General features: G+C 41.1%; 1 protein-coding gene and 2 gene segments (V, D, J or C); all 3 read left to right on the top strand.

Annotated features, from left to right (window-relative positions):
* Positions 1–10,284: 10,284 nt before the first annotated feature.
* Positions 10,285–43,014, top strand: LOC129658550 (T cell receptor gamma constant 2-like). The segment is given in 8 exon segments: positions 10,285–10,360; positions 10,446–10,763; positions 17,652–17,699; positions 34,279–34,608; positions 37,419–37,508; positions 37,787–37,831; positions 40,504–40,542; positions 42,705–43,014. Coding segments are annotated over 8 exon segments (1,089 nt in total).
* Positions 43,015–50,800: 7,786 nt separating this feature from the next.
* On the top strand, positions 50,801–51,314 carry LOC129658828 (T cell receptor gamma variable 4-like). The segment is given in 2 exon segments: positions 50,801–50,876; positions 50,962–51,314. Coding segments are annotated over 2 exon segments (429 nt in total).
* Positions 51,315–60,584: 9,270 nt separating this feature from the next.
* The window catches only part of LOC129658549 (M1-specific T cell receptor beta chain-like), a gene marked incomplete at its 3' end in the record, with an annotated part of 13,673 nt that continues 11,715 nt past the window's right edge, over positions 60,585–62,542 (top strand). Inside the window, exons 1-3 of the mRNA XM_055589468.1 lie at positions 60,585–60,624; positions 60,799–61,101; positions 62,090–62,099. Of these exons, the coding sequence (XP_055445443.1) occupies positions 60,585–60,624; positions 60,799–61,101; positions 62,090–62,099 (353 nt within the window). The remainder of the gene's footprint in view (positions 60,625–60,798; positions 61,102–62,089; positions 62,100–62,542) is intronic.

The raw sequence follows: 62,542 nt of genomic DNA, 5'->3' as shown, positions 1-62,542 counted from the left end.
AGCCGGCTTTACCCAGTTGTGTAGATTCTGTTTGTAATAATTGCAGAAACTTGATATCAAGTTGTTTCTAGATTATTTTTAAGTTTTAGCCCTTGCTGGTAACTAATACATGAACTGACACTTGCTGAGAGCTTGATATACATAAGGTGTTGTGCTGTATCTAATGTGCATATATTTTTTATTCCTCATAACACTCCTATGAGGTGGTGCAACATTTTCCCATAAGTTTTCAATGAGGGCCACTAGCCAAAATTACTTAAATCTCTTGTACCAAGCTACATAGCTAGATATGAGGATTCAACAAAGGCCATCTGAATCCATGGTTCAGACCCTTACTCAGTTCTCTATTCCATCTCTAAGATATAGAGCAAGAATCCTAAGACCGAGGCCCTGAGACAGGGTGGACCCATGGGCAGGGTATAAGTGCGTGAATTTCCAACTATCACAGACAGCACTTTAACCCCAGTTCTTTTATTATTAGTTGCACGAAGGTGGGTACATTACTTCTATTTCTGCGCAATAGTGCCCTCTTCTGCCAACTGGGAACAATTGTACCCAACTCAGTTATTACAGAGATAAGGTCACCTATGTGGAATGTCTCCCGTAGGGTATCCATTTAGCTGGCACAGGATCAGTACTAGTTGGTGACCCCTTCTCCCTACATGAAGGTTCTCAGTGAATTTAGAAGCACTGGCAATGGTCCTGCTGATCCCTCCTCCGTTCCCAGGGTGTCAGGGGGCCTGGAACTCAGCCAACATCTGACCTGACTCATGGCCATGAGTTATGAGCATGTCCCTCCTCCTGAGATTCTTTCCACATCACATACTAGTGATTCTGGAGTTCTGACTCCATGAAGGTAAAGCATAGAAAAGGGAAACATACAGGAAGAAAGTCAGCCTTGTAGTCCATTGAGTAGCAAGTCAGGCCCAGTATCATTGTTAATTGCTTCTTGACATCATATATTTCTTGCAAAATTTTGAAGGAGAATAAGTGCAGTTATCCTAGAACATCACGGGCACGAGGTTAGATATCTAAGAAAGACAGGTGACTGAGGCATGAGCTCCTAAGGTTTCGGGGATTTTGGACTAACCACTCTCTTCCATTTTGTACAAAGTTCTCTTTCCTAAAGGCTTCCACCCACCTCACTGTGTCACAACCACATTTCCCTGGTTTATCCCCTTCATAGGAATCTCACTGGTGCACAACATGTAATGGCTCAGATGCTTCCACATCAGCAGTTCAACTTGCTGTTTATGCTTAACTTTGATGTCTGGGATATTTATTGCACACAGAAATGCAGGACTACAGAGCAGCTAAGAATACCTTCTTCAGATTCAGGTTGCTGGGATTGAAATGTGATTTCTGGTGCTTTCTAAATGTGTAACACCAAGCAAATTATTTCTTTCTGTCCTCAGTTTACTGGTAAAAGAGTGTTGAAAATGATAATCTCATAGGTTATTTGAAAACTTAACTAAGATTAGAATCTTGCATGCAAAGCTCTCAGAATAAGTGTTTGACATTTGGTTAGGGGTTACTAAACATCACCTGTTATTGTTACTCAGAGATGTGATGGGGCAAAAAATGCAAAATGCTATTTATCATAGATATTTTTCCCATTTGGACTCATTCTTTAAAAACACAACCTTGCTTTTTAATATTTGGGAAGGTTCTGTTGAATTTAGTTGAGGTCATTGATTGACTTGAATTGTCAACTAGATTCTGAGTTGTTCTGGTGGTGGTGGTGCTCATGGTGGTTGCATCTGTTTTCTTTGGGTTTGGTGGTACACGGGTGCCACTTCTTTGCAGATCACCAGAAATAAATCATTGTGACCACTTCCGTGAGTATATGCTCTCCTCTCCAAAGAACACTTGAAACTAACCAAATGACTTCTCCTAGGTACCCTGCAGCTGCAGCTCATGAACACCTCCGCCTATTACACCTACCTCGTACTCCTGCTCCTGAGCGCAGTCTACTTTGTTGTCATCCTTTCCTGTGTGTTTAGGAGAACAGGAGTCTGCTGTGACGGGAAGATCTCGTAATGGGGGGCGCTACTGAGAGGTCAACTTTCCTTCATCCTCTACAGTCCCAGAAAGTCTCTGCTTGGTTTTTGGTTTGGGTTATCTCAGTTCAGATGTGTATTTATCAGTGATGTCATAATTGTCCCACCCCCAAGTCCTTTCAACTCCTGAGCGCACACTGTGAGCAGCTCCCTGTCTCCTCCCTCAGCACCTCCACCCAAACCACGACCCTGACCCTCCCTGTCACACACCCTGGAGAAGCCAGCTTTGCTGCTCGAATTCTGTACTTAGATTTTCATAACAAGCACAATAAATACAAAAGAATCACAAGCCCCTTTTTGTCTGTGTACTTTAATTTCATGAAATCTAACAAGGTGAGAAACAGCATGATAACCAGGCTATCAAATTCAGCGCTGATTGTAATAATGGTCAACACCACATTTGTAGGTCTCACTGAGATGGTGGTTATGGTGCTTTCTCTGGGGCACCGGCTGCAAGATGACCGGTGGATCTGGTCCAACAGGAGCCAAACAAAGGTGCCCGTGTTCCTTCTCTTTCAGAGTCACCAGAGGCAGAATCATTGGGTTGGGGCATTCGGAGAGTGACAATATAACACCCAGCATGACTTGCACTGCGTGTGCTCAGATCTGTGCTAGGGTCTCACAAGCCTGACTCCAGGTCCTCGTGTTAACCCCTGATGAGACCTGCATCAACACCAGAGGAGCATCGGGTGGAGGATGAAGCATGCAGACTGTGACCGTTGAGGGCCTGGGTTTGAACCCTGGGTCTGTATTAGCACTTGTGTGATCTCAGATAGCTCTTTGAGCTCTCTGTGTCCTCATTTCCTCATCTGTGTAATGAGGTTACCGAGCCCTGTCTCCTGGAGTGTGAGGATTAGATGAGTCCATGATGCCTGGTCCATGCAAGTTCTCAACATTAGTATCTATTGTCAGGAGTTCCTAATCTACTGTAGGCACAATAGATTCCACACATACACAAATGCACTGAGATTCATTTCTAAGCTTACTTCCCTGCAAAGAAATTAGATGTAGATGGAACAGAGACTCCGTTTCTACTGTTCATCAGGTAATCCCATTAATCATTTAAGAACCCCTGGAAGGAGCAACAGTTAAAGTTCACAGTTTATACGTTGGAGAGGTTAATTTGTCTGTTCATGGTCACTATTTTGTAAATAAGAGTCATTCAGGTTTTTCTGAACCTGGAGCTCACATTTTGTAATCTAGTATCACATGGCTTTCCCTTGGTTCACTTTCTGCTGGGAAAAAACAAACTACGACAGGACAAAACACACACTGCTTCTTTACTAAAGGCTTCCTCCAAGGATTCAGAGAGAATTTTCTTAAGAATTTGTGATTGTATCTGTCTTTTTCTTACGTATATACTCTGGTTTCCACATATCTACTCCCGTGGTTGTCGACATGGTGGAAATCCTGCCTTATTCTATGTGTGTGATATTACAACTTCTTTTTCTTTTCTGCTGAAATATTTGTTCATGTCTTTCAACCATGTTTCCTATTGAGTAATAATACTAATACACAGGACACTCATTACATGTGTTTCTGTGTATTTCTGTAAGTACAGACATAGAACAAAAAATTAAATTCATGGTAGAAGGAAGAAAAAATAAGTTAGTGTACATTTTCTATTTCCTCTAATGAATCCTTTTAAAGGAAATTTTTTATGTATCAGAATTGAAACACTGTCTTATTTAAAATTGGAAAAGCTTATTGTTTGTTTCTTTGTGTATAATCGGCTTCAGTGTGTATGAAACAAGTTCTTAGGCAATTAAACAAAGGTTCCCATTTGAAAACAAAAAGAGACCAACCAGATAAACAATGGTGGTTTAGTTGCTAAGTCTTGTCCAACTCTTGAGACCCCATGGACCATAGCCTGCCGGGCTCCTCTGTCCATGGGATTCTCCAGGCAAGAATACTGGAGTGGTTGCTATTTCCTTCTCTGGGGAATCTTCCCACTCCAGGAATCGAACATTGGTTTCCTGCATCGCAGGCAGATTCTTTACCGACTGAGCTATGAGGGAAGGCCTTAGATTGATCCCTTGGTTCCCGTTAACTTGATTAGTCCTCTTTAGGTAAAATACATTGCCTTCATCTTAGAGATTTGGAAATATTTATTCAATGGGAAGAAATAATGTAGTAAGTACAGAAGCCAGGAGGGGAAACTTACCTTGGCTATTGCACAAACTGCTGTGATCAACTTTAGGGTGCAAGTATCTTTTCAAATTATGGCTTTCTCCAGATATACACCCATGAGTGGGATTGCTGCATCATATGGTCATTTTATTGCAACATGGATGGATCTGGAGATTATCATACCAAGTGAGGTAAATCAGAGAAAGACAAATATCGTATGACAACATTTATATATGGAATGTAAAAAAAAAATTATACAAATAAACTTACATTAAAAAAAGAATAGATTCACAGACTTAGAAAACAGGTTTATGGTTACCAAAGGCGAACAGTTGGGGGACGGATATATAGGAGTTTAGGATTAACATATACAAACTGCTAAATATAAAACAGATGATCAACAAGGACCTACTGCATAGCACAAAGAACTCTACTCAATATTCTGTGATAACTTATATGAGAAAAGAATCTGAAGAAGAATGGATATATGTATATGCATAACTGAATCACTTTGCTGTACACCTGAAACTAACACAGCATTATAAATCAACTATACACTACTATAAAATAAAGAGTAAATTTTAAAAAGGAAGCAATAAAAATTTAGAAAAGGGGAAATTTGCAAATCTCTGAGAAGTTTCGTGCAGCTGATTTTCCCGCCAGGACCATACTGGATAGCGTCTCCTGTGGTGTCCAAATTCCTGCCCCTCTCGCCCTGGGCTGCCCTGGCCTGGGAGGGGTAGAGAGGGGAGGGCAGTGCGGGTGGGGTGACAGCCTGAGTGGCAGCAGGAGGGCGCTGGTGTGGCTGATGGGGTTTCATCCTCCCAGGCTTCAGTTTTGTTCACATGCTCGAAACCACATTTTGGTTGATTTGTGGAAACTGTTTAAAGTCAAACAGGCCCTGCTGGTTGAGACTGTTCAAGGGGTAGCTGAGGTGTCAAAAAAGTATAAGCACAGTTAAACCACTACCAACTTTGCTCACTTTCAAAAGGTCACAACTAATGGAAGAAAAGTTCTCTCTACACAGGCATGTAATTGTTATCAAACATAGTAGGCTGTGGGTCATGGTTCCCCATTAGGGAAGTATATGCACGTGCATACTCAGTTGCTTCAGTGGTGTCTGACTCTTTGTGACCCTATGGACTGCAGCCTGCAAGGGTCCTCTGTCCATGGGGATTCTCCAGGCAAGAATACTGGAGTGGGTTGCCATGCCCTCCTCCAGGAGATCTTCTTGACCCAGGGACCAAACCCAAGTCTCCTTTGCCTCCTGCATTGCAGGCAGATTCTTTACTGCTGAGCCACCAGGGAAGCCCATTTAAATATACAGTTCCTCCAATTAGCTCCTAAGTGAGTTGGGAAACTTACACCCAGAATGTTCAGACGCTGCACCTTCGACCACGCCCTTGACCCTGAAGGAAAAAGCAGACAGGACTCCTTACAGCACTAAGATCATCCTTGACACTCCTCCAGCCACTTGTGTTCTTCCTTAGTCTGTGACTTACTGAGACTGGTACATCTTGGTTTCATTTTCTCAGTGTAGATGGGAGGACACAAGACCCAATCCCTGAACCAAGCTGCATGGACTGATGTGAGATGCTTTTTTTCTCATGAGAAAATAGACACAGAAGACCAGGGTTGACCTGTGCAATTGAGTGTCATATACTGAGTCACCCAAGACCCCGTAAAGGGACTAAATGACTTTAGAGTCAACCTGAGCAAGGCTTACTAGGGGACAATAAATCAGATGACAGTGTGACAGGTGAATAGCAGAGGGTTGTTCAGCAATGTGAGCATGAAGAGGAGGTGTCCCCCCACACACACACCTAGCAGGTCCAGAGTGGGGTCCAGACCCTGCACTCCATCCATCCAGTCCCAGAGGGAAGCAGGGCTTCATGGCTGAGGTCAAGGCTTCAGCTCTCACAGTCCAACCACAGGGCACATTCAAGTCACATCCTCATTCCTCTTGTCTCTGCTCTGAAAGCCAACACCTAGGGGGCGGTGCCCTCCTAGGGAGACTAGCCAAGTCATACTGGTCCAGCCCAAGATGGGAGGAGAGCTCTTTCTCAGGTTAAAATCACACACTGATGTCTGCCTCAGGCCCCAGCTATGATCGTGGTGTAGACACAGGTTCACTCCTCAGACAAGATGCTCTCATTGTAATGACACCACTGAAGTCTTGAGGTTTTAGTCCAAGGCCAGACCCTGGAGCTCCCCCCTCCCCTCTCTCCATGTAAGAAGCTCCCCCTGATGAGGCCCCAGCTCCCCAGGGAGCCTCCAGCTGCATTTCTGTCCTGTGGCCCATTCTTAGACTGAGCATGGGTGGAGTCAATTAGATCCACACAAATGACTGTTTCCACCCAAACCAGTGCCATTTTACCTATACACAACTAAGTGTTTCTTGAATAACAATGAATATAAAAAAGAAAATCCAAAAACGAGTAGACATGCTGCCTTCCTATGAAGCATTATGTTGAATATTCTTTTTTTTAAAAGAATAGCTCACTATATAATTGAGTTTATTTTAATTCAAACTAACTAAATACAAGGGAAAATGATGGCAATGATTTCATGGTGTAGTTTCAAAGAAGAGTATCCAGACTGATTTAGATCATTCTCTTAAGAGAAAGATACTGTTTCTGGAGAGCTTTGGTATGTATTCATAATCCCTTGTGTCCCCCTTATTCCAACACGTTAGGCCAAATGTATGATGAAAAACAGGAAAAATAAAACTAATTATTTTGATATGTAGGAAGTTGTTACTTTTTAAAATTGTACAAAAAGGGCATGTGCATGAGGTTGTTTTTTTTTTTTTTAAAGCAAGACAAATGTAGGGTCTTAAGAAATATTGGAGTAGGAAATGGCAACCTCTCCAGTATTCCTGCCTGGAAAATTACATGGATGGAGGAATCCAGTGGGCTACAGTCCATGGGGTCCCAAAGAGTTAGGAACAACTGAGCACATACACTAGAAGAAATATAAAAGAAATCTCAGACATGAAACAAGAATTCCATTCTGCAAGTCAAAAAGATATTTTGCTTACGATGAAATACTACTGGCATCTTTTCATTAAGAGATCAGATTCAGTCTCCTCTGAATACAGGGTGGACCATGACATTATCTTACCATCCTCAGGCAGGTGATTAAATGTATATGGATATGGCACTATGTGGTGAGATATTACAATCAATAAATTCTTTATTAGCTGTTCAATAACATCAGCGGTGAATGGCACCTTTTCAGCCTTCAAAAGGAAGATCTCATCTCTGGTGTTTTTCTCTTTGTTGGTGACTTTCAGTGAGGGTTTTTTCATGGTTAGAAAGAGAGAAAATAAGAATATTTGAGATACGGTGTAAAAAGGCAAAATGCTACATTTTGCCCTATGTTTTCATTTAGAAGTTTATGTGCTGAACATGGACTGTGTTTTAGACACTTAAAGAACCATATGGAAGGCTATCGAAGGATTTATTTTTAGAATAAATTTTAGAAAGGGATCTACTATTTCCACGCCCACATTTTTGTTTTATGTCTGAACACTACTGAAGGAAGACAGGCTGAAGTATGTTGAGTACCACCGATGCAGTACAAGGCTTCCAACCGCCACTGCTGGTCTTTCTGACACTGTTGTTTGTCTATGTAGATGTCACCTCAATTGTCACTTTATTTTCTACCTAACATTTTACCACAGCTGGGCTATACATCTCAGGATGGTGTAAGTGATAGTCCTGGAATACTCTTTCAGCAAGTAATCCATTAGCTTTTTATTTGGCTCACACCTCACCAAAGCCTTCATTTCAGGACACTGCGTCTTGCATCTAGGTTGCAGCTGAGCACGTCTGACTTTGTGCTGCAGAAGAGAAGCTCAGGAACTACGCCTGGTGTGCGTGCTGAGGGACTCACAGCTTCCCTGCCCAACCCAAGTCCCCTTTCCTCACCATACCCTCACCACCCCTTCTCCTGGGCTTCAAGGCAAAATTAGCCTGAAAATTAGCATAGCTATACACACGACTGAGTGATTAAAAAAAAGTACATACTAAGGAGGCCCTGGGTACAATTAATATAACTGGAAAGGAACCTGTATTTCAGGTGGAAGTGATTGCTATCTTTATTCTCAAAGCTTCATTTCAGGTGGATCCTTCAGCTGATCGCTCCCAGTGCCCTATCTTAAAATTTCTGAGGATATGATGCAAAGATAGGGGGACGTGACCCTGTCCCCTGGTCCTCACTGACCTCTCGTTCAATTTAGGAGTCCTCCTTTGAACACACACACACACACACACACACACACACCTGATTCTCCAAAACTGCGATCTTCCCTATAATTTCCAAATTAAGTGGACCCCAGACATCATTTACTAGAAACTGTCCAGGTTCAGTCTTCCCTAGTGGCTCAGAAGGTGAAGAATCTACCTGCAATGCAGGAGACACAGGAGACTTGGGTTTGACCCCTGGGTCAGAAAGATGCCCTGGAGGAGGGCATGACAACCCACTCCAGTATTCTTGCCTAGAGAATCCCATGGGTAGAGGAGCCTGGTGGGTGCAGTCCCTGGGGTCACAGATAGTTGGACACAACAGAATGACTGAGCATGCACACACATCTGGGTTCAAGGTAAACAATAAGCCCTATCATCTCCGGAGCTCTTTCTCTGCCTCTGGGACTGGACTACACACTGTGTTCACATGAGCCTGTTTACTCTCCGTACAACCCCATGACTTCCCTTTTCACAGACGGAAAAAAGGAGGTGAAACCCCTTGCCAAAAATACACAGCTATCATATTATTCGGAAGATTTAGTCCCCTTCTGATGGGACCGTTGGAGGATACAACCCAATGCTGGCTTAGATACTAGCAGGACTTTTCATCAAAGATGGTTGTTCTGGGTTTGTCTTCTCCTCCCAAATTAGCAGGGCACTCACTGCTCTGTGGGCATAAAGTGGCCAAAGAGAGCATGAGATTTGTCTCCAGCCAGACCTGGCTTCAAATCCCAACCTAATTCTTCTTGGGCATGCAGTGACTTAAAAACCATCTCCTTTGGGGGAAGGGATAAATTAGGAATTTGAGATTAATATATACACACTCAGTTCAGTTCAGTCGCTCAGTCGTGGCCAACTCTTCGCAACCCCATGAATCGCAGCACGCCAGGCCTCCCTGTCCATCACCAACTCCCAGAGTTCACTCAGACTCACGTCCATCGAGTCAGTGATGCCATCCAGCCATCTCATCCTCTGTCGTCCCCTTCTCCTCCTGCCCCCAATCCCTCCCAGCATCTATATATTAAATGGGCTTCCCTGGTGGCTCAGTTGGTAAAAAAATACGCCTGCAATGCAAGAGACCAGGTTCGATCCTGGGTTGGGAAGATCCCCTGGAGTAGGGCATGGCAACCCACTCCAGTATTCTTGCCAGGAGAATCCCCAGGGACAGAGGAGCCTTGTAGGCTACAGTCCACGGGGTCACAAAGCAAAGGACACAACTTTGAGACTAAACCACCACCATATATAAAATAAACAACAAGGACCTACTGTATACCACAGCAAACTCTACTCCATATTCTGTAATAAACTATATGGGAAAAGGATCTGAAAAGGGATTCAGATTCATACACGTATGAATATATTCATAGATATATATGTCACTTTGCTGTACAGCTGAAACTAACACAACATTGTAAATTGACTATACTATACTCTAAAATAAAAGTTAAAACAAAATGAAGTAAAATAGCCCCAGCTTTCCCCATTTCCAAAACGAAGATATTATTTATCCCACAAGGTTTCAGGATTTAACAAAACAATGAACATAAATCAGTTAGCACACTGCCAAAGTATATTTGATGCCCAATCACCGATCTCTGTATTCCTATTTCATTATTCCACGAATATTCGTTAGTGTTTCTCAGAACTTTCTCCTTTACCATTCCTCCCCTCACCCTGTGGTCAGACTCTTGTCTCCTCCCTCTGGCTCCTCCCTCTTCCACCCCTCCCTTATTTCTCTCACCAGTTGCCCCGGGTAGCCTGGGAGAAGCACCCACTCAGACCCTGACCTGACCTCCATCACACACCCAGGTGTGGAGCCTCCGGGCAACTTGAGCCCCACCACCATGAGCTCTTCTCTCGGGGCAGGGGGCAGAGCCGTTCTGGGCCTCCTGGCCCTCCTCTGGGCCCTCGTGGTTCCAGGTGAGTCTCTGCGGCTTCCCCGTGGGCCGGGCGGGATGCATCCGGAGGCTGCGGACTCAACCTGCCCTCATCTCATCCCTTGCAGGCATCCAGCAGGAGATCAGGGTGTTCCAGCGGTCCGTGATGGTGGGGCACGCGGGTGGAGCTATCACTATGCCCTGTCAGATCAGTAAGTCTGTGGATTACGTCCACTGGTTCCGCCAACTGGAGGGCCAGGCCCCTGAGAGGCTTCTCTATCTAGCCTTGTCCAAGCGGGATGTGCAGTGGGATTCGGTCCTAAGAGGTGATAAAGTCAACGCGGCCCGCGGCACAGATGGCAAGAGCTGCACCATGTCCTTGAGGAAGCTGGCGAAGAGCGACGAAGGACTGTACTACTGTGCTACCTGGGAATCGGCACAGCAGTGTGCGCAGCCCCGGGATCTGCACAAAAAGCGCTGAGACCCACTGCTCTCCCAGTCCTGGCAACTGCCACCGCCTCCAGGTCCCTTAGGTTGCCTTGGGGAGATCTCTCAGCTTCCTGATGACTCCCCCCACTCTAGGGCTTCTGCAAATAAAATCTGATGGGAGCTGAAGCTGACCCAGGTAAAAAGCTGTGCAGGTGGCAGGGACTTTTCCAAAGATTGTCCAGTTCAGCTTGTCTGGAGCATTTGGAGGAGAATCTGGGCTGCTCAATCCACTAGCTACTCAACACATCCAGCTACTGAGCCCTTGAAATGTATTTAGTTCAAGAGTCCACGCTGAAATGGGCTGTATGTCTACAACACAAGCTATATATTGAAGATAGTTGCAGAAAAAAAAAAGTGGAATATCTCTTTAATTATTTTTATATTGACTTATTGTTGAAATATTTTGGACATCTTGGACTAAGTAAAAATAGTCCTAACATTCATTTTTTTAATGCAGAAGCCAAAACATTTTCATCTATGGCTTGAATTGGTGACTCACATTTATTTCTAACGGACAGCTCTGGTATTGACTGAAAATATAAAAATCTGACCATTTCCCTTGAAGGATGCACAGACAAAATGTCACATAAATGATTTCAAGGGTGAAGGACAGTCTAGATCTGCCACAAAATGTTTGAAAGCTGAGCCTGGAAGTATATGCCTGATCCCAGTCTCTAAGTTGTTCACCCATTGTTAACATTTTGCGGGGGAAGAGACAGCAGTTAGAAGCCCAGGAAACAATATTGGCAATGTCTCAGTGTGCTCCTCTATTGGCACGCCTGGCACTCATGAGTTTGAGTTGATAAAAATCCTCATGGTGATGCAGTTAACCCTGGATGAGACATCAGGTTCTCTGCTTTACACTTCTCTCTATTGTTGTTGTTTTCTTTTAATTTAATTTCTTTTCATTGAAGTATACTTCACAATAGCCCAACCATGCAAACAACCTAAACTTCCATCAACAAATGAATGAATAAAGAAGATGTGGTGCATATACACAATGGAATACTACTCAGTCATAAAAAAGAATAAAATAATGCCATTTGCAGCAACATGAATACAACCAGAGATTATCATTCTAAGTGAAATAAGTTAAAAACAGAAAGACAGATACCCTTTTATATCACATATATGTGGAATCTGAAATATGGCACAAATGAACCCATCTATGAAACAGAAACAGACTCAGGGGCACAGAGAACAGACATGCGATTGCCAAGGGGAAGGAAGGTCAGGGAGGGAAGGACTGGAGCTTGGGATTAGCAGATGCAAACTATTATATACAGATTGGATTGGCAAAAAGGTCATATTGTATAGCATAGGGAGCTATATTCAATATCCTGTTATACACGTCTCCTTGAATGTCACCACATATGGAATTTTGAGTGAATCTCTGGCTACTCTGCTCTCTTCTATAAAATGAGGGGGTTGAACAGCTAAAAGTATATGCCTCTGATCTCTGTATTTGTAGGAAAATCACACAAATCACTTATCACTATATTCACTACCTTCTTATGAAAAGAAGAAGAAAAAACAAAGAAAGCCTGTGTCACTGATTCTTCAAGCCCAAAACAGGAAAGCCCCTGATGCTGTATGAGGGAGAGAAAGAAAATCTTTTTGAAGTTTAAGCTGAATTTAGACCTTTTCAAGTGGAAATTCAAAGTTTATGTACAGCTTACTAGCAATGGTAAAACAATTAATAAAAGATTCCTAAACTCATTGTCTACCTCCCTGAGCTCTCATTTTGCAGTTAGAAATGTATAATTCATATATGCTTTCCTTCTGAAAGAGCCCAACCCTTCACTGAAGGCCTAATTCAAAGCTAAGATCCCCCAGTGTGTGTTAGAAGAGGTGGAGCTAAAGGGGACAGAAACTTACTCTAGCTCTGTATCACGTTCGTTTAGTTCATCTTTCTAATACAACTCTTTCCTGTTCTTGCAGTCACACCAATGCCAGACTCTACAGAGAGTGAATTTTTTGAACTGGTGACAATGTGGCCAACAAGAAGAACCAGCTCATCACCCATGTCCTTACAGAGCTATTAATACGTGGTCCACAGTCCCCAGGAAGGGACAGCCCAGTGCCTCTGCTGTGAACCTCAACTATGGCGTGAACCCTATTCTCACCCCTCACTGACTCTGGCTTTTCCCTTATGAGCTCTGTGACCTTGAGCAAGATCTTCACGCTTTTAGGCATCAGTTTTCTCAGGTCTAAAGCAGAATATAACCATTCCAAAATGTCTCTCTCTTGGAAATATACCACTTAATGTCAGTTGCAACTTCCACGGTGATAGATTAGCTCTTTTCTGCATGAAAATCCTACTGAGACATATTTAGAAACCTAGAGTATATCTTTATTGGGTGATCTTGTTTTCAGGGTAATCACTGCCAGGATGAAAGAAACGGTCCCAAGACTGTCACTTACTTTGGGAAGCACTTCAGCTAGTCTGTCTCTCTCCAAGTGAGGGATGTAGGATGGCAAAGGCGTGGCTGTGCGTTGTGCTGATGCCCCAGGTCGTGTTCATTGAGGGCAGTGTGATAGAGTAGAAGAGTAATAGATTTTTACTAATTTTTTAAAAACTTTATTGATATATAGTTATTAATTTTTGAATCAAACTTTTCTGACATTAATTTTCCATACCTCTTTGGAACAGGAAATATAGGACATTTACAGTCAGCTCCTTCCTTGCTCACGTTAGGTGTGAGATGGGTGGGGATCTCCCTGAAGGACAAAGATGGGTGTGGCTGCCCCACAGCCTTGACCATGAAGCTCCATCACAGAGTGCATACTGGGAGGCAAGGCTGAGATCTCTAGCACCCCTGATAGAAAGTTGTTCTGTCAGGAAATACCAATGATATCATTTAAGTCAAGGAAGTAAGGGGATGCAAAAGGTGTACCCCAGTCCACATTAGGTCCCCTCAGTGGTATCTCTGTGACCTGCCTCCTTCCAAAAAGAGAAGGAGCAGAGAGGAAGGAGATACAGGTCATGGATCTACTGAACTCCTGTGTTATATCTGGATTGTGCTATGCATCTTCCCTATAATGATGTGAGACATAGGTGTTCTTACTACATTTTCAGAGTTAGAACACTGAGTGTTAGATAGCAAATAAATCAAGCAGGTAATAGGCAAAATTAGAATTAAAATCACTTTGTTGTATACTTGAAACTGACAGAACATTGTTAATCAACTATATTCCAAAAGGAACAAAAAATTGTTTTTAAAAGAATGAAAAGCAGTATTGAATGATTCTGTGTTCCCTTCTGTAGCACACTGTGGGCACTTGGTATTACAGAAATATTTGCATTCCAGCTCTATCATTTTCTACATGATCATCCATCCTTATGTTACATCCCCATCTGTGGAGACTTGTTTCTTGGCTCAAAATACCATCATTTACATAAAAGGAGCTAAGGAGTGTAACTGGTTTTGAAAATACAGTTTAAACACTATATTAAAGAATTACAGATTTATTTTAACATTTTTCTTTTGTACCAATAATATCGATCATATAGATTTATCTCTGTAGGGAAGGCACTATGCTTGATGGAGTAAGGGATTTAACAATGATAGGGTGGGTCTGGAGCAGATGTGGAGAAATCAGGGTCAGTCCTGTCTCTGTCCTGGCAAATGGACAGCTTATCTGTGATCAGAGGAGCATTCGGTTGCTTCTGGCAATTTCTTTTTCTCTTTATCCAATTGAGTGGCTTAAGATTACAGAACAGTCTGGAAGACATTTCTTCTTTCATCATAAGAGAACTGGCCTTAGCTCTCAAATTTTAGTTTAAATAAGGAATCTATAATTTCAAGGAAAATAGTATTCTACAAATTTCTTCTTTTATCCTATGAAAGATAATAAGTCATCACAGAACTTGTATTCTCATTTCTAATTATATGGTAAAGAATCATGTTGCCTGTCACTAATTATTACAGAAATGCAAATCAAAGCAATGAAGATTCACCTCACACTGGTCAGAATGTATCATTAAAAAGTCTACATATAACAAATGCTAGAGAGATGGTGAAGAAAAGGAACCCTCTTACACTGTTGATGGGAATGTACATTGCTGCAGACACTGTGGAGAACATTATGGAGGTTCCTTAAAAAACTAAAAATAGAATTGCCATATGATCCAGCAATCTCACTCCTAGGCATATATCTGGACAAAACTATAATTCAAAAAGATGTATGCACTCAAATTTCATAGCACCAATATTTACAATAGCCAAAACATGGAACCTACCTAATGTCCACTGACAGATGAATGGATAAAGAAGAGGTGGTATTATATACACAGTGGAATACTCTTCAGCCCTAAAAAAAGAGTTAAATAACACCATTCACAGTGACATGAATGGGTGTAGAGATGCTATGCTAAATGAAGTCAGACAGAGTAACACAAACACCGTGTGATATCACTTACATGTGAAATCTAAAATATGACACAGATGAACTTATTTACAAAACAGAAACAGACTCACAGACATAGAAAACAAGCTTACAGCTCCCAAAAGTGAAAGGGGCGGGAAACGGATAGATTAGGAGTTTGGGATTAGCAGATACAAACTATTATATATAAAATATATAAACAACAAGGTCCTACTGTAGAGCATCAGATCAGATCAGATCAGATCAGTCGCTCAGTCGTGTCCAACTCTTTGTGACCCCACCCCATGAACCGCAACACACCAGGCCTCCCTGTCCATCACCAACCCCCAGAGTTCACTCAGACTCATGTCCATCGAGTCAGTGATGCCATCCAGCCATCTCATCCTCTGTCGTCCCCTTCTCCTCCTGCCCCAATCCCTCCCAGCATCAGAGTCTTTTCCAATGAGTCAACTCTACCCATGAGGGGGCCAAAGTACTGGAGTTTCAGCTTCACCATCATTCCTTCCAAAGAAATCCCAGGGCTGATCTCCTTCAGAATGGACTGGTTGGATCTCCTTGCAGTGCAAGGGACTCTCAAGAGTCTTCTCCAGTACCACAGTTCAAAAGCATCAATTCTTCGGCACTCAGCCTTCTTCACAGTCCAACTCTCACATCCATACATGACCACAGGAAAAACCATAGCCTTGACTAGACGGACCTTTGTTGGCAAAGTAATGTCTCTGCTTTGGAATATGCTATCTAGGTTGGTCATAACTTTCCTTCCAAGGTGTAAGCGTCTTTTAATTTCATGGCTGCAGTCACCATCTGCAGTGATTTTGGAGCCCAAAAAAAAGAAAGTCTGACACTGTTTCCACTGTTTCCCCATCTATTTCCCATGAAGTGATGGGACCGGATGCCATGATCTTCATTTTCTGAATGTTGAGCTTTAAGCCAACTTTTTTTACTCTCCACTTTCACTTTCATCAAGAGGCTTTTTAGTTCCTCTTCACTTTCTGCCATAAGGGTGGTGTCATCTGTATATCTGAGGTTATTGATATTTCTCCCAGCAATCTTGATTCCAGCTTGTGTTTCTTCCATCCAGCATTTCTCATGATGTACTCAGCATATAAGTTAAATAAGCAGGGTGACAATATACAGCTTTGACGTACTCCTTTTCCTATTTGGAACCAGTCTGTTGTTCCATGTCCAATTCTAACTGTTGCTTCCTGACCTGCATACAAATTTCTCAAGAGGCAGGTCAGATGGTCTGGTATTCCCATTTCTTTCAGAATTTCCCACAGTTTATTGTGATCCACACAGTCAAAGGCTTTGGCATACAGGGAACTATATTTAATACCCTGTATTAAACATATTGGAAAAGAATATGTATATATATATATCAGTCAGTTCAGTTCAGTCGCTCAGTCGTGGCCGACTCTTTTTGACCTCATGAATCGCAGCACGCCAGGCCTCCCTGTCCATCACCAACTCCCGGAGTTCACCCAAACTCATGTCCATCAAGTCGGTGATGCCATCCAGCCATCTCATCGTCTGTCGTCCCCTTCTCCTCCTGCCCCCAATCCCTCCCAGCATCAGAGTCTTTTCCAATGAGACAACTCTTTGCATGAGGTGGCCAAAGTATTGGAGTTTCAGCTTTAGCATCAGTCCTTCCAAAGAACACCCAGGACTGATCTCCTTTAGAATGGACTGGTTGGCTCTCCTTGCAGTATGTATGTATAATTGAATCACTTTGTTGTAAATGGTCTATTAAGTGACAAACACTTTTCTGAATTTTCTTTTCTCTATTGTTTAAGATAAAAAAAATGTTCTCCTTTCTCCAATAATTTGCAAAATCTGTATTACTGCTTTTCATTTTAGAAACTAACAACATTGTAAGTCAACAATACTCTCCCTCCCCCAAAAACACATTTATGTTACTCGATGAATGGAGAACTTTGTCCACATTGCTCAAGTACACTTGAATTGGTAAATTTGCATTTTCAGTTACTGAAGAGTTTCCTCCTTTCAGAAATATATTCCCAAATCACTAACTGAGCAGCCCTGGTGTTTGTGAGAACGGAAGAGCTTTTCCTTTGATGTGAACTCCAAGAAGTTTCAACACAGATGAACACCTGGAAATTTAAAAAAAATTCTTAATTCTTTGAATACTCTTCCTGGAAATATGGGAAAGCAGAACAGGTGGTTAACCTACTACTGTCTTCTTTTCCTGCTTTTATCCTTTTCATTTTTAATCAGTATTGTCAATGATTAGTCCACCATGGAAAACAGATATTTGGGCCCATTGATCTGAGGAAAACTTATAAAATATCAGATGCCATAAAACCCATCATCAAGGACTTCCAAAAGAACTCAGAAGGTCAAATTGCCAGCCCAAAATTGTTAAACTGCTAGTCACTCCATGAAGGTAGGAGAAGGCTGAGATCATGGTAGGAGCCTGAACCAGTATGACAGCTCAGGTTGGAAGATGTTTGGAGAAGGAACTAAGCTCATAGTAGCTCCCTGTGGTAAGTAACTTTTTCTATTTTTACCTTAATCATGAAAGACTGATAGATGCTTTTCAGAAAAAAAAAAAAAAAAAACTTACAATCCCCCTTATCTGACTGCCACACTTGGCCTCAGCACACGAACAGCAATTTTGCAGCTAGTGGTCACTGTATATGGATGTACACGGAAACAAAACTACTTCCTGTTTGTAAGCCACTGAAATTCATCTTTTAGAATACACACACACACACAAACACACACACACAAACACACACACATGCACAATAGACTCAGGCTGGATATTAAACTATTTTAAGGACCATATCTGTTTCATTGTTTCAATATACTTACACCATTACCATAATATGTCATTATGTCAGTAAAGTTGTTGGCAAAGTTTATGTCAGTAAAGGAATGTACAAAAAAAATCCTTAATGAACTAAGTCATCCTTATTCAGAAATGTGGGACTCTGACGTAGTTTTCATTCTTCACCAATGTATACCTTTAAGGAAAATGTTTTAAAAATCCACATTATAAAAATATGGCTATGTAATCACAACCATGTTCTTTAAATTTTGATTTGAAACCACTCGGGGTGGGACACACAATGTGGTGTGAATAGCACTGCAAAGTCTGAAAATTGCACTATCTGGACCTGCCCGGCGAGAGCATTCCATGACTGGGCCTATGCCCGGCTGACAAAAAACTCAGCACACTCCACAGTATTAAACACTGCCTGAAGTCCATAACATGATATTCCAAATGCGCAGGAAATAATCCCAAAGTCCTTACCTTATAGAACCAGGAACATCACAACATGGTAACATAGAATCGTCAGTTACCAGACGCCAATCCTGAGATAGCGCAGAGGTGGAATCACAGAAAATTTAAAGTAGTTAGGCTGATCATGAGAGAAAATGGAAAGAGAGGGAGAGAGAGAGAAGTCAAATCAATAAGAAATAAAAATAGAGAACTAGAAAAGGAAAGGCAGGTAGTAGAGATGGGCGAGAAGAGAGACAGAAAGTGACAGAAATAGAGACGAGGAAGGAAATTGTAAAACAGAGGAGCGATAAAGAGAAAGAGAGGGAAGAAAGTTAGAGCTGGAAAAAAAGAGGGTGTGGGGTAGCAATCGGAAATCGAGAAGATCTGTGCACAGAGATGGACTAACAGAGGGAGGTAGAGAAATAGAATGGTAGAGAAAAAACTGGTCAAGAGGAGAGCTGTACAGCAGTTGGGAGAGCTGTCTAAACACATGACATAATGAGGGGCCATATAATGGGATTACTTGCACATATATATGTGTATAATATATGTGTATATATATACACACACACCACAGGTACTTGATTCTTCTATTGATGGGCACTTGGCTTGTTCCCGTGCCTTGGCTGTTCTATTAAACAGTGAACATAAGGGTGCAGGCATCTCTTAGTGTTTTTGTTTTCTACGGATAAACACTCAGAAGTGGAATTGCTGGATCATGTGGTAGTTTCATTTTTAACCTTTAGGGGAAACTCCATACCGTTTTTCATAGCGACTACACCAATTTACATCCCCACCAACAGTGCACAAAGGTTCTATTTTCTGCCCATCTTCAACATGTTATTTCTAGCCTTGTCAGTAATAGCCATTCTGACATGGGTGAGGTGATATCTCATTGTAGTTTTGATTTGCATGTCCCTGAATTTCAGAAAAAATATATGTTTTTAGTTTGTCTGTTCCAGCTATTGTGAGGCTCCTTATTTTTTCATGAAATCTGGACACTCTGTATGAGGCAGCCTTTTACTTGAGGATGAACATGAATCCTCTCTCCAATAGATTTATAACACATGCACACACACGAACACACATCCATTTAATTTTAAGGACAGTCAAATGTAGACCGACATAATCAATCTTACTTTCTTATAATAAAGCAGGTTCAGTTCTTATTGGATTCTCTGGTTGTTGGCTCCGAGTTTGCTTACAGGGGTAAAAGGAAAGGTAGTTCAGGGAAGGAATATAAAGATGTCACCAGACAAGACCATGGCAGCAGCATAAACACTGAAATGCTGGACTACAGGGAACTTAGCCCCTGCTCACTTAGGACTGCTCACTCCACGAGGCAACAGGCAAGCTTGGTCCATGGCTTTCCTCGCCTCAGTTCGCATTTGATCCATCTGCTTGCAGTTCTGAGTTCTCAGTGCTCAGGCCTCTCCTCTCCTGTGGGGGAGATGGCAGCTCCCAGCCTGCCACAGGAGAGGCCTCAAGAAAGGGTTGGTGCAGAGAGGCGAGGCTCCTCCCCAGGCCTCCCCCAGCACCCACCCACTCTGGGATCAGCCCGGTGGTCTTTAAGAGAGATCCTCCCTGACTTCTCTGCCATCACATCTGCTCAGAATCCCAGTCTAGCTCACTGCTGGGGCAGGATGCGGGCCCCAGCATTGCTTCTGGTTGTCCTGGCTCCCGGTAAGTGTGTTGCCTGGATGCTCTTGGAATTTTTCTATATTATGTGGCAATGTGTGTGTGTGTGTGGGGGGGGGCGGGGTAGGGGTGGGCGTGCGGGGGGGAGTGGGGGCGGGTTGTGGGGAAGAGGGTCATACTAAGAAATTAGTGGTTCCTCTTCCTCATTATGTTTTGTTGCTTTTCCCATTGCAGTCATGCAGGTATCTTCCGACTTGATGTTAATCACTAGTAATACTGGGGAGACTGCTTCCTTCCCTTGTGATCTTACACAAGGGGCCACCTATATCCACTTGTACAAACATGAGGAGGGAACGGCCCCCCGACGTCTTTTATACTACGACAGCTCCAACTCAAAGGCTGTGCTTGAATCAGGAATCAGTGGAACAAAATACCATGTCTATAAGAGCACAGGGAGGAGGTATACATTTAGAATCATAAATCTGCAAGCAAGTGATTCCGGCATATACTACTGTGCTATCTGGGATAAGCACGTTGGTTCAAACTTCCTGTACACTGCACTGGAAATTTTGCTTGTGGCTGCAAATCACAGCCCTGATATCAGCAGCTGCTTCACTTCTACCGCCAATTTCTTTTTACTCTAAACAAAGAAAAACCCAGAACTCAATGCCCATGAATCAAACTTTATATTTGATGGCCACCTTCTACCTCCCTACTATAGCCATAGTTTTCCTAAAAACAGGCCTCCATCTCCAGTCTGTAGGCAAGCAGTGTGGCAGGCAGCATATTCTCAGATCTCCCAGAAGCTGGTAGAGTTCATATTATTTTCTCTTTAAAACAGACAGAGAACCTAGAATTATCTGTGAGGGGAGATATTTAGGAGAGGAAAATGGAAAGGCTAGATAATACTGAACCATTCACCTGATGAGAAAATGGCTGGGAATAGAGCATCTTTATCATCCAGGAGTATGAAGAATGAGAAATGATGGAATGAAAACTCGGACTTCTTGAACCTCAAGCTGGTATCCAATTTATCTTTTGGACAAACTGGTATCTCTCTCACATAATCAACGAGGGCATGGTTGATCTAGTGAAAATGTAGGGGGAAAAGTGATTGTTTTAGGTGTTGGTGGTTGGTGGTTTAGTCACTAAGTTGTGTCCAACTCTTGAGACTCCTTGGACTGTAGCTTGCCAGGCTCCTCTGTCCACGGCAAGAATTCTCCAGGCAAGAATATTGGAGTGGGTTGCCATTTCCTTCTCCAGGGGATCTTCCAGACCCAGGAATTGAACCCAGGTCTCCTGCATTATTGCAGGTAGATTCTTTACCGACTGAGCTACGAGAGAAGCCCCGTTGTTGTATTCTACTTATACCCTCTGTTGAAGTTCAGCCCACAACCAGAACTGTCTTCAACATGTAAAGCCAAAGCTTCTTTCTACCCCCAGTCCCTACCATTAACAAGGCCAAGTGCCAAACTAGAATGAGACTTATCAGATCATAATTTTCTCAATAATTAAAATTAAAGAACACTTTGGGTGAACAATCAAAGAATGGTATATATTTCAATTGAAAAGTTATATAGCCAAGGGTTGTGGCTGCCTTATGGGGCTGGGTTTAAGGAAGCAAAATTGATATTGAAATACAGAAATGTCAGCTCACATGTATATGGTCTCTTGTGCATTGGTTCCTCAAATCTGTACCAGTGTCTGAGCTTCTAGAACAGTGTTTCTCAAACTGTGGTCCATGTACCACCTGCATCAGAAGTACCTGAATTGGAATAAAAGTGCATGTTCTGGGTGGCACTCAACAGAGTGAATCAGAATCATGGAACGAAGGCTGAAAATGTGCATTTTTTGGTAGACTCCTAGTGATTCTTCTTCAGGTTGATTGTAAGTCTTGCTGCACTAGCACAGGAATGCCTACTAGAATAGTGTTCATGGTCTTATCCCCACCCCGAAGCCCCATCTGTCTTGTTGCATCCTGGGCGCTGCTGCTCTCCAGGTCATCACATTTCTCTATCAGAATCTCGGAATTAAAAAAAAAAAGTCTCACACCACAAGTCAAAGCTTCAGATTCTTCTTAGCTCCGTGACTGCAGACAGCAAGGAATTGCATAGTAAATGCACTGCCTTTAGCTTGCTCTACTGCATCAGCAACCACACTGTAACTATTTGCAGCTTTAGGAAAGCCTGAAGCATAAATATATTTTCGTTTATACTTTTCCAATGGTGTTAAGACTTTGTTTTGCCCTTTTGATTCCTTGATGAACTTTAATTTGAATTTTTGTGTATGGGTGTAAGGTAGCAATCTTAATGTGGAGATCCAATTTCTCCCCCAATTACTGACTAATGCATTATTATATCACTGTTTTTCTTTACACTTTGTGATAACTACTTTTCCATGTACTCACAGAACCCTTATGATCTCTCCCTCAGTTTCCATTCTCTGTCTCTGTTTATACAGGTCAATTTCTCTAAGGACACAGCTATAGGTAGAGACACTGTATGTACGAGAAACAAAGACACATGTAGGATAAGCAGTATGCTATACACAACCCAGGTGTGATTGAAGAAATCAGAGGAAATAAAAAATGCTTGAAGACAATGAAAACGGGAAAACACCATACAAAAAAAATCTGTGGTATACAGCAAAAGCTGTTGTAAGAGAGAAGTTTATAGTGATACAAGCCTACCCCAAGATACAAGAAAAACCTCAAACAAACAGCCTAATCTTACACCTAAAAGAACTAGGAAAAAGAACAAATAAAGCCAAAGGTAAATGAAAGAGAATAAAAATCAGAGTAAAGTAAAATAGAGACTAAAAAAATCATAGAAAAGATCAATATTCCAAGAGCTGGTTATTTGAAAAGACAAACAAATTGGTAAAACTTTAGCCAAACTCATCAGGAAAAAAAAAAGAGAGAGAGAACTCAAAGATATAAAATTAGACATGAAATTAGAAGAAGTTAACAAATGATACCACCAAAATACAAACGGCAATAACTCATTACTACAAATAATTACTCAATACATGGCAAGAAAATAGACTGCCTAGAAGAAATGGATGCATTCCTAGAAATGTTCTAAAAAGTACAAGTTCTCCAGCAAGAATATAAAAACAGGGGGAAAAAAGTCTCTTCAGCAAGTGGTGCTGGGAAAGTTGGACAGATGCACATAAATCAATGAAGTTAGAACACACTCTCACCCCATACCCAAAAATAAGCTCATAATGGCTTAAAGATTTAAACATAAAACTTGACACCATAACTTTCCTAGAAGAAAGCATAGGCAAGACATTCTCTGACATAACTCATACCAATGTTTTCTTAGGTCAGTCTCTGAAGGCAATAGAAATAAAAACAAAAATAAACAAATGGGACCTAGTCAAACTTACGAGCTTTTTCACATCAAAATAAACCATTAAAAAAAAGACGACCAATAGAATTGGAGAAACTATTTATAAATGATGTGACCAACAAGGGCTTAATTTCCAAAATATGTGAACAGATCATACAACAAAAACAAAAACAAACAACCCAGAGGCAAAGTGAGCTGAACACCTTAATAGACATTTCCTCAAAGAAGGCATACAGATGGCCACTAGGCACATGAAAAGATGCCCAACATCACTAACTATTAGAGAAATGCAAATCGAATCTACAACAAGGTGCAACTTCATGCCAGTCAGAATGGCTATCATTAAAATGTCTACAAATAACACATGCTGCAAAGGGTGTGAAGAAAAGGGAATCTTAATACACCATCAGTGGGAATGTAAATTGGTGCAACCACTATAGAAAACAGTATGGAGGTCTCTCAGAAAATTAAAAATAGAATTACCGTATGACCCAGCAACCCCACTCCAGGCCATATACCAGGACAGAACAGTCATTTGAATAGTGCCTGCACCCCTATGTTCATAGCAGCACTATCCACAACAACCAGAACATGGAAACAGCCTAAATATCCATTGACAGATGAATGGATGAGGAAGATGTGGTACATATCTATAATGGAATACTACTTAGCCATAAAAAGAACAAAACGCTGCAATTTGCAGCAACATGGATACAACTAGAGATTATCATATTGAGTGAAGTAAGTCAGAAAAAGAAAGACAAATACCATACGGTATTACTTATATGTGGAATCTAAAATATGACACAAATAAATCTATCTTTGAAACAGAAACAGACTCATAGACATAGAGATCAGATTTGTGGTTGCCAACAGGGAGGAAGAGGAGAACAGGGATGGACTAGGAATTTGGAGTTGGCTGCTGCTGCTGCTGCTAAGTCACTCCAGTCATGTCGGATTCTGTGCGACCCCATAGAGGGCAGCCCACCAGGCTCCCCCGTCCCTGGGATTCTCCAGGCAAGAACACTGGAGTGGGTTGCCATTTCCTTCTCCAATGCATCAAAGTGGAAAGGGAAAATGAAAGTGAAGTCGTTCAGTCGTGTCTGACTTTTCGCGCCCGTGGACTGCAGCCTACCAGGCTCCTCCGCCCATGGGATTTTCCAGGCAAGAGTACTGGAGTGGGTTGCCATTGCCTTCTCCATTGGAGTTGGCAGATGTAAACTATTACATTTTGAATGGATAAACAACAAGATCCTACTGTATTGCACAAGGAACTGCATCTAATATCCTAGGATGAATCATAATGGAAAACAATGTTGAAAAAAAAAAGAACATATATGTGTGTAAAACCGAGTCACTTTGCTATACAGCAGAGATTGGCACAAATTGTAAATCAACTATGCTTCAATTTAAAAAAAAAGAGAAAAAATTCTCCAAATTTCTCCTTCTTGAAAATTAAACATTAAGTAAAGGTGTCTCCTGTCCTCTTCCCATTCCAAGATTTTCTGCCCAAGGACTCAGTTAGTCCCCTACTCATAGCTCAGTCGGTAAAGAATCTGCCTGCAATGCAGGAGACTCAGGTTTGATTCCTAGATCAGGAAGATCCCCTGGAGAAGGAAATGGCAACCCACTGCAGTATTCTTGCTGGAGAATCGTACGGACACAGGAAACTTGTGTGCTACAGTCCAAGGAGTCCCAAGAGTTGGACCCAACTGAGTGACCTTCATTCATTGTTCTTTATAACTCACACTTTTAGATGCCTTTTAATACAAACCTAACTTTTATGGCATTTGATAGAGAGCTATTTTTTTTCCAACATATAATTAATAGTTCATAACTAATTTTAAGATAATCTATCATTTCCCTACAATTAAAAATGCCTTAATTATATTTTTATATTAACATATGCTTGGAGGATTTGTGTTTTATTCATGTCTCAGTATTCTTACTCCATTATCATGTTATGTCAGTAACTTTGCAATAAGGGTTAAGAGCTGCTATGCCAAATTAGTTATTAAAAATCATTATTTTAATAAAAAATTTTAAATTACTTCATATTTACTTTTTATATCAATTTAAAATAAATATAACTAGCTCAGCCCCAATCTTTACAACATGGAACAAAAAAATAAAATGTTACCTTAAGTCTCATTGGAATTAGTCTATTTATACACATGATTTTAAGAAGAGTTTGTATGTTTGTGACATTGAGCTTTTCCTTCATGAATATGATATGTCTCTCCATTTATAAAGGTTAATTTTATGCCCTTTAGTAAAACCTTATACTCTTTCTTCTTACTGTTCTTATATTTAATAAAACTTATTAATTGCATAACTCTTTAGTTACTCTTTTGCATTTTATTGCTTAAATCTTTTATGCATTTTGAAAAAAAAGTAATTCCTAAAGCTCTCAATAATTCTGCTCATGGTCTTGAAATAAGGAAAATCACAGAACAAGTTTTCAGAAAGGAACTGAGGGGACATCATTCATGACTACAATAGGTGCAAAGGGTATATGACAGCCCTAAGTACTAACAACTTAGAATTCTCAGTTTTTTCTGTGGACACTCTGTGGATTATGAGATCTTATTTCCCCAACCAGAGATTGAGCCCAGTAAATGCAGTAAAAGTGCAGAGTCCTAACCACTGTACTGCCAGGAAATTCCCATGAACTCTCAGTTAAAAAAAAAAAAATCTATCTAAATATAATTGGCATCTGATCTCTCATCCCCTCCCATTCTGTTGGGACTGTGAGCTGAGCGCCTGTGAATGGACAGTTGCCCAACATGATCTCCTCTTACTTGCATCCTTGGGGCAGAGGAACTGATTGCTCACGGGATTTACACCATGAACAAGTGCATCTGGAGTAGACATGGAGGCAGTAAAAGCCTGTCCTGTCTGGTCCTGGCAGATGGGCAGCTCATCTGTGCTCAGAGGAGTACTCAGCTGCTCCTGGCAATTTCTTTCCCCCTGCCCCAAGATGAGTGGCTTGAAATTACAGAATAGCCACGAAGAGACTTCTTTTGCCTATCAGAGAAATGGATATCGTTTTCAAGTTTTAGTTTAAAGAAAGTATTATTTCAACAGAGAGAGAATTCTGCAAATTTCTTCCTTTATCCTAGGAAAAATAATATTAAATAAGCCATCATAGGACTTATTTTCTCATTTTCCTTTACCTTGGTAAAGAATTGTGCTGCCCAATGAATGGAGAGCTTTGTTCACATTTCTGAAGTCCACGTGTGATGGCTGATGGGGTATTTGCATTTTCACTTACTGAAGGTTTTCCTCCTTTTAGCAATACATTCCCAAATCACTAAACAGCCCTGGTGTTTGTGAAAAGAGAATTGCCTTTCAACTGATGCAAACTCTGAGCAGTTTCAACAGAACTGAACACCTGGAAATAAAAAAAAAAGTCTTGATTCTTTGCATACCGTTCCTGGAAATTTAGAAACCCAGGTGGTTAACCAGCTGGTGCCAGTGATGTGTTCTTTTCCTGTTTTTATCCTTTTCATCTTCACCAATGTTTTCAGTGATTACTACTCCTTGGAAAGCAGATATTTGGGTCCATTTATCTGAGGAAAGTGGCTTCCCCAGTGGATCTCTGAGTCAGAAAGATTCCCTGGAGAAGGAAATGGCAACCCACTCCCGTATTCTTCCCTGGGAAATCCCAAGGCGGGCTACAGTCCAAGGGGTCGCAAAGGAGGCGGACACATCCTAGTGACTGAATAATAACAACAAATCTGAGGAAAACTTATAAAACATTGCATGCTGTGAAACCTATATCCAAGGACTTCCAAAAGAATTCAGATCAAACCGCCAGTATGAAGTTTTTTGACTTCTAGTCACTTTATAAAGGTAGAAAAAGGCTGGATTATTGCAGGAGGTTTTACCATTGTGATAGCTCAGGTTGGAAGAAGATATTTGGAGAAGGAGCTAACATCATAGTAACTCCTCCTGGTAAGTATCATTTTTCTATTCTTGCTGTATTCATAAAACACTGAGAGATGCTTTGTAGAAACAACCTGGGGTCGCCCTGATATGGCTGCCACATTCTTGGCCTCAGCATCTAAACAGTAGTTTTACAGCTATTGGTCACAGTATATGGAAACTAAATCACCTTGTAAATGGTTTATTCTTGTCCCTGCTTGTAAGCAGTTGAAATTTGTGTTCTAGAAAACACACAGAAAATAGACTCAGGCTAGATAGTAAAGTATTCTGAAGACCATATCTGCTTATTGCTTCGTTTATCTTTCTATATTCTAACATAAATAGCATATTATATCATCACATTGGTATAAGTTGTTAGTTCAAGTTCCTTTTCTTGTAGGCAGTCTATTAAGTGAGAAACACTTTTCTTACTATCTCTTCTCTATATTGTGAGATAAAATACTGTGCTCCTGAATCTCCTGCAAAACCAATATTCCTGATTTTCATCTCATCCCTAAGAGCAGTGGAAGGAAATTCTTACAGTAAATGATTATACAACATTGATAAATCTCACTTCTTATTACTCTAGCCTCTTAGAAGGAGGCTGAGATTATTTGAAATTTAAACTATCTCATCTCTTGTGAAATTGTCTGGACATGGACCAGTTTGTGAGCTCAATGAGCCATTTCAGCTCCAAAGTTCATGAAAGTGTCTTCATGGCTGGGCATTCTCCTTTGCTCTTTCATTCTCTCAGCAAATATTTATTGAGGACAGTTTCTGTGCTGGGAGCTGCAGACAGAGGGTGAACAAGAGACACAACAAGTCTAACACCAAACAGCTTCTATTCTAGTGGAAAAGCATTCTAGATTCTGGCTTAATTGAGACCTGTCTTCTATGGTCCATGGCTGCAGAAGTAGGACGTCTTGGATTGTTGAGCTTGGTGTAATAGTTATTGCTTATAAAAAAACGTATCTTTCGTTTGGTGGAAGATTTTGATGAAATGGCCTCAAACCATGCCATTAAAGAGAATTTTAATATTAGTTAATATTTACTGAAGGATAGACACCATGATTGGAGAAGGAAATGGCACCCCACTCCAGTACGCTTGGCCTGGAAAATCCCATGGATGGAGGAGCTTGGTAGGCTGCAGTCCATGGGGTCGCTAGGAGTTGGATACGACTGAGCGACTTCACTTTCACTTTACACTTTCATGCATTGGAGAAGGAAATGGCAGCCCACTCCAGTGTTCTTGCCTGGAGAATACCAGGGACAAGGGAGCCTGGTGGGCTGCCATCTATGGGGTCACACAGAGTCGGACACGACTGGAGTGACTTCGCAGCAGACACGTAGTTTCAATGCCTTATACTTTCTTCACCAGTAATCCTTTCATTTCCATTTTATAGATAAAGAAACTGAGGTTTAGAGAAGTTTAGTTACTTGCCTAAAGTCACATGACTAGCTACTGTGGCAAAATTTGGGATCCAGTAGAGACTTGTCAAAGTAAGAGGACTGGATCATTATGTGATATTTGAAACATTAAGTCATGTCTTTATATCCTGAATATTTACCCTTCTGTAGCCTGACCTGGATTCTGTAACTAACTATTAGTAATAGCTCATATTTTGTATTGCTGCTCACATGTGAAAGCAATGCTCTTGCTTTTAATCATAGCACTGAAATGACGTCTCTTTCCCTCACAAAGATCATGCATGTAAGTCACATGAATGTGCATTTATTAAACATTCAGAATATGTGTCACTTCTATCTCAATCTAAAAGAAGTGAATTAAAACCACAAAAAAAGAAAGCAAGAAAAAAAATGTAGTGGAATAAATACCCCATATTAACCGACTAAAATAAGCACACCAAATTTTCAAATATGTTTTCCCACCACAAAATTAAAAAAAAGAACTTCAATGTGGAAGTCTTTAGTAGGAAAATGAAGTAAAAAGGGGACATTGCCTTCAATATCCAGTTTATAAAATGGAGGAAATGGTCTTCAAACAAATATGTTTATGCTCCCAAAGCATCAATGCAATGGGCACCAAAATGTAATGTCATTCATGAAATGGTGACCCTCAGCTGATAAGATGAGGCAATCCAACTTAACAAAGGAGAATTTGAGTACCAGGCATCCTGCCACTTTTGTGGTCATTTGACATAAGGCCCATACCTGGAGCTGCAAGCTGAACTTTGGACATGAACTGGATAGATTTTTTGAAGCTGAAATTTCTGGTAAAATCTTGAGCTACCCATAGATTGTGATGTTGTTGGGGAAAAAGCCATTTGTTGTGGACAGCAGAAGTGAAGTTCCATATACTGGCTGCATACATTAGGCTTTAGCCAATGTTCCCTTTGATTTTGTTCACCCTGGAAATGCAGCAAATACGACAGAACAAATGACTGCCTATTAACTGGGTGTGTGAAAAGCTGTGATACAGGCTTGGAGAATCCCAGACATATCAAAACACAGAGGGATGCCAACAAGTCATCCGTTGCTATGGATCTACTTGTAAACCCCAGATACTGAATTCCCATCAGATAGGCAAGATTTGCTCCCATGATATTAAAATGTCATGTTGGACCACACAACTATCACAAATAAAAATACTACTAATAATATCAATGATAATGTAGTAATATTTACAATCTCTTACTTCTATATAATTATTATTCAAATGACTTTTCAGATCTTGTTTCATTTTGAGCTCACCAAAACACTAATAAGGATGGTCATTTGACTTAACAGTAGCACGGTCATTTTCAAATAAATAAGGTACCCAAGGTGTTAGTTTACTTGATTTGCTCAACCACAGAGCTTGTTAGGAGCGAAATGAACCAGGACCAGAAGCCTAGTGTCTTGAATTCCAAGTCATCATAGTTCTACTAGAATTTGAAGAAATCAGAGAAGCTAATTAGTCTAAAGTTTTTGATATGACTTGAATCACTGTGGAATAATTACATAAAAAACTTCAATGTTGGAGCAAAACTCATTGTCACAGGTAGGTATCAGAAGAATATAATTTTTTTTCAAGGTAATGGAAGGTAAGAAATAATTAAATAGGAATGATATTTCCCAAAAATGGGAATGTGGATGGGAATTAGATGTAGAGATTTAACCACAAATTCACATAGTAAAGGAGAGCATAGACAACACTGTACAAATATTATAAAAAATTTGGCTTCGTGTCTGTGTGGACTTCTATAAAGGGCTCATGTATAATGTACATAGTCATCATGTAAGTATTTGGCCCAGGGTTGAAGTTTGTCATTACAGGTAAGTTTTATGAGTTAACATGTCTCCTTTCCTGATGCTGAAGGGGTATTTCCAAAGAAAGTGGGCTTTGGAGTCAGGCTGACCTGGAACTTCCGATCCACCACTAACTACGTATGTGAACATGGACGTTATTCTCTGGACTCAGTCTCCTAATCTGTAAAATAGTATAACAGTATTATCCAGCAGGGGTTGTATGAGAATTAAATGAGACAGTGTGATGAAGTATTTAGCACGTTGTCTAATGCATCAGTATTCGTGTCTGGATAAGCCCGTGGACAGAGGAGCCAGGCGGGCTACAGTCCATGGGGTTGCAAAGAGTTGGACACGACGGAGCACTGTATGTTTTGTTGGCTAACACGTCATACGTGTTGGATAGGTGTTTATTCAAATGTAAAGGGAAAATTGCATCCAAGAGGCAGAGTGTTGGTAGTCAAACTATTGATGAATTGAAATTCTTCAGAGGATGCAGCTGTACTATTAACAAATGGAAGGTTATCTTATGGTTCCCTCACACACATAAATTGAATTGGAAGGTATCTGTCTCACTTTAGCAGACTTTGGTACATGGCAAGAAAAAATGAGATTAAAATATGTTTATTTTTTATATGTCCTATTGTTCTATGTGCTTTAAATCTTAATCCTTTAATTTAATTGATATCATTTTTAACAACAACATTTATTGGCTCTAAAATATATAACCAGTAAGCTTGGGCTTCATGCTCATACTTATCAGAAAAAAGTTTTAGTTTATAAAGAAAATGATCAAGAAGTGAAGCCAATTAAATATAGATAGAAATCTCATGAATTACAAATTCTTATTTAAGTGTGAAAGAGCTTCAATTATTTAGTTTGTAAAAGAAAAATGAGAGGGGGTAAAAAGAGGGAAGACCTAAATCACTATCAACAAAGTATATGGTTGGAGAAATATAGTGTCTTGCTTTTATAATGTGTAAAATACCACTTGTACTAAAAGCAAGATGTATAAAATTAAAATAGCACATTACAACCCAACTTTATTTACAACATGAGTGAAAAATCAACCCTGTCTGCTTACTGATTTAGAAGAAAAACCAGGAACTTTGCTGCACAGGCAGAAGTTCCCAAGAATTGTCTTTTCTTCTCAGATGAGAAGTCCAATTTCTCCCTTCTTAAGATATTTCCCCGTGAAGGACTCTCCAGTGGTCCAATGGCTAAGACTCCACCTTCCAATGCAGATGGCACAGGTTCGATCCCTTGTCAGGATATATACCTCATGCAGCTGGTGGAAAAAAAGAAAATAGTGGCAGTAAAGCAGTTCAGCAGCCTTAGGGGCCAAATTCATTATAGAGAAAACACCGAGAGCCAGAATATTGTGTATTATTCAGTTCACTTCAGTTCAGTTCAGTCGCTCAGTCATGTCCGACTTTTTGCGACCCCATGAATTGCAGCATGCCAGGCCTCCCTGTCCATCACCAACTCCCGGAGTTCACCCAGACTCCCGTCCATCGAGTCCATGATGCCATCCAGCCATCTCATTCTCTGTTGTCCCCTTTTCCTCCTGCCCCCAATCCCTCCCAGCATCACAGTCTTTTCCAATGAGTCAACTCTTCGCATGTGGTGGCCAAAGTATTGGAGTTTCAGCTTTAGCGTCATTCCTTCCAAAGAAATCCCAGGGCTGATCTCCTTCTCAAGATAAAACTTCAGATGAAATTCCAAAATAAAATGTGCTTTTGGTGAACATTTTCTGAATTTGGAAAAATTCTAAGTAGATTACTTGATAGGTTTAGTATAAGAGCCTTTCTGAAAATACATTTTTTTTACATGAAAGTATAGTTAGTTCACAACGTTGGGTTATTTTCAGGTGTACAGCAAAGTGATTCAGTTTTTTTGTGTATGTATTATTTTTCAGATTCTTTTCCATTAAAGGTTATTGCTGCTGCTGCTAAGTCGCTTCAGTCGTGTCCGACTCTGTGCAACAGAGACAGCAGCCCACCAGGCTCCCCTGTCCCTGGGATTATCCAGGCAAGAACACTGGAGTGGGTTGCCATTTCCTTCTCCGATGCATGAAAGTGAAAAATGAAAGTGAAGTCGCTCAGTCATGTCTGACTCTTAGCGACCCCACGGACTGCAGCCTACCAGGCTCCTCCGTCCATGGGATTCTCCAGGCAAGAGTACTGGAGTGGGGTGCCATTGCCTTCTCCGATTAAAGGTTATTACAAGATATTTAATATACTTCTCTGTTCTACATCGTAGGTTCTTATTGTTTATCTATTTTATATAAAGTAGTGTGTATCTGCTAATCCCAAATTAGGAGTTTGGGATTAATAATACATTTTTAATAGAAGTTTTGGAAATACCATTATACAATCAAGGCACTATAAATAACATGCTGCTCTACTCCAAAATCTAGAGTGGTTCAGGTATAAAATTGAGAGGTCATATAAAATTAGAAATAAAGAGAATTTCATCCCTTCAGAATTGGGCATGGGATCCACATCTGGAGCTCAAAGTTCAACTTCACAGTATACATGTCAAGTACACATGGGTGTTGATTCCCATTCTCAAAAGTAACTATATTGCTTTGTAAAACCAATAAATTTTCTCTGGGTATTTATTTTTATGGTTCATTCCAGAATCAGTTAAATGAAGAGTGAGAGTCCACAGAGTTGCAGAATATGAGAATGTGTTATTTGGACAAAGAGAGCATAAATTGCAAAACACAGGATGGGAAAGGGAAGTAGTTTAGAAGCTAGCAAAGATTTTCACCAATACAGATACCATCGGTTACCCATTGCCCCCGCCACCCCTATTCCCACCACCCACCCATCCACTTCAAAACAGGCTCCAGTATTATAGAACAAAAGAGATTTTTGAAAAGATAACTGGGGACTTCCCTGGCAGTCCAGTGATTGGGACTCCACATTTCCACTGTAGGAAGCATGGATTCAATCAATAAACATGTTCATGAATGTTGGAAGTCTTGATGTGGGGTATTTATATGGGATATTTAAAAGTCATAATCCCATGGACAGAGGAGACTGGCAGGCTATAGTCATTAGGTCATTAAAAGTCAGACACGACTGAAGCAACTTGGCACACACACAAGATGCACCCCATCTCTACATATGGATAAAAAGTGAAGGTCAAGTTATAATCCAGCTCTGCTACTTAACAGCTGTGACTTTGGGCAAGTTCCATGAAGTCTTGAACTTCTCTGGCCTTTAAAAATAGAACAGTACTAAGCACCTAACAGGAGAAGGCAATGGCACCCCACTCCAGTATTCTTGCCTGGAAAATCCCATGGACAGAGGAGCCTGGTAGGCTGCAGTCCATGGGGTCGCTGAGAGTCGGACACGACTGAGCGACTTCACTTTCATTTTCACTTTCATGCATTGGAGAAGAAGATGGCAACCCACTCCAGTGTTCTTGCCTGGAGATTCCCAGGGACGGGGGAGCCTGGTGGACTGTCATCTCTGGGGTCGCACAGAGTCGGACATGACTGAAGTGACTTAGCAGCAAGCACCTAACAACGTACTGTGGATGAAAGGCCATAGTGAGCAGTAGCCTTTTGTTCCTTTAACTACTCACTAGGTTTTCCAAGCCACAACATGTTGGTGTTTCTTTAACCATTCTTTTTAATTACTATTCCATATTGCCCTACAGAGAGAAACCTCGAGGCAGACACTTCCCCCAAGCCCACTGTTTTTCTTCCTTCATTTGCTGAAATCAACCATGATAATGCTGGAACATATCTTTGTCTCCTGGAGAAGTTTTTCCCTGATGTTATTACAGTTTCTTGGAGAGCAAAAAATGACAGAAGAGCTCTGCCATCCCAGCAGGGAAATACCATGAAGACCAAGGACACATACATGAAGTTCAGCTGGCTGACTGTGACCGAAAACTCTATGGATAAACAACATGTATGTGTTGTCAAACACAAGAAAAATATAGGAGGAATTGATCAAGAGATTATTTTTCCTTCAATAAAAGAAGGTAAGTGAATATAAATATAAATATAACCTCCCCAAATACTGTTTTTCAAAGGCAATACCCACCTTTCCGGCTAAGTGTTAATGAAAAACAAACAAATATGTCTTGATAAAATGATGTTTCATTTAATGGTAGCTATCTCCCCATACGATTAAAATAGGATAGACTTTGAAACATAGAAAAGAAAAAAATTTACTTCTCTCACCCTCAGTTTCATCTTCCAAAATATTAAGATCATATGATGTTTAAGTGTTAGAGTTGTTGTATGGATTAAATGAAACAACATATGTGAAAGCATCGAGCAACTTAGCACACAACAGATCTTCACTGTTGGGGATCTTGGTTGGTTAGGAAATAACAACACTTATACATCTTTCAGGAATGTCCTTCAGCAGGCAAAGTCATTCTCAATTCAGTTCTCCTTTACAATTCCAAAGCAATGAGTTATTAAATGACAAAATGGTGTTAGTATAAGGGAGCCAAATTGCAGCTCAGCAAAAAGAATAATTTGACCAGGTGGTTTTTTAAGGGCTTAGGTTTTTGAAATTTGTATTTTACATACCACTATAAGATAAAATTAGTAATCAAAGATTGGGTGATGCTAAAGTGTACAAACTTACTCCCATTCTACATAATGAATGCATTTCTTGCTATTAGAAAAGGTCTTTCAAGATATTTTTATTGCAGCCCTAGCACATGCCAGGTCTGGAGGGATGTACGGATGGACACACTGGGGTGAATTACTGCCCAAGGAGGATGCATTACTGTCAAGAGAATATACACTTTCCTTGATGACTTAGGGTCACCTGTGATCCAGGCATGACATCTCAAAGCAGCCCCTGTGAGCAGATGCTGGACATGTCCATGCAGTGTGGGCAGAGAGCTGGGATGTGCCTTGGCCCTGGCAGTGGTCCTGTAACTCACTGGACTCAGGATTTAATGTCCTGCATGTTCACCTAACAGACCAAAGGCTCCAAAGCGCCCATCAGAAGGAATCATTTTGTGCTTTTCCCTGTGGCTAGGAAACCTTTTTCGGAGAAGGCAATGGCACCCCACTCCAGTATTCCTGCCTGGAAAATCCCATGGATGGAGGAGCCTGATAGGCTGCAGTCCGTGGGGTGGCGAAGAGTCGGATACGACTGAGCGACTTCACTTTCACTTTTCACTTTCATGCATTGGAGAAGGAAATGGCAACCCACTCCAGTGTTCTTGCCTGGAGAATCCCAGGGACGGGGGAGCCTGGTGGGCTGCCGTCCATGGGGTCGCACAGAGTCGGACACGACTGAAGCGACTTCGCAGCAGCAGCAGCAGCAGCAGCAGGAAACCTTTTTAAAGTCGTGGGAACCAAGCACATAGAATGTGCATAGATGTTTGCTATGCCCCAGTCCGAATTTCTGAAGTAAGTCTTTATCTTCTCTGATTCTTAGTTTATCCAATGATCACATCAGGTTTGAACACTTGTCTTGGTTTTGCAAGTGTTCTTTGCTGAACTGCAAGCAGCCTGGGGCTGCAATAAAGAACAAATGAAATAACATGAGAGAAAACACTTGCTTTCCAGAATATGACATGGCTGTACCTATTCATATATTCATCATATACATTTATATCCTCTTCTAAAACTAATTAAAAATAAAATTACAAAAGTAGCTCTAAATTTTAATTTTTATTCTAATAGAAAAGAAGCAAATTTGCAGTTTAATGTAATCGTGGCTTTAAGAGTCCTACTTAAGGACACTAAAAGTACTAGGTTTTAATTTTTCTTGTAATGAGAAAAAAATAAGTATATAAGTTTCATTGTGACGGTTACCATATTAGAGAGATATTCCAGTTCATAATGTGTTTTACCTGAACACAATTCTGAAACAAATGCATTCCAAGGGTTTCTAATGGCTGTAAAGCTAATGATGGCATTTTGGTTAATGTTATTCTATAGCAAACTTCCAATGCTGTTTCTTAAAATTATTTTGTTTTTGATAAAAGCTAAGAATATAACATGAAGTACATATTAATGAAATGATTTTACAGAGAAATAAATCTAATCTGGTCCTAGTTATTGACCAACCTTCACTGAGAAAGAGAACTTAAACACATAGAGTTGATTATAAAACTTTATTACTTTATTGTTTCTGCTTCAACCAATGCATGTTAATAAGAGATTTGTTTATCTTTTAGTGAATAAACCCATTGTAAAGGAATATATGTATATTACACATACATATATATTGCAATATACTGCTGCTGCTGCTGCTAAGTCGCTTCAGTCGTGTCCGACTCTGTGCAACCCCATAGACGGCAGCCCACCAGGCTCCCCTGTCCCTGGGATTCTCCAGGCAAGAATACTGGAGTGGGTTGCCATTTCCTTCTCCAATGCATGAAGGTGAAAAGTGAAAGTGAAGTAGCTCAGTCGTGTCCGACTCTGAGCGACCCCATGGACTGCAGCCTACTGGGCTCCTCCATCCACGGGATTTTCCAGGCAGGAGTACTGGAGTGGGGTGCCATCGCCTTCTCTGATTGCAATATACACTCACGTATAAACATATGTGCATGCGTGCAAAGCCGCTTCAGTCGTGTCCAAATCTTTGCAACCCCATGGACTGTAGACCACCGGGCTTCTCTGTCCATGGGATTCTCCAGGCAAGACTATCAGAATGGGTTGCTGTGCCCTCCTCCAGGGGATCTTCTTGATCCAGGCACCAAACCTGTGTCTCCTGTGACTACTGCCCTGCAGGTGGATTCTTTACTGCTGAAACATACTCACAGTATCAAATAATGGGCACAGATGATTCATTAATACTTGTTCTCATTTCTTGTAGTTGTCACCTCACTTGTCCCTACGACTGAGCCTCCTACTACTGAGCCTCCTACTACTGAGCCTCCAAATGATTGTTTGACCGATGAAAGCAGTAAGTTTTTGTACAGATTTATCTTTATGTCATGTTTTAGTCTTTCTTTCTTCCTGTTGAACTTCTCTGTTTTAAAGTGGAAAAGACCAAATATCTGAAATTGTGGGGCTCATCATTGTTATAGTTTTACTGATCATCTCTACTGTCATCTGTCAATAGATTATATACATATGTGTATGTATATATACACAGATACCATATTATACATACATATGCACTCACTGTAAAATAATGAGTGTGGACAATTGATTAATACTTGCTTCCTTTGCTTTTATAAGTTACAGATACTGGTTCTAAAAAAGCTTGTCTGAAAGATGGAAGTGGTAAGTTTTGCTTATGTTTGCCTTTAAGACATCCTATAGCACTTTTTTCTTTCCTGATCAATTACCTTTCTTAAAAAAATGTTATTTATTTATTTTTAAATGTAACAAAGATGAATATTTTGAATGATGCAATTCAAACAACAAGTACAATTCAAAAAAAATGATACCAAAAAGAGGTACAAAGGTATTTCTTTGTGAATTCACAAAGAAATAGACATCATAAACAGTTAGACACCTAACAACAAAGAAACAAAGATACCTTAAGCAAAAATCAGAAGAAATATATGGGAAAATAAAAAAACATATAATCATAATGAGACATATTAACATTTCTCTGAGAATATTTTATCAAGTGCAGAAAAAATAAAAATGGGAGCATCTTGAATGATGTCATTAATAATTTAAATATAATAGATTTCTATTTATATTAATTTATCTTAATCTTATATACTATACAAATATATTTAACATTTTATATCTCATACATTGTTATTAGATATGCATAGGCCATTTAGAAAAACTGACAAAGATAAACATTTAGTTCAGTTCAGTTGCTCAGTCATGTCCGACTTTTTATGACCCCATGAATCGCAGCATGCCAGGCCTCCCTGTCCATCACCAACTCCCGGAGTTCACTGAGACTCACGTCCATCTAGTCAGTGATGCCATCCAGCCATCTCATCCTCTGTCGTCCCCTTCTCCTCCTGCCCCCAATCCTTCCCAGCATCAGAGTCTTTTCCAATGAGTCAACTCTTCGCATCAGGTGGCCAAAGTACTGGAGTTTCAGCTTCAGCATCATTCCCTCCAAAGAAATCCCAGGGCCGATCTCCTTCAGAATGGACTGGTTGGATCTCCTTGCGGTCCAAGGGACTCTCAAGAGTCTTCTCCAACACCACAGTTCAAAAGCATCAATTCTTCGGCACTCAGCCTTCTTCACAGTCCAACTCTCACATCCATACATGACCACTAGAAAAACCATAGCCTTGACTAGACGAACCTTTGTTGGCAAAGTAATGTCTCTGCTTTTGAATATGCTATCTAGATTGATCATAACTTTCCTTCCAAAGAGTAGGTGTCTTTTAATTTCATGGCTGCAGTCACCATCTGCAGTGATTTTGGAGCCCAGAAAAATAAAGTCTGACACTGTTTCCACTGTTTCCCCATCTATTTCCCATGAAGTGATGGGACCGGATGCCATGATCTTTGTTTTCTGAATGTTGAGCTTTAAGCCAACTTTTTCACTAAACATTACCAAATTTCTAAAAATTGAATTTTTTTGTCACTCACTTATACACATATATTACTTTTGAAATTATATTCTGTTATAGGTTATTACAAGATAGTGACTATAGCTCCTTGTGCTAAATAGTAAACATTTGTTTCTTGTTGCATATCTATTTTTTTTTAAATTAGAAATCTAGCATCTTATTCAAACTAAGTCAAACAAATGAAATCAAAATGTCATAATTCAGATTGGCTGGGCAGATGAAAACATGTGCATGTATGCACTCCCATTTCCAATGTCACTCTGCTTGACCCCCCAAACTGTATGTAATTGTTTTATATGTTAGGTTAATCATGTTCCCATTATGGCTTGCTATTGTAATTCTCTTTTATTTTTTGTTTGGCTATTGATTGTGAAAACTGATAAGCATCTTTCACTATTGTGATCATGAAATGGCAACCCACTCCAGTGTTCTTGCCTGGAAAATCCTATGGACAGAGGAACATGGCAGGCTATACAGTCCATGGGGTCACAAAGAGTCAGACACGACTGAGTGACTAACACTAACATTAACTATTACTCACTTAATACCATTGAATCATGACTGGTCAACAGAAAAATAATAGAATTCTATATCACCAAAACTACCATTTAATAGAAAAACCTGTAAACACTTTTTAAAATCCAGATGTGTATTAGAATTAACTTGGAATTTTTTGAAAAATACAAATGCCCAGGTATTGCTTTTTTTTGGCCAGAGCTCCAGATATGTTTCTAATAAGCAACCATGTTTAAAAGCAACTGGACTACATGAGGATCTTTTACTTTTATCTAGTTTGTTTCACTTTTTGTATTTCATATTCAGTGCTCCCATTTCATTTAGTTTATGTTTTCCAATTTCTCCATCTCTTTTTTTTGATGTTCTTTATCAAGCCTGTATCAAGCATAGTAGAAAAGTTATTGTATAAATATATATAAATAATATGTATAATATATATATTTTAGAAAGCATGAGTCAGACACAACTAAGCGACTTCACTTCCACTTTTCATTTTCATGCATTGGAGAAGGAAATGGCAACCCACTCCAGTGTTCTTGCCTGGAGAATCCCAGGGACGGGAGAGCCTGGTGGGCTGCTGTCTCTGGGGTCGCACAGAGTCGGACATGACTGAAGCGACTTAACAACAGCAGCAGAAAGCATGAATTTTTACCTATCAATTACCTCTTGAACTTCCTTGGTTAATGTTAAGAAAAAGTCAATTATTCCTGAAAATGTGGTGTTCATACATTTAATCAGAGTATCTCTCCTGTCTGTGTTAGCAGATCTTCTATTATATATACATGCATATTAATGCACACATAGTTAATCACATTTGTGCCACTGTCTAATAATATATATGAATGACTGACAATACAATTGATTAATACCTGCTCTCCTTTCTTCTAGATACTAATTCTACAAAGGCATGTCTGGAAGGTGAAAGCAGTAAGTGTTGTCTTTGTTTGCCTTTGTGTCATGTTACAGCACTTTTTTCCCTCTGGATAAACTTGACTTTTGGACTTCCTTGATATAAGGTAGAAAAAACAAAATGTCTGGATATTGCAGAATAGACTGCATATTTTAAGTAAATCCATCATTCCCGAAGAGTCATCTTAACACATTAAATGCTGGTTTTGGTGTAAGATGACTCTAAATGAGAGGATGAACTGATGGGCTCCTAATTATTTCAACAGTGGGCTTTACCCAGTGTAGATTTTTTTTACCCAGTGTGTAGATTTTGTTTGTAATAATTGCAGAAACTTGATATCAAGTTGCTTCTAGATTGTTTTTGAGTTTTAGCCCTTGCTGGTAACTAATACATGAACTGACACTTGCTGAGAGCTTGATATACATAAGGTGTTGTGCTGTATCTTATGTGCATATTTTTTTTCTTCATCATAACACTCCTATGAGGTGGTGTAGCATTTTCCCATAAGTTTTCAATGAGGGCCACTAGCCAAAATTACTTAAATCCCCTGTACGAAGCTCCAAAGCTAGATATGAGGACTCAACAAAGGCCATCTGAATCCATGGTTCAGACACTTACTCAGTTCTCTATTCCATCTTTAAGATATAGAGCAAGAATCTTAAGACCGAGACCCTGAGACAGGGTGGACCCATGGGCAGGATTTAAGTACGTGAATTTCCAACTATCACAGACAGCACTTTAACCCCAGTTCTTTTATTATTAGTTGCACGAAGGTGGGTACATTACTTCTATTTCTGCGCAATAGTGCCCTCTTCTGCCAACTGGGAACAATTGCACCCAACTCAGTTATTACAGAGATAAGGTCACCTATGTGGAATGTCTCCCACAGGGTATCCATTTAGCTGGCACAGGATCAGTACTAGTTGGTGACCCCTTCTCCCTACATGAAGGTTCTCAGTGAATTTAGAAGCACTGGCAATGGTCCTGCTGATCCCTCCTCCGTTCCCAGGGTGTCAGGGGGCCTGGAACTCAGCCAACATCTGACCTGACTCATGGCCATGAGTGATGAGCATGTCCCTCCTCCTGAGATCCTTTCCACATCACATACTAGTGATTCTGGAGTTCTGACTCCATGAAGGTAAAGCATAGAAAAGGGAAACATACAGGAAGAAACTCAGCCTTGTAGTCCATTGAGTAGCAAGTCAGGCCCAGTATCATTGTTAATTGCTTCTTGACATCATGTACTTCTTGCAAAACTTCAAAGGAGAGTAAGTGCAATTATCCTAGAACATCACGGGCATGAGGTTAGATATCTAAGAAAGACAGGTGACTGAGGCATGAGCTCCTAAGGTTTCGGGGATTTTGGACTAACCACTCTCTTCCATTTTGTACCAAGTTCTCTTTCCTAAAGCCTTCCCCCCACCTCACTGTGTCACAACCACATTTCCCTGGTTTATCCCCTTCATAGGAATCTCACTGGTGCACAACATGTAATGGCTCAGATGCTTCCACATCAGCAGTTCAACTTGCTGTTTATGCTTAACTTTGATGTCTGGGATATTTATTGCACACAGAAATGCAGGACTACAGAGCAGCTAAGAATACCTTCTTCAGATTCAGGTTGCTGGGATTGAAATGTGATTTCTGGTGCTTTCTAAATGTGTGACACCAAGCAAACTATTTCTCTCTGTCCTCAGTTTACTGGTAAAAGGGGGTTGAAAATGATAATCTCATAGGTTATTTGAAAACTTAACTAAGATTAGAGTCTTGCATGCAAAGCTCTCAGAATAAGTGTTTGACGTTTGGTTAGGGGTTAAGAAACGTCACCTGTTATTGTTACTCAGAGATGTGATGGGGCAAAAAATGCAAAATGCTATTTATCATAGATATTTTTCCCATTTGGACTCATTCTTTAAAAACACAACCTTGCTTTTTAATATTTGGGAAGGTTCTGTTGAATTTAGTTGAGGTTGTTGATTGACTGGAATTGTCAACTAGATTCTGAATTGTTCTGGTGGTGGTGGTGCTCATGGTGGTTGCATCTGTTTTCTTTGGGTTTGGGGTGCAGGGGTGCCACTTCTTTGCAGATCACCAGAAATAAATCATTGTGACCACTTCCGTGAGTATATGCTCTCCTCTCCAAAGAACACTTGAAACTAACCAAAATGACTTCTCCTAGGTACCCTGCAGCTGCAGCTCATGAACACCTCCGCCTATTACACCTACCTCTTACTCCTGCTCCTGAGCACAGTCTACTTTGTTGTCATCGTTTCCTGTGTGTTTAGGAGAACAGGCGTCTGCTGTGACGGGAAGATCTCGTAATGGGGGGGCTACCGAGAGGTCAACTTTTCTTCATCATCTACAGTCCCAGAAATCCTCTGCTTGCTTTTTGGTTTGGGTTATCTCAGTTCAGATGTGTATTTATCTATGATGTCATAATTGTCCCACCCCCAAGTCCTTTCAACTCCTGAGCGCACACTGTGGGCAGCTCCCTGTCTCCTCCCTCAGCACCTCCACCCAGACCATGACCCTGACCCTCCCTGTCACACACCCTGGAGAAGTCAGCTTTGCTGCTCGAATTCTGTACTTAGATTTTCATAACAAGCACAATAAATACAAAAGAATCACAAGCCCCTTTTTGTCTGTGTACTTTAATTTCATGAAATCTAACAAGGTGAGAAACAGCATGATAACCAGGCTATCAAATTCAGCGCTGATTGTAATAATGGTCAACACCACATTTGTAGGTCTCACTGAGATGGTGGTTATGGTGCTTTCTCTGGGGCACCGGCTGCAAGATGACCGGTGGATCTGGTCCAACAGGAGCCAAACAAAGGTGCCCGTGTTCCTTCTCTTTCAGAGTCACCAGAGGCAGAATCATTGGGTTGGGGCATTCGGATAGTGACAATATAACACCCAGCATGACTTGCACTGCGTGTGCTCAGATCTGTGCTAGGGTCTCACAAGCCTGACTCCAGGTCCTCGTGTTAACCCCTGATGAGACCTGCATCAACACCAGAGGAGCATCGGGTGGAGGATGAAGCATGCAGACTGTGACCGTCGAGGGCCTGGGTTTGAACCCTGGGTCTGTATTAGCACTTGTGTGATCTCAGATAGCTCTTTGAGCTCTCTGTGTCATCATTTCCTCATCTGTGTAATGAAGTTACCGAGCCCTGTCTCCTGGAGTGTGAGGATTAGATGAGTCCATGATGCCTGGTCCATGCAAGTTCTCAACATTAGTATCTATTGTCAGTAGTTCCTAATCTACTGTAGGAACAATAGATTCCACACATACACAAATGCACTGAGATTCATTTCTAAACTTACTTCCCTGCAAAGAAATTAGATGTAGATGGAACAGAGACTCCGTTTCTACTGTTCATCAGGTAATCCCATTAATCATTTAAGAACCCCTGGAAGGAGCAACAGTTAAAGGTCACAGTTTATACGTTGGAGAGGTTAATTTGTCTCTTCCCAGTCGCTATTTTGTAAATAAGAGTCATTCAGGTTTTTCTGAACCTGGAGCTCACATTTTGTAATCTAGTATCACATGGCTTTCCCTTGGTTCACTTTCTGCTGGGAAAAAACAAACTACGACAGGACAAAACACACACTGCTTCTTTACTAAAGGCTTCCTCCAAGGATTCGGAGAGAATTTTCTTAAGAATTTGTGATTGTATCTGTCTTTTTCTTACGTATATACTCTGGTTTCCACATATCTACTCCCGTGGCTGTCGACATGGTGGAAATCCTGCCTTATTCTATGTGTGTGGTTTTACAACTTCTTTTTCTTTTCTGCTGAAATATTTGTTCATGTCTTTCAACCATGTTTCCTATTGAGTAATAATACTAATACACAGGACACTCATTACATGTGTTTCTGTGTATTTCTGTAAGTACAGACATAGAACAAAAAGTTAAATTCATGATAGAAGGAAGAAAAAATAAGTTAGTGTACATTTTCTATTTCCTCTAATGAATCCTTTTAAAGGAAATTTTTTATGTATTAGAATTGAAACACTGTCTTATTTAAAATTGGAAAAGCTTATTGTTTGTTTCTCTGTGTATAATCAGCTTCAGTGTGTATGAAACAAGTTCTTAGGCAATTAAACAAAGGTTCCCATTTGAAAACAAAAAGAGATCAACCAGATAAACAATGGTGGTTTAGTTGCTAAGTCTTGTCCAACTCTTGAGACCCCATGGACCATAGCCTGCCGGGCTCCTCTGTCCATGGGATTCTCCAGGCAAGAATACTGGAGTGGTTGCTATTTCCTTCTCCGGGGAATCTTCCTACTCCAGGAATCGAACATAGGTTTCCTGCATCGCAGGCAGATTCTTTACCGACTGAGCTATGAGGGAAGGCCTTAGATTGATCCCTTGGTTCCCGTTAACTTGATTAGTCCTCTTTAGGTAAAATACATTGCCTTCATCTTAGAGATTTGAAAATATTTATTCAATGGGAAGAAATAATGTAGTAAGTACAGAAGCCAGGAGGGGAAACTTACCTTGGCTATTGCACAAACTGCTGTGATCAACTTTAGGGTGCAAGTATCTTTTCAAATTATGGTTTTCTCCAGATATACACCCATGAGTGGGATTGCTGCATCATATGGTCATTTTATTGCAACATGGATGGATCTGGAGATTATCATACCAAGTGAGGTAAATATCGTATGACAACATTTATATATGGAATGTAAAAAAAAAAATTATACAAATAAACTTACATTAGAAAAAGAATAGATTCACAGACTTAGAAAACAGGTTTATGGTTACCAAAGGGGAACAGTTGGGGGAGGGATATATAGGAGTTTAGGATTAACATATACAAACTGCTAAATATAAAACAGATCATCAACAAGGACCTACTGCATAGCACAAAGAACTCTACTCAATATTCTGTGATAACTTATATGAGAAAAGAATCTGAAGAATGGATATATGTATATGCATAACTGAATCACTTTGCTGTACACCTGAAACTAACACAGCATTATAAATCAACTATACACTACTATAAAATAAAGAGTAAATTTTAAAAAGGAAGCAATAAAAATTTAGAAAAGGGGAAATTTGCAAATCTCTGAGAAGTTTCATGCAGCTGATTTTCCGGCCAGGACCATACTGGACAGCGTCTCCTGTGGTGTCCAACTTCCTGCCCCTCTCACCCTGGGCTGCCCTGGCCTGGGAGGGGTAGAGAGGGGAGGGCAGTGCAGGTGGGGTGACAGCCTGAGTGGCAGCAGGAGGGCGCTGGTGTGGATGATGGGGTTTCATCCTCCCAGGCTTCAGTTTTGTTCACATGCTTGAAACCACATTTTGGTTGATTTGTGGAAACTGTTTAAAGTCAAACAGGCCCTACTGGTTGAGACTGTTCAAGGGGTAGCTGAGGTGTCAAAAAAGAATAAGCACAGTTAAACCACTACCAACTTTGCTCACTTTCAAAAGGTCACAACTAATGGAAGAAAAGTTCTCTCTACACAGGCATGTAATTGTTATCAAACATAGTAGGCTGTGGGTCATGGTTCCCCATTAGGGAAGTATATGCACGTGCATACTCAGTTGCTTCAGTGGTGTCTGACTCTTTGTGACCCTATGGACTGCAGCCTGCAAGGGTCCTCTGTCCATGGGGATTCTCCAGGCAAGAATACTGGAGTGGGTTGCCATGCCCTCCTCCAGGAGATCTTGACCCAGGGACCAAACCCAAGTCTCCTTTGCCTCCTGCATTGCAGGCAGATTCTTTACTGCTGAGCCACCAGGGAAGCCCATTTAAATATACAGTTCCTCCAATTAGCTCCTAAGTGAGTTGGGAAACTTACACCCAGAATATTCAGACGCTGCACCTTCGACCACGCCCTTGACCCTGAAGGAAAAAGCAGACAGGACTCCTTACAGCACTAAGATCATCCTTGACACTCCTCCAGCCACTTGCGTTCTTCCTTAGTCTGTGACTTACTGAGACTGGTACATCTTGGTTTCATTTTCTCAGTGTAGATGGGAGGACACAAGACCCAATCCCTGAACCAAGCTGCATGGACTGATGTGAGATGCTTTTTTTCTCATGAGAAAATAGACACAGAAGACCAGGGTTGACCTGTGCAATTGAGTGTCATATACTGAGTCACCCAAGACCCCATAAAGGGACTAAATGACTTTAGAGTCAACCTGAGCAAGGCTTACTAGGGGACAGTAAATCAGATGACAGTGTGACAGGTGAATAGCAGAGGGTTGTTCAGCAATGTGAGCATGAAGAGCAGGTGTCCCCCCACACACACACCCAGCAGGTCCAGAGTGGGGTCCAGACCCTGCACTCCATCCATCCAGTCCCAGAGGGAAGCAGGGCTTCATGGCTGAGGTCAAGGCTTCAGCTCTCACAGTCCATCCACAGGGCACATTCAAGTCACATCCTCATTCCTCTTGTCTCTGCTCTGAAAGCCAACATCAAGGGGGCCGTGCCCTCCTAGGGAGACTAGCCGAGTCATACTGGTCCAGCCCAAGATGGGAGGAGAGCTCTTTCTCAGGTTAGAATCACACACTGATGTCTGGCTCAGGCCCCAGCTATGATCGTGGTGTAGACACGGGTTCACTCCTCAGACAAGATGCTCTCATTGTAATGACACCACTGAAGTCTTGAGGTTTTAGTCCAAGGCCAGACCCTGGAGCTCCCCCCTCCCCTCTCTCCATGTAAGAAGCTCCCCCTGACGAGGCCCCAGCTCCCCAGGGAGCCTCCAGCTGCATTTCTGTCCTGTGGCCCATTCTTAGACTGAGCATGGGTGGAGTCAATTAGATCCACACAAATCACTGTTTCCACCCAAACCAGTGCCATTTTACCTCTACACAACTAAGTGTTTCTTGAATAACAATGAATATAAAAAACAAAATCCAAAAACGAGTAGACATGCTGCCTTCCTATGAAGCATTATGTTGAATATTCTTTTTTTTAAAAGAATAGCTCACTATATAATTGAGTTTATTTTAATTCAAACCAGCTAAATACAAGGCAAAATGATGGCAATGATTTCATGGTGTAGTTTCAAAGAAGAGTATCCAGACTGATTTAGATCATTCTCTTAAGAGAAAGATACTGTTTCTGGAGACCTTTGGTATGTATTCATAATCCCTTGTTTCCCCCTTATTCCAACACGTTAGGCCAAATGTATGATGAAAAACAGGAAAAATAAAACTAATTATTTTGATATGTAGGAAGTTGTTACTTTTTAAAATTGTACAAAAAGGGCACGTGCATGAGGTTTTTTTTTTTTTTTTAAAGCAAGACAAATGTAGGGTCTTAAGAAATATTGGAGTAGGAAATGGCAACCTCTCCAGTATTCCTGCCTGGAAAATTACATGGATGGAGGAATCCAGTGGGCTACAGTCCATGGGGTCCCAAAGAGTTAGAAACAACTGAGCACATACACTAGAAGAAATATAAAAAAAATCTCAGACATGAAACAAGAATTCTATTCTGCAAGTCAAAAAGATATTTTGCTTACGATGAAATACTACTGGCATCTTTTTATTAAGAGATCAGATTCAGTCTCCTCTGAATACAGGGTGGACCATGACATTATCTTACCATCCTCAGGCAGGTGATTAAATGTATATGGATATGGCACTATGTGGTGAGATATTACAATCAATAAATTCTTTATTAGCTGTTCAATAACCTCAGCAGTGAATGGCACCTTTTCAGCCTTCAAAAGGAAGATCTCATCTCTGGTGTTTTTCTCTTTGTTGGTGACTTTCAGTGAAGGTTTTTTCATGGTTAGAAAGAGAGGAAATAAGAATATTTGAGATATGGTGTAAAAAGGCAAAATGCTACATTTTGCCCTATGTTTTCATTTAGAAGTTTATGTACTGAACATGGACTGTGTTTTAGACACTTAAAGAACCATATGGAAGGCTATCGAAGGATTTATTTTTAGAATAAATTTTAGAAAGGGATCTACTATTTCCACGCCCACATTTTTGTTTTATGTCTGAACACTACTGAAGGAAGACAGGCTGAAGTATGTTGAGTACCACCGATGCAGTACAAGGCTTCCAACCGCCACTGCTGGTCTTTCTGATGCTGTTGTTTGTCTATGTAGATGTCACCTCAATTGTCACTTTATTTTCTACCTAACATTTTACCACAGCTGGGCTATACATCTCAGGATGGTGTAAGTGATAGTCCTGGAATACTCTTTCAGCAAGTATTCCATTAGCTTTTTATTTGGCTCACACCTCACCAAAGCCTTCATTTCAGGACACTGAGTCTTGCATCTAGGTTGCAGCTGAGCACGTCTGACTTTGTGCTGCAGAAGAGAAGCTCAGGAACTACGCCTGGTGTGCATGCTGAGGGACTCACAGCTTCCCTGCCCAACCCAAGTCCCCTTTCCTCACCATACCCTCACCACCCCTTCTCCTGGGCTTCAAGGCAAAATTAGCCTGAAAATTAGCATAGCTATACACACGACTGAGTGATTAAAAAAAAGTACATACTAAGGAGGCCCTGGGTACAATTAATATAACTGGAAAGGAACCCGTATTTCAGGTGGAAGTGATTGCTGTCTTTATTCTCAAAGCTTCATTTCGGGTGGATCCTTCAGCTGATCGCTCCCAGTGCCCTATCTTAAAATTTCTGAGGATATGATGCAAAGTTAGGGGGACGTGGCCCTGTCCCCTGGTCCTCACTGACCTCTCGTTCAATTTAGGAGTCCTCCTTTAAACACACACACACACACACACACACACACACACACACACACACACACCTGATTCTCCAAAACTGCAATCTTCCCTATAATTTCCAAATTAAGTGGACCCCAGACATCATTTACTAGAAACTGTCCAGATTCAGTCTTCCCTAGTGGCTCAGAAGGTAAAGAATCTACCTGCAATGCAGGAGACACAGGAGACTTAGGTTTGACCCCTGGGTCAGAAAGATCCCCTGGAGGAGGGCATGACAACCCACTCCAGTATTCTTGCCTAGAGAATCACATGGGTAGAGGAGCCTGGTGGGTGCAGTCCCTGGGGTCACAGATCGTTGGACACAACAGAATGACTGAGCATGCACACACATCTGGGTCCAAGGTAAACAATAAGCCCTACCATCTCCGGAGCTCTTTCTCAGCCTCTGGGACTGGACTACACACTGTGTTCACATGAGCCTGTTTACTCTCCATACAACCCCATGACTTCCCTTTTCACAGACGGAAAAAAGGAGGTGAAACCCCTTGCCAAAAATACACAGCTATCATATTATTCGGAAGATTTAGTCCCCCTCTGATGGGAACCTTGGAGGATACAACCCAATGCTGGCTCAGATACTAGCAGGACCCTTTCAGCAAGGATGGTTGTTCTGGGTTTGTCTTCTCCTCCCAAATTAGCAGGGCACTCACTGCTCTGTGGGCATAAAGTGGCCAAAGAGAGCATGAGATTTGTCTCCAGCCAGACCTGGCTTCAAATCCCAACCTAATTCTTCTTGGGCATGCAGTGACTTAAAAACCATCTCCTTTGGGGAAGGGATAAATTAGGAATTTGAGATTAATATATACACACTCAGTTCAGTTCAGTTCAGTTCAGTCGCTCAGTCGTGGCCAGCTCTTCGCAACCCCATGAATCGCAGCACGCCAGGCCTCCCTGACCAAAACCAACTTTCCCAGTTCACTCAGACTCACGTCCATCGAGTCAGTGATGCCATCCAGCCATCTCATCCTCTGTCGTCCCCTTCTCCTCCTGTCCCCAATCCCTCCCAGCATCAATATATAAAATGGGCTTCCCTGGTGGCTCAATTGGTAAAAATATACGCCTGCAATGCAAGAGACCAGGTTCGATCCTGGGTTGGGAAGATCCCCTGGAGTAGGGCATGGCAACCCACTCCAGTATTCTTGCCAGGAGAATCCCCATGGACAGAGGAGCCTTGTAGGCTACAGTCCATGGGGTCGCAAAGCAAAGGACACAACTTTGAGACTAAACCACCACCATATATAAAATAAACAACATGGACCTACTGTATACCACAGCGAACTCTACTCCATATTCTGTAATAAACTATATGGGAAAAGAATCTGAAAAGGGATTCATATTCATACACGTATGAATATATTCATACATATATTCATACATATATATGTCACTTTGCTGTACAGCTGAAACTAACACAACATTGTAAATCAACTATACTATACTCTAAAATAAAAGTTAAAATAAAATGAAGTAAAATAGCCCCAGCTTTCCCCATTTCTAAACCGAAGATATTATTTATCTCACAAGGTTTCAGGATTTAATAAAACAATGAACATAAATCAGTTAGCAGGGGGCAGAGCCGTGCTGGGCCGCCTGGCCCTCCTCTGGGCCCTCGTGGTTCCAGGTGAGTCCCTGCAGCTTCCCCGTGGGCCGGGCGGGATGCATCCGGAGGCTGCGGACTCAACCTGCCCTCATCTCATCCCTTGCAGGCATCCAGCAGGAGATCAGGGTGTTCCAGCGGTCCGTGATGGTGGGGCACGCGGGTGGAGCTATCACTATGCCCTGTCAGATCAGTAAGTCTGTGGATTACGTCCACTGGTTCCGCCAACTGGAGGGCCAGGCCCCTGAGAGGCTTCTCTATCTAGCCTTGTCCAAGCGGGATGTGCAGTGGGATTCGGTCCTAAGAGGTGATAAAGTCAACGCGGCCCACGGCACAGATGGCAAGAGCTGCACCATGTCCTTGAGGAAGCTGGCGAAGAGCGACGAAGGACTGTACTACTGTGCTACCTGGGAATCGGCACAGCAGTGCACGCAGCCCCGGGATCTGCACAAAAAGCGCTGAGACCCACTGCTCTCCCAGACCTGGCAACTGCCACCGCCTCCAGGTCCCTTAGGTTGCCTTGGGGTGATCTCTCAGTATCCTGACGACTCCCCCCTACTCTAGAGCTTCTGCAGATAAAATCTGATGGGAGCTGAAGCTGACCCAGGTAAAAAGCTGTGCAGGTGGCAGGGACTTTTCCAAAGATTGTCCAGTTCAGCTTGTCTGGAGCATTTGGAGGAGAATCTGGGCTGCTCAATCCACTAGCTACTCAACACATCCAGCTACTGAGCCCTTGAAATGTATTTAGTTCAAGAGTCCACGCTGAGATGGGCTGTATGTCTACAACACAAGCTATATATTGAAGATAGTTGCAGAAAAAAAAAAGTGGAATATCTCTTTAATTATTTTTATATTGACTTACTGTTGAAATATTTTGGACATCTTGGACTAAGGAAAAATAGTCCTAACATTCATTTTTTTAATGCAGAAGCCAAAACATTTTCATCTATGGCTTGAATTGGTGACTCACATTTATTTCTAACGGACAGCTCTGGTATTGACTGAAAATATAAAAATCTGACCATTTCCCTTGAAGGATGCACAGACAAAATGTCACATAAATGATTTCAAGGGTGAAGGACAGTCTAGATCTGCCACAAAATGTTTGAAAGCTGAGCCTGGAAGTATATGCCTGATCCCAGTCTCTAAGTTGTTCACCCATTGTTACCATTTTGCGGGCGAAGAGACAGCAGTTAGAAGCCCAGGAAACAATATTGGCAATGTCTCAGTGTGCTCCTCTATTGGCATGCCTGGCACTCATGAGTTTGAGTTGATAAAAATCCTCATGGTGATGCAGTTAACCCTGGATGAGACATCAGGTTTTCTGCTTTACACTTCTCTCTTTTGTTGTTTTTTTTTTTTTAATTTAATTTATTTTCATTGAAGTATAGTTTACAATAGCCCAACCATGCAAACAACCTAAACTTCCATCAACAAATGAATGAATAAAGAAGATGTGGTGCATATACACAATGGAATACTACTCAGTCATAAAAAAGAATAAAATAATGCCATTTGCAGCAACATGAATACAACCAGAGATTATCATTCTAAGTGAAATAAGTTAAAAACAGAAAGACAGATACCCTTTTATATCACATATATGTGGAATCTGAAATATGGCACAAATGAACCCATCTATGAAACAGAAACAGACTCAGGGGCACAGAGAACAGACATGCGATTGCCAAGGGGAAGGAGGGTCGGGGAGGGAAGGACTGGAGCTTGGGATTAGCAGATGCAAGCTATTATATATAGAATGGATTGGCAAAAAAAGTCCTATTGTATAGCACAGGGAGCTATATTCAATATCCTGTTATACACGTCTCCTTGAATGTCACCACATATGGAATTTTGAGCGAATCTCTGGCTACTCTGCTCTCTTCTATAAAATGAGGGGGTTGAACAGCTAAAAGTATATGCCTCTGATCTCTGTATTTGTAGGAAAATCACACAAATCACTTATCACTATATTCACTACCTTCTTATGAAAAGAAGAAAAAACAAAGAAAGCCTGTGTCACTGAATCTTCAAGCCCAAAACAGGAAAGCCCCTGATGCTGTATGAGGGAGAGAAAGAAAATCTTTTTGAAGTTTAAGCTGAATTTAGACCTTTTCAAGTGGAAATTCAAAGTTTACGTACAGCTTAATAGCAATGGTAAAACAAATAATAAAAGATTTCTAAACTCATTGTCTACCTCCCTGAGCTCTCATTTTGCAGTTAGAAATGTATAATTGATATATGCTTTCCTTCTGAAAGAGCCCAACCCTTCACTGAAGGCCTAATTCAAAGCTAAGATCCCCCAGTATGTGTTAGAAGAGGTGGAGCTAAAGGGGACAGAAACTTACTCTAGCTCTGTTTCACGTTCGTTTACTTCATCTTCCCCATCATCCTAATATAACTCTTTGCTGTTCTTGCAGTCACATCAATGCCTAACTCCACAGAGAGTGAATTTTTTGAACTGGTGACAATGTGGCCAACAAGAAGAACCAGCTCGTCACCCATGTTCTTACAGAGCTATTAATACGTGGTCCACAGTCCCCGGGAAGGGACAGCCCAGTGCCTCTGCTGTGAACCTCAACTATGGCGTGAACCCTATTCTCACCCCTCACTGACTCTGGCTTTTCCTTTATGAGCTTGTGACCTTGAGCAAGATCTTCATGCTTTTAGGCATCAGTTTTCTCAGGTCTAAAGCAGAATATAACCACTCCAAAATGTCTCTCTCTTGGAATTATACCACTTAATGTCAGTTGCAACTTCTACGGTGATAGATTAGCTCTTTTCTGCATGAAAATCCTACTGAGACATATTTAGAAACCTAGAGTATATCTTTATTGGGTGATCTTGTTTTCAGGGTAATCACTGCCAGGATGAAAGAAATGGTCCCAAGACTGTCACTTACTTTGGGAAGCCTCAGCTAGTCTGTCTCTCTCCAAGTGAGGGATGTAGGATGGCAAAGGCATGGCTGTGCATTGTGCTGATGCCCTAGGTTATGTTCATTGAGGGCAGTGTGATAGAGTAGAAGAGTAATAGATTTTTACTAATTTTTTAAAAACTTTATTGGTATATAGTTATTAATTTTTGAATCAAACTTTTCTGACATTAATTTTCCATACCTCTTTGGCACAGGAAAAATAGGACATTTACAGTCAGCTCCTTCCTTGCTCACGTTAGGTGTGAGATGGGTGGGAATCTCCCTGAAGGTCAAAGATGGGTGTGGCTGCCCCACACACAGCCTTGACCATGAAGCTCCATCACAGAGTGCATACTGGGAGGCAAGGCTGAGATCTCTAGCACCCCTGACAGAAAGTTCTTATGTCAGGAGATACCAATGATATCATTCAAGTCAAGGCACTAAGGGGATGCAAAAGGTGTACCCCAGTCCACATTAGGTCCCCTCAGTGGTATCTCTGTGACCTGCCTCCTTCCAAAAAGAGAAGGAGCAGAGAGGAAGGAGATACAGATCACGGATCTACTGAACTCCTGTGTTATTTCTGGATTGTGCTATGCATCTTCCCTATAATGATGTGAGACATAGGTGTTCTTACTACATTTTCAGAGTTAGAACACTGAGTGTTAGATAGCTAATAAATCAAGCAGGTAATAGGCAAAATTAGAATTAAAATCACTTTGTTCTACACTTGAAACTGACAGAACATTGTTAATCAACTATATTCCAAGAGGAACGAAAAATTGATTTTAAAAGAATGAAAATCAGTATTGAATGATTCTGTGTTCCCTTCTGTAGCACACTGTGGGCACTTGGTATTACAGAAATATTTGCATTCCAGCTCTATCATTTTCTATCTGATCATCCATCCTTATGTCACATCCTGATCTCTGTGGAGACTTGTTTCTTGGCTCAAAATACCATCATTTACATAAAAGGAGCTAAGGAGTGTAACTGGTTTTGAAAATATAGTGTAAACACTATATTCAAGAATTACAGATTTATTTTAACATTTTTCTTTTGTACCAATAATATCAATCATATAGATTTATCTCCATAGGGAAGGCAGTATGCTTGATGCAGTAAGGGATTTAAAATGATAGGGTGGGTCTGGAGTGGACTTGGGGAAATCAGGGTCAGTCCTGTCTCTGTCCTGGCAAATGGATAGCTTATCTGTGCTCAGAGAAGCATTCAGTTGCTTCTGGCAATTTCTTTTTCTCTTTATCCAATTGAGTGGCTTAAGATTACAGAGAAGTCTGGAAGACATTTCTTCTTTCATCGTGAGAAAACTGGCCTTAGCTCTCAAATTTTAGTTTAAATAAGGAATCTATAATTTCAAGGAAAATAGTATTCTACAAATTTCTTCTTTTATCCTATGAAAGATAATAAGTCATCACAGAACTTGTATTCTCATTTCTAATTATTGTGGTAAAGAATCGTGTTGCCTGTCACTAATTATTACAGAAATGCGAATCAAAACAATGAAGATTCACCTCGCACTGGTCAGAATGTATCATTAAAAAATCTACAAATAACAAGTGCTGGAGAGATGGTGAAGAAAAGGAACCCTCTTACACTGTTGTTGGGAATGTACATTGCTGCAGACACTGTGGAGAACATTATGGAGGTTCCTTAAAAAACTAAAAATAGAATTGCCATATGATCCAGCAATCTCACTCTTAGGCATATATCTGGACAAAACTATAATTCAAAAAGATGTATGCACTCAAATTTCATAGCACCAATATTTACAATAGCCAAGACATGGAACCTACCTAATGTTCGTTGACAGATGAATGGATAAAGAAGAGGTGGTATATATACACAGTGGAATACTACTCAGCCCTAAAAAAGAATTAAATAACACCATTCGCAGTGACATGGATGGGCCTAGAGATGCTATGCTGAATGAAGTCGGACAGAGTAACACAAACACCGTGTGATATCACTTACATGTGGATCTAAAATATGACACAGATGAACTTATTTACAAAACAGAGACAGACTCACAGACATAGAAAACAAGCTTATAGCTCCCAAAAGGGAAAGGGGCAGGAAAGGGATAGATTAGGAGTTTGGGATTAGCAGATACAAACTACTATATATAAAATATATAAACAACAAGGTCCTACTGTAGAGCATCAGATCAGATCAGATCAGTCGTTCAGTCCTGTCCGACTCTTTGCAACCCCATGAATCGCAACACACCAGGCCTCCCTGTCCAACACCAACTCCCGAAGTTCACTGAGACTCACGTCCATCGAGTCAGTGAGGCCATCCAGCCATCTCATCCTCTGTCTTCCCCTTCTCCTCCTGCCCCAATCCCTCCCAGCATCAGAGTCTTTTCCAATGAGTCAACTCTTCGCATGAGGTGGCCAAAGTACTGCAGTTTCAGCTTTAGCATCATTCCTTCCAAAGAAATCCCAGGGCTGATCTCCTTCAGAATGGACTGGTTGGATCTCCTTGCAGTCCAAGGGATTCTCAAGAGTCTTCTCCAGTACCACAGTCCAAAAGCATCAATTCTTCGGCGCTCAGCCTTCTTCACAGTCCAACTCTCACATCCATACATGACCACAGGAAAAACCATAGCCTTGACTAGACGGACCTTTGTTGACAAAGTAATGACTCTGCTTTTGAATATGCTATCTAGGTTGGTCATAACTTTCCTTCCAAGGAGTAAGCATCTTTTAATTTCATGGCTGCAGTGATTTTGGAGCCCCCCAAAATAAAGTCTGACACTGTTTCCACTGTTTCCCCATCTATTTCCCATGAAGTGGTGGGACCAGATGCCATGATCTTTGTTTTCTGAACGTTGAGCTTTAAGCCAACTTTTTCACTCTCCACTTTCACTTTCATCAAGAGGCTTTTGAGTTCCTCTTCACTTTCTGCCACAAGGGTGGTGTCATCTGCATATCTGAGGTTATTGATATTTCTCCTGGCAATCTTGATTTCAGCTTGTGTTTCTTCCAGTCCAGCGTTTCTCATGATGTACTCAGCGTATAAGTTAAATAAACAGGGTGACAATATACAGCTTTGACGTACTCCTTTTCCTATTTGGAACCAGTCTGTTGTTCCATGTCCAATTCTAACTGTTGCTTCCTGACCTGCATACAGATTTCTCAAGAGGCAGGTCAGGTGGTCTGGTATTCCCATCTCTTTCAGAATTTCCCACAGTTTATTGTGATCCACACAGTCAAAGGCTTTGGCATATAGGGAACTATATTTAATACCCTGTATTAAATATATTGGAAAAGAATATGTATATATATACATCAGTCAGTTCAGTTCAGTCACTCAGTCGTGGCCGACTCTTTGCGACCCCATGAGTCGTAGCATGCCAGGCCTCCCTGTCCATCACCAACTCCCGGAGTTCACCCAAACTCATGTCCATCAAGTCGGTGATGCCATCCAGCCATCTCATCCTCTGTCGTCCCCTTCTCCTCCTGCCCCTAATCCCTCCCAGCATCAGGATCTTATCCAATGAGTCAACTCTTCGCATGAGGTGGCCAAAGTACTGGAGTTTCAGCTTTAGCATCAGTCCTTCCAAAGAACACCCAGGACTGATCTCCTTTAGAATGGACTGGTTGGATCCTCTTACAGTATATATGTAATAATTGAATCACTTTGTTGTAAATGCTCTATTAAGTGACAAACACTTTTCTGAATTTTCTTTTCTCTATTGTTTAAGATTAAAAAAAGTCATTCTCCTTTCTCCAATAATTTGCAAAATATGTATTACTGGTTTTCATTTTAGAAACTAACAACATTATAAGTCAACAATACTCTCCCTCCCCCAAAAACACAATTATGTTACTCGATGAATGGAGAACTTTGTCCACATTGCTCAAGTACACTTGAATTAGTAAATTTGCAGTTTCAGTTACTGAAGAGTTTCCTCCTTTCAGAAATATATTCCCAAATCACTAACTGAGCAGCCCTGGTGTTTGTGAGGACGGAAGAGCTTTTCCTTTGATGTGAATTCCAAGCAGTTTCAACACAGATGAACACCTGGAAATTTAAAAAAAATTCTTAATTCTTTGAATACTCTTCCTGGAAATATGGGAAAGCAGAACAGGTGGTTAACCTACTACTGTCTTCTTTTCCTGCTTTTATCCTTTTCATTTTTAATCAGTATTGTCAATGATTAGTCCACCATGGAAAACAGATATTTGGGCCCATTGATCTGAGGAAAACTTATAAAATATCAGATGCCATAAAACCCATCATCAAGGACTTCCAAAAGAACTCAGAAGGTCAAATTGCCAGCCCAAAGTTGTTAAACTGCTAGTCACTCCATGAAGGTAGGAGAAGGCTGAGATCATGGTAGGAGCCTGAACCAGTATGACAGCTCAGGTTGGAAGATGTTTGGGGAAGGAACTAAGCTCATAGTAGCTCCCTGTGGTAAGTAACTTTTTTCTATTTTTACCTTAGTCATGAAAGACTGATAGATGCTTTTCAGAAAAAAAAACAAAAAACTTACAATCCCCCTTATCTGACTGCCACACTTGGCCTCAGCACGCGAACAGCAATTTTGCAGCTAGTGGTCACTGTATATGGATCTACATGCAAACAAAACTACTTCCTGTTTGTAAGCCACTGAAATTCATCTTTTAGAATACACAAACACACACAAATGCACAATAGACTCAGGCTAGATATTCAACTATTTTAAGGACCATATCTGTTTCATTGTTTCATTTATGTTTCAATATACTTACACCATTACCATAATATGTCATTATGTCAGTAAAGTTGTTGGCAAAGTTTATGTCAGTAACGTTTTTTTGTAAAGGAATGTACAAAAAAAATCCTTAATGAACTAAGTCATCCTTATTCAGAAATGTGGGACTCTGACGTAGTTTTCATTCTTCACCGATGTATACCTATAAGGAAAATGTTTTAAAAATCCACATTATAAAAATATGGCTATGTAATCACAACCATGTTCTTTAAATTTTGATTTGAAACCACTCGGGGTGGGACACACAATGTGGTGTGAATAGCACTGCAAAGTCTGAAAATTGCACTATCTGGACCTGCCCGGCGAAAGCATTCCACGACTGGGCCAATGCCCGGCTGACAAAAAACTCAGCACACTCCACAGTATTAAACACTGCCTGAAGTCCATAACATGATATTCCAAATGCGCAGGAAATAATCCCAAAGTCCTTACCTTTGGGTAACCAGGAACATCACAACATGGTAACATAGAATCGTCAGTTACCAGACGCCAATCCTGAGATATCGCAGAGGTTGGAATCACAGAAAATTTAAAGTAGTTAGGCTGATCATGAAAGAAAATGGAAAGAGAGGGAGAGAGAGAGAAGTCAAATCAATAAGAAATAAAAATAGAGAACTAGAAAAGGAAAGGCAGGTGGTAGAGATGGGCGAGAAGAGAGACAGAAAGTGACAGAAATAGAGACGAGGAAGGAAATTGTAAAACAGAAGAGAGAGAAAGAGAAAGAGAGGGAAGAAAGTCAGAGCTGGAAAGAAAGAGGGTGTGGGGTAGCAATAGGAAATTGAAAAGATCTGTGCACAGAGATGGACTAACAGAGGGAGGTAGAGAAATTGAGTGGTAAAGAAAGAACTGGTCAAGAGGAGAGCTGTACAGAAGTTGGGAGAGCTGTCTAAAACCATGACATAATGAGGGCCCACATAATGGGATTACTTGCACATATATATGTGTATAATATATGTGTATATATATACACACACACCACAGGTACTTGATTCTTCTGTTGATGGGCACTTGGCTTGTTCCCTTGCCTTGGCTGTTCTAAACAGTGAACATAAGGGTGCAGGCATCTCTTAGTGTTGTTGTTTTCTACAGATAAACACTCAGAAGTGGAATTGCTGGATCATGTGGTAGTTTCATTTTTAACTTTTTGAGGAAACTCCATACCGTTTTTCATAGCGACTACACCAATTTACATCCCCACCAACAGTGCACAAGGGTTCTATTTTCTGCCCATCTTCAACACTTTATTTCTAGCCTTGTCAATAATAGCCATTCGGACATGGGTGAGGTGATATCTCATTGTAGTTTTGATTTGCATGTCCCTGAATTTCAGAAAAAATATATGTTTTTAGTTTGTCTGTTCCAACTATTGTGAGGCTCCTTATTTTTTCATGAAATCTGGACACTCTGTATGAGGCAGCCTTCACTTGAGGATGAACATGAATCCTCTCTCCAATAGATTTATAACACATGCACACACACGAACACACATCCATTTAATTTTAAGGACAGTCAAATGTAGACTGACATAATCAATCTTACTTTCTTATAATAAAGCAGGTTCAGTTCTTATTGGATTCTCTGGTTGTTGGCTCCGAGTTTGCTTACAGGGGTAAAAGGAAAGGTAGTTCGGGGAAGGAATATAAAGAGTCACCGGACAAGACCGTGGCAGCAGCATAAACACTGAAATGCTGGACTGCAGGGAACTTAGCCCCTGTTCACTAGGACTGCTCACTCCACGAGGCAACAGGCAAGCTTGGTCCATGGCTCTCCTCGCCTCAGTTCGCATTTGATCCATCTGCTTGCAGTTCTGAGTTCTCAGTGCTCAGGCCTCTCCTCTCCTATGGGGGAGATGGCAGCTCCCAGCCTGCCACAGGAGGGCCCTCAAGAAAGGGTTGGTGCAGAGAGGCGAGGCTCCTCCCCAGGCCTCCCCCAGCACCCACCCACTCTGGGATCAGCCCGGTGGTCTTTAAGAGAGATCCTCCCTGACTTCTCTGCCATCACATCTGCTCAGAATCCCAGTCTAGCTCACTGCTGGGGCAGGATGCGGGCCCCAGCACTGCTTCTGGTTGTCCTGGCTCCCGGTAAGTGTGTTGCCTGGATGCTCCTGGAATTTTTCTATATTTTGTGGCAATGTGTGTGTGGTGGGGGTAGGGGTGGGGGGTGGGGAAGGTGGGGGAGGTTGTGGGGAAGAGGGTCATCCTAAGAAATTAGTGGTTCCTCTTCCTCATTATTTTTTGTTGCTTTTCCCATTGCAGTCATGCAGGTATCTTCCGACTTGATGTTAATCACTAGTAATACTGGGGAGACTGCTTCCTTCCGTTGTGATCTTACACAAGGGGCCACCTATATCCACTTGTACAAACATGAGGAGGGGACGGCCCCCCGACGCCTTTTATACTACGACAGCTACAACTCAAAGGCTGTGCTTGAATCAGGAATCAGTGGAACAAAATACCATGTCTATAAGAGCACAGGGAGGAGCTATACATTTACAATCCTAAATCTGCAAGCAAGTGATTCCGGCATATACTACTGTGCTATCTGGGATAAGCACGTTGGTTCAGACTTCCTGTACACTGCACTGGAAATTTTGCTTGTGGCTGAAAATCACAGCCCTGATATCAGCGGCCGCTTCACTTCCTCCCCCAATTTCTTTTTGCTCTAAACAAAGAAAAACCCGGAACTCAATGCCCATGAATCAAACTTTATATTTGATGGCCACCTTCTACCTCCCCACAATAGCCATAGTTTTTCCTAAAAACAGGCCTCCATCTCCTGTCTGTAGGCAAGCAGTGTGGCAGGCAGCATATTCTCAGATCTCCCAGAAGCTAGTAGAGTTCATATTATTTTCTCTTTAAGACAGACAGAGAACCTAGGATTATCTGTGAGGGGAGATATTTAGGAGAGGAAAATGGAAAGACTAGAGAATACTGAACCATTCACCTGATGAGAAAATGGCTGGGAATAGAGCATCTTTATTATCCAGGAGTATGAAGAATGAGAAATGATGGAATGAAAACTCGGAGTTCTTGAACCTCAAGCTGATATCCAATTTATCTTTTGGACAAACTGATATTTCTCTCACATAATCAACGAGGGCATGGTTGATCTAGTGAAAATGTAGGGGGAAAAGTGATTGTTTTAGGTGTTTGTGGTTGGTGGTTTAGTCACTAAGTTGTGTCCAACTCTTGAGACCCCTTGGACTGTAGCTTGCCAGGCTCCTCTGTCCACGGCAAGAATTCTCCAGGCAAGAATATTGGAGTGGGTTGCCATTTTCTTCTCCAGGGGATCTTCCAGACCCAGGAATTGAACCCAGGTCTCCTGCATTATTGCAGGTAGATTTTTTTACCGACTGAGCTACAAGAGAAGCCCCGTTGTTGTATTCTACTTATACCCTCTGTTGAAGTTCAGCCCACAGCCAGAACTGTCTTCAACAAGTAAAGCCAAAGCTTCTTTCTACCCCCACTCCCTACCATTAACAAGGCCAAGTGCCAAACTAGAATGAGACTTATCAGATCATAATTTTCTCAATAATTAAAATTAAAGAACACTTTGGGTGAACAATCAAAGAATGGTATATATTTCAGTTGAAAAGTTATATAGCCAAGGGTTGTGGCTGCCTTATTGGGCTAGGTTTAAGGAAGCAAAATTGATATTGAAATACAGAAATGTCAGCTCATGTGTATATGGTTCTTCCAAATGTGTACCAGTGTCTGAGCTTCTAGAACAGTGTTTCTCAAACTGTGGTCCATGTACCACCTGCATCAGAAGTACCTGAATTGGAATAAAAGTGCATGTTCTGGGTGGCACTCAACAGAGTGAATCAGAATCATGGAACGAAGGCTGAAAATGTGCATTTTTTGGTAGACTCCTAGTGATTCTTCTTCAGGTTGATTGTAAGTCTTGCTGCACTAGCACAGGAATGCCTACTAGAATAGTGTTCATGGTCTTATCCCCACCCCGAAGCCCCATCTGTCTTGTTGCATCCTGGGCGCTGCT

The sequence above is a fragment of the Bubalus kerabau genome, chromosome 8 (genome assembly GCF_029407905.1).
Source record: "Bubalus kerabau isolate K-KA32 ecotype Philippines breed swamp buffalo chromosome 8, PCC_UOA_SB_1v2, whole genome shotgun sequence".
NCBI lineage: Eukaryota > Metazoa > Chordata > Mammalia > Artiodactyla > Bovidae > Bubalus > Bubalus kerabau.
The sequence above is the reverse complement of the archived record's forward strand: the minus strand, read 5'-3'. Positions and strand labels throughout refer to the sequence as shown.